Source organism: Pezoporus wallicus, unplaced genomic scaffold (assembly GCF_028554395.1).
Source record: "Pezoporus wallicus isolate ANWC-B61680 ecotype Strahan unplaced genomic scaffold, APGP_CSIRO_Pwel_v1 contig_7331, whole genome shotgun sequence".
NCBI classification, from domain to species: Eukaryota; Metazoa; Chordata; class Aves; order Psittaciformes; family Psittacidae; genus Pezoporus; species Pezoporus wallicus.
In genome coordinates this window covers 922486-994574 of record NW_026637727.1, presented here as the reverse complement: position 1 = coordinate 994574, position 72089 = coordinate 922486, and positions in this window count along the sequence as shown.

Genomic DNA, 72089 nt, shown 5'->3' with positions numbered 1-72089 from the left:
GTGAAGAATTGCAGCTAGAAGTGGAAAAGCACAAGAGCTAAGATGGCATTCCTTTTCCAGTGAGTAATTTAAAGGATCTGTCCATTTCCAAATATTTTTTTTTTTCTAAACCTTTTGGAAAGATTTTTATCAAGAGACTCTGCTTTTCGATACAGTAAATACAACAAACAGTCGCTACACAGACACCACAAGCAGACTTCTGTATGAATTACTAGCTAGGTAACCATGGCACTGTAAAAGACTGCAAGTATAAGGTTCAGTGGGGTATTTCAGAAACTTCTGGAATACGCATGGGATTTCTGTGACTACAACACAGCCTTTCAATCTTATTGAAAAAACAAGGACAACTCTTCCAACTTCCAAAGTCATCTGTCATTCAACATGAAAAAATGCATATTAGAAATCTTTTGATTATCATCATTGACTTAGAGAGTTTTAACTCATTATGAATCAGTAGGAATGAAAGATGATTATCAGTTGTCTGTATCCTCCAGTGCTAAGTAGTTTTAGACTGAACACCACTGAGCTGGCATAATGGGATTTGTATTTACAATGATGGTCTCATTTGTCTCTTCAAATAAATGAAGCCTAAACAGAAGATTATGGGAATACAGGAAAAATAATTGAAACAAGGCCTCAGGGAAAAAGGCCTTTAAACAGCAAGAGACTATTATAAAACATTTTTTTTTTTTAAAAAAAGAAAGCTTGGAAGCAAGTGATTTCCTTCTTACCCTTTTTTATACATAGAAAAGATATTCTGTATATTCCTGTCTAACCATTCTTTTTAGATCCATGGGCTATGCTTTAGTAATTCATTATTATATGAACACACTTAAAGTAGCTTAAAAGATGGGAAATATATTTCCATATAGATTCTTGACAGTAAAGCACTGCCAATATAAGTTATTTTCTACACAGTGCTCATTTCTGCAAAGCTGTCAGCTATTCTACAATGTATCTTCCAACTCTGCATCTTTCCTATACATACAAACAGCTAATCATCTACAAAAATTGGTACCCCTGTTCAACCTGCATTCTGCATTAAAATGACATGACCTGCATATACATTGAACTGAGCAAGTAAATCTCTAGCTTTCTCTAGCACAATTATTTATATGCCTCTCACATAAAATATCATGTCGGCCAGTCCTTAATTGCTCTAAAAATAGTATTATCTAATGTTTCATTCTCAATGGTTTAAGAATTGAGAAACACACACAAATAAAAATCAGCCTATCCATCCATGCATCAGCAAATATGCACTGGCCATCAGCAAATATACACTGGTCAGTCAGGCATATTAAACTGTAGATCTAAAGATAAAATTAGCAACAATGTTTTATAAAATCATAAAAATACTGAAAATCACAATTGAAGATATTATAATTGCTCTAATCAGGTTACTACTATTGTTAAAATATATTTACGTGAATTTTAGAAGAGATAGATTTTAAAACAAAGAAAGAAGTGCTCTCCTTTTCACTGCAAATCACGTACTACGACATCTGGCTGCTTTTAAATTTTTTTCTTTTTTTTTTTGTAGTAAGAAAGGAAATTATGCCCATCCATCTCCCTTTTTGGTAAAATACTGTTTAGGCTTGTGTCCTGGGTTCAGCAGTAGCAGTCATTTTCTCCTTCTTAGTAGCTGGTGCAGCACTGTGGTTTGGCTTTCAGTCTGGGAACAGCACTGATAACACTGATGTTTTTAGTTGCTGCTCAGTAATGTTTACTCTGACCAAGGACTTTCTGAGCCTCATGATCTGCCAGGAAGGAGGGGAAGCCAGGAGGGAGCAGAGACAGGACACATGACCCAAACTAGCCAGAGAGGTATTCCATACCACAGCACATCATGCCCACTATATAAACTGGGGGCAGTTACCCAAAAGGGCTAGATCGCAGCTCGGGTTGGGCTGGGTATCGGTCAGTGGGTGACGAGCGGTTGTATTTTCTTCCCTTGTTATTTCCCTTATCATTATTATTGTTGGTGGTAGCAGCAGTGATTTTGCATTATGCCTTAGTTACTGGACTGTTCTTATCTCAATCCGTGGGAGTTACATTCTTTTGATTCTCCTCCCCATCCCTCCGGGATGGAGCTGGCTGCATAGGTCTGAGTTACAGACTGCACTTAAACCAGGATAGTTCTTTTTGGCATGCTATGTAGGGCCCAAGGGTTGAGATAACAACAGATCTGGCCAGAGTGTGTCTAATCGTATTTGTGATAAGCATTCATTGTTTCAGATTACTAGTCACTCCTCACAATGCTGATTTATTGGTTCTCAAGGTTGTTGCTCTTGATCTCACTGTTTCAGCATGTTGTACCTTACTTACAGCAGGTATTTTCTGTGTTGGTGTTTATCAGGTGGGGGCCTTGGGCTAAGGTTCTTGTCTCATTGTACTTTATGGTAATGGCTTGTAAGACAATACAATCATTGATCATGAAACTGATCTGGCTTATGTTCCCAGTGTGGTCACCACTTTTATACTTTGGGAAGTATATAATAGAAGTGCTTAGCAATTACACATCTTTTTTCTCCTTCTCAGGTCAACCTGTGAAGGAGACATTCTCTTACCTGAACCCAGGACAGCTTGCCTCAATACTGTGTCCTATATCTTTGGAAATATACCTGTAAAAGCAATATTTTTAATGATTTGTTGATGTGGTACAAAAATGTTCAGCTTTCTAATTAGAGGTTGTCTAATTCTAGCATTTACACATTTGCATGCTCAAGGTAGGACATCTGAATATGCTAGTTAGCCATATAGAATGCATACTCCATGGGAAAACCTAGTGAAAGTTAAAAATATTTTGAAGCAGAACAATTCTTAGGAGCTGTCATGGTTTAAACCCAGCCACACAACTCCTTCACTCACTCCCCCCCCTTCTTGCCCTCCCCCTACACCCGGAGGGACAGAAAAGAGAATCAAAAAGAATGCAACTTGAGATAAGAACAGTTTAGTAACTAAGGTATAACACAAATCACTACTGCTACCACCAATAATAATAATGATAAAGGAAATAACAAGGGAAGAGAATACAACACCTCAGCATCAGCCAACCAAGAACTCGCCCCCCCAGCCCGACCAAGCACTGACAGATACCTCCTCCAACCCCCTAGTCTCCTAGCCCTTCCAGATAACTCCCAGTTACATCCTGGGCATGATGTGCTGTGGTATGGAATACTTTTTTGGTCAGTTTGGGTCAGGTGTCCTGTCTCTGCTTCTTTCCAGCTTCCCCTCCTCCCTGGCAGAGCATGAGCCTCACAAAGTCCTTGGCCAGACCAAAACATCATTGTTATCAGCTCTGTTCCCAGGCCGAAAGCCAAAACACAGCACTGCACCAGCTACCAAGAAGGAGAAAAATGACTGCGACTGCTGAACCCAGGACAGGAGCATTCTTAGCTTTATTTACATGTGTAGGAGTGTATACTAGTCTGTCATAACTAAACCATCATCTTAGGTTTTGGCAGGGGTTATGGAGAATAAATAATAACACTGAAAAAATTCTCAGAAATGTTTTAGGACTTGACAGTAAAAACACTACAAAAGAAAAATAATTCAGAACTTTGTTGATTAATCATAAAATACTTTGGAAATTGTTTCTGCAACACGATAAATCAGTGATATATTTAAGCTCTGACTGTCTTCAGACTGAGAAAGAGATGTTGAAAACTTCTAAGTACTTTTGTGAATACAGAAACAACAAAAATGGTCAGTAAACAAACTGCCTATAAGTCACTGGAAGCTACATTATAGAATCCACTGTGCAAAACACTACCACCATGACATGAACAGAGGATTGCAAAATTGCAGGAGCATTAGTCAAACATGAAATACTGCTTGAGTGAGCAGCTTCATGTAGTGGACACATTTTCAAGAGCACCTATAAACACTGGAATGAAAGGTATATAGACTTTGAAAAAAGCCTGTGTGTAAATATATATATATATATATATATATATATATATAAAATAATACACTCTTCAAACATGATTAGATGATATAGGGTCACAAATGTTTCAGAAGTGATCCAGAGTTGATCTACAAATTCAAGAAACACTCAAAAACCAAGAAGGTATAATATCACATGGAGAAGTACAGAGTATTGAATTTAGGTATAAATACCCTGTTACATAGAGCAGCAGACACAACCCGTTAGCAGCACTGAATAAAATCTGGGTTTACAGCAATCCACAAACTAAATAGGAATCAGCAATATCCCATTTATATATTTTTTTTTTAAATAGGGTAATATATTACTGGATCAGTAAGATTTTATGCAAGTCACTTGAAGCAATCCTTTTATTTATTCAGCACTCTTAAGATCCTGTGAAAAGACAATGTAGAAAGAATCTAGAGGAAACAATAAGAATGACTGGAGATCTAGAACATAATAATTTGTTAATCTCAAGGAAGTACTGAAATAGCGGCTCTGTTAATGCAGTGAAGCAAGTAATGAAAGATCAGACCTTAAGAAAATCTTTATATACATAGAAGGTAGTTCCAAAAAAAAAAACCCAAAGATAAACAGAGAAGTGCAAACATCAAGGATTGCTTTTTCTGTGCTCAAGATCGGAGCATCCCGACACGTAGGAAGTCAAGGAAGAGGGCCAAGAGACCTGCGTGGCTAAATAGGGAATTGCTGGGTATGCTCAAGTGGAAGAGGAGAGTTTACAGGTCATGGAAGGAGGGGCTGGCCACTTGGGAGGAATATAAGGCTGCTGCTAGAGGATGTAGGAAGACAGCTAGGAGGACTAAGGCATCCTTAGAATTAAACCTGGCGAGAAGGGTCAAGGACAGCAAAAAGAGCTTTTTCAAATACATGGCAGACAAAACTAACACCAGAGGCAATGTAGGCCCACTGATGAACGGGATGGGTGCCCTGGTGAAGGAGATACAGAGATGGCAGAGTTACTGAATGCCTTCTTTGTCTCTGTCTACTCTGCTGCAGGCAGTCCTGAAGAGCCCTGTACCCCTGAGACCTTAGATGAAGTCAGGTCGACGGAGCGGTTTGCCTTAGTCGATGAGGAATGGGTTAGAGATCAGTTGAGCAATCTGGACATCCATAAATCCATGGGTCCAGATGGGATACACCCGCAGGTGCTGAGGGAACTGGCGGAAGTCATTGCTAGACCACTCTCCATCATCTTTACCAAGTCTTGGGAAACAGGAGAGGTGCCTGAGGACTGGAGGAAAGCAAATGTCACTCCAGTCTTCAAAAAGGGCAAGAAGGAGGACCCGGGTAACTATAGACCGGTCAGCCTCACCTCCATCCCTGGGAAAGTGATGGAACGCCTTATCCTTGGTACCATCTTAAGGCATATCAAGGATAAGAGGGTTATGAGGTGCAGTCAACATGGCTTCACCAAGGGGAAATCATGTTTGACCAATCTCTTAGCCTTTTATGAGGAAATAACACGGTGGCTGGATGATGGCAGAGCGGTGGATGTGGTCTACCTTGACTTCAGCAAAGCGTTTGACACAGTCTCCCACAGCATCCTCACAGCTAAATTGAGGAAGTGTGGACTGGATGATCAGGTAGTGAGGTGGACTGCGAACTGGCTGAAGGAGAGAAGCCAGAGAGTTGTAGTCTATGGGGCGGAGTCTAGTTGGAGGCCTGTAACTAGTGGAGTGCCTCAAGGGTCAGTACTGGGACCGGTATTATTTAATATATTCATCAACGATTTAGATGAGGGAATTGAGTGTACTATCAGCAAGTTTGCTGATGACACTAAGCTGGGAGGAGTGGCTGACACGCCAGAAGGCTGTGCTGCCATCCAGCGAGACCTGGACAGGCTGGAGAGTTGGGCAGGGAATAACTTGATGAAATATAACAAGGGAAAGTGTAGAGTCCTGCATCTGAGCAGGAACAACCCCAGGTTCCAGTATAGGTTGGGAAACGACCTGTTAGATAGCAGTGTAGGGGAGAGGGACCTGGGGGTCCCAGTGGACGACAGGATGACCATGAGCCAACGCTGTGCCCTTGTGGCCAAGAAGGCCAATGGCATCCTGGCGTGTATTAGAAGGGGGGTGGTTAGTAGGTCGAGAGAGGTCCTCCTTCCCCTCTACTCTGCCCTGGTGAGACCGCATCTGGAATATTGTGTCCAGTTCTGGGCCCCTCAGTTCAAGAAGGACAGGAACCTGCTGGAGAGAGTCCAGCGCAGGGCAACGAAGATGATTAAGGGAGTGGAGCATCTCCCTTATGAGGAAAGACTGAGGGAGCTGGGTCTCTATAGAGAAGAGGAGACTGAGGGGTGACCTTATTAGTATATATAAATATATAAAGGGGGAGTGTCACGAGGATGGAGCCAGGCTCTACTCAATGGCAAACAATGATAGGACAAGGGGTAATGGGTACAAACTGGAACATAAAAGGTTCCACTTAAACTTGAGAAGAAACTTCTTCTCACTGAGGGTGACGGAACACTTGAACAGGCTGCCCAGGGAGGTTGCGGAGTCTCCTTCCCTGGAGACATACAAAACCCGCCTGGACACATTCCTGTGTAACATTATCTAGGTGTTCCTGCTCCGGCAGGGGGACTGGACTAGATGATCTTTTAAGGTCCCTTCCAATCTCTAGCATACTGTGATACTGTGATCTACTAGAGTCATAAACATTAGCTTTGTGCAAACAAATGGACCTAATCACTTTTCCACATACTGAAAATTTGTTTTTTTTTTAAACTGTTCTGTGGTTCAAAAAGAGAAAAAAAAAAAAACCTAAACAGTTGAAATCTAGAATTGTTTAGATGATGGTAAAGTGACCAATAGAGATTTCCTGGTGAGGATGACAGAGAAGCTGAAACATAGTATGTTTTATGATAACTCTACTTTGAAAATGCATTTAATACTAATTTAACTGGTAGACAACCTTTCTAAATGAGGCAAAAATAAGAACTGTCTTCCTCATGTTTATGAGGAAGCTTTTAATGCTACTGCCCCACAAAGGTTTCGTTATGTACTAAAGCTAATATACAATCACTTCTGTAAGTGATTGACTGACACAGGGGGGTTACATGGGCATTTTATGATTTATGATCACGGCATATAAACATGGTACAGTGGAGATTTTTCCCAAAATCTTAAAAATTAGCTGGAATGCTAGATCACAATAAAGAGAGATTAACGGTGCAGAGATTGACAAGAAAAACATCAGTATTTCCTGGGTATTTTGTAATACACAAAGATGCAGCAGTCGGTCAACAGTAACAGCCTGAAATATCTGTTAAAGAAAAATAATAGGTGAATGTTTCCTTGGTAAATATATGTAGAATAAAAGGAAGATTTTAATCTTTTTTAAATGTCTCTTTAAAACGTATGCAGGTCCCACTGTCTTATGCTCTTCATCCAAAATGCTGTTCATTTTCTAAATGTGTCTCTAAATGTTTTCAGAACTAAAAAGAAGGTAAATTTTTTTTTTGGTGTTAATTTCACCTCAAGAAAGACTATGTTGAAATTAAAGCATGAAATTTAATACTGGCTTATGTCAGTAGAGGCTGATAAAGGTATATTTAAGCTCTTTCAGTTCAGGAAACTGCAAACAATTTAACCAGATTCAAGTTTGGAAACTGCATTCTTTATGATGCTATGCACTCCATTTAGAAAATATGCAGAATACTTGCTTTCTGCTTGTAAATCCTGTATTAAATACATATTCCAGACAAATTGTGGCAATATAGGAATAACTAGGCATGCATGCACAAATAAGCAAAAGTGTGGTGAAGGCAAATTAGGCAAATAAATACTACCTAGAACTACACTGCTTTGTCATATTGATTATGGTGTCCTCTTCAAAGCAAAGCAAAGCAATCCAAATAAATCTTTTTGTTTGGCAAACCAAACCTGTGAACTGTAAGATGCAGATAACTTGCACAGTAACTTGTTTTATCTAAACTGAAGTACATTTCTTCAGCAATGTGAGAGATATTTTTCAAAATAATTTCAGCACTTTTCTTCTACCTAAATGAGATGAGTTACAAAATTTGCTATTTTATTCCAGTCTGATTTTATTCAGCTTCAGTACAATTGTCTCAAGATGTGAAATCGTAACTTTGTGATGTATTTCACTTAATGTCTTTAAGTCCTCCTTTCTGGCTAAAAACCTGTCTTTCAGGACTATAAAGAGCATCTGGGTGTTTGACAGAGAATGAAAAAAGGAATATCTGTACTTCTAGTGCTGTCCCAGAACGTACTGTTTTACTGCTGTCTGGTTTCTAATAGCTGACATAGCACATGTATTACCTATTCCAAAACAAACCTTAGGACACAAAAAGACAGTAGATGAATTTGACTGGTTTTAGCTGTCATCTCAAGTCGGTACACTCAGCCTTTTCCCTTTGATGACAGCAGACAGAGATTAACATACAATGTAAAAATAAGCTAGCCAACGTCAATGTCCCTGAAGCCAGATATAAGCAGGTGATCTGGCACAAGTCACCTGATTTCTGTGCTTTCTTGCTCATAAGGTGACCAAAGATATTAACCTTCAGAATTGTGCTGGAGCTTTGCAGCAAAAGCTATTTCAAGAGCTAAGCTATTTCATACTCTATGAGGCTGCTGAATGCCATTAACAAGCTTAATGTTTTAATAGTTAATAAATCTGATTGCTTACCTCTGTTGAACTTAAAAAGACTTGAAAGCGCAACAGTATATGAATCAAGTCAACAAATACACTCTCTGTGCTTTATAGATTTTTCCCTTTCTTTAGCAAGTCAAATTCATGATTAAATGGAGGTTTTAAGCTTTTTATATTACACTGTAAATGAGATTTGAAGAGCAGATTCTTGCTGGGGTTATTAAGTCAGCATAAATAGTTCATCTTGCCATACTGCTGGGTTTTTTTTTACTTTTCTATTACATCATATAACTGAAAAACTGTACCTCTAAAATTATTTCTTTATAATTGTACTAAAGTGGAAACAGAATATACACTTATTGGAAACCTTATTAGTTGTAAGGTAATTTCTCTTCATCTTATATAATAAAACAGGTACAAAAATAATGACGTTTTAAACCACCTGAGCATTTCCTCTCTAACACAGTCATGTGGGATTGGGTTTACTCTAATCTATTTCACTTTGATGTAACAAGAAAAGGGACATGTAAATTGTGTGAAGATGGAAACAAAGAGTTGTTGCAATTTAATTTCTTAAATTACTCCAGATCACCAAGGGTAAAGCTGTCTAAATGCAACATTTTCATATCCATGCACAAAAGGGAACAAATTTCATTTCCACAAGTAGCTAATTTGATGTCTCTACGCATTTCCTATAAACTGATCAAATTCCTCTTCTAAATCAAAAGAAACTTTTTATGTTGCTGGAAATATGTAATTAAGAAAATAGATTATCTGGGGAAAAAGATATTTGGATTGTGAATGTGACAAGCGTTATAGTCTAAATGTAGAAATCGTACAAATAAACAACTTTGGCTATTTGTTCAAATCATATTCAATAATCCAAACAGGGGCTTAAGACTACAATACTTTACACAAGTTATTCAAATTTCAAATGTGCTCAGTAAGAGCAAACAGAACAGTTCCAATCTTAAGTGAATGAACAATTAGTCTCGTGAAAGGTATTGCATTTGATAACCAGTGGGTTGAATTGCTGATGGAGTTACACTCTGAACAGGATATAAAATAAACAATGCTAAAATAAAATCAACTCAATTGAATAATTTTTCTTTTTTTTTTTAATAGATGTTAAATGCTGTTTTGTTTAACATGGATGGGAAAACTTGAAGAAATACAGGAAACTTCTGTATGAAAGATATTTGAGGCGGGAATTAGGAACTCAGGGACACATTTTGGTTATTAGTCTTTGCATAAAATCTGACATCAACAAAAAAATGGATGAGGGAGAGAGAGAAAGAGACTTATAAATATATACTCTTCTTGGAGCAATGTAGTGTTATAGGAGATTTAAAAGAACATAGGCAAATGCTTAGCTATATCATAAATAATCATTCTGCCCTGTCAAAGAACATAGGCAAATGCTTAGCTATATCATAAATAATCATTCTGCCCCTGCCCATATAGCCCTTAGCTGTCATAAATAATCATTCTACCCTACCTGAATGACGAGGTAACTTAAGGTGTCTTCTCCATTGCTGTTTTCTGTTTCGGTGCCGAAGCACAGGATGAAGTCCATCATGTCCTGTCCTCCCCTTCCTCACCTCTCTTCTCCCCAATTACCTGGACTAATTCCTAAGAAAATGGATTTTTCTTAAAGAAAATAAAGTATCAGTACTGCACTTTTCTTTAGGGTGATGGCATAGTAGCCCTGATAACTGGAGTACATGGGGACTTACATTTCATTATGTCTTTCTCCATGTCTATTCCCTTTGGCAGCTAAGGCTTCTGAATGTACTTTCAGCTGTATTATGAGTTTGTTAACCAAAAACTGCCAACTTCATGCTGTCAGCTGCTTTCCACAAGTCAGTTTATTCCATTAGCATTTTTCGCCCCCTTTAATTTTAGGAAAAAGATGCCAAGGATGACAACTTGCTTATACAGCTGATGTTCTTCACCTCCTTCCTGGACAAATTTTACTTCCTGCACTATTTAAAACTACAATCAGCAACACATGACAGTAACCTGTCTTAACCAAAATACCAGCACAGAATATTCTACAAGATATCATTGTTTTCTATGTCAATGTCTTCCATGCAGCACAGTACAAGCGTACAATAATGAATTGCCTCTCCACAGTTAGATCCATTTCATCTGGAATGATATCTAGTACCTTTTTTTATGGTATACACCTTGACAGATATCAACAGCAACTGCTGTTTAAGTGGTTATCTCAGGTGACTGAAGAAGGAAAGCAAAACAACCCCTCAGAGTGCAGGAGCTGTAAGTGAGCAGAAAAAACCCTCCAGCTTTTCTGTTTTGTTTTGGTTTTGGTTTTGTTGGTTTTTTTTATCCATCCAGGTTCTTGTTTGGAGCTCTTCTTGGTCTTAAGGTTTTAAAAATATGCAGGTAAACTAAACAGTGAAAATTAGAGCTTCATTGGCTATGCACATGCTTTCTCCTTGTTAGAGTTTTATATTCTGTAATCTCATTGACACAAACCTACATTCTCTGGTATTCCATCAATTATGTGTATGAATTTCTCCACTAAAGCTCTACCAGAGTGAATCAAAGGGAGGGCAGGGAAAATGTTAGAGAAATAAAGTGATTCTACCTTAAATTGAAATTCAAGGTGACATTCTGATCCTGTTACAGTTTTGTGAATATTACTTTGAAATAGGTTATTAGAAACTGCCAGCAACCTACCTGTAGAGATCATGGACCTTCCCATAGTCGATAAGCATGTGGTCTATTATGCACCATGACTCACTGGCTAACTCCCCTTCTACAGGGAGAAGAAAAGGTGAAACAATTGTCCTAATCCACAGAGTGCTTGTAATTTGAGCAAGAACTAACTCAACATGAACAAGACTGCTTTCCCTGGATACATGATCAATGGAGGCCTGAGGCACTGACTAGAGTGCAGTTTTATGTTTTTTTTCAGAAGGAAAAGAGAATGCAGCTGCCCAAACCCACAAAGACAGGCATAGCAAGACATTCCATTCTATTCTGCAGGAGGAACAAGGCACAGAAAGTGAGAAAATTAGGCCAAAATCAGTCTCCTGGGATCCATTCCAATAGTTACAGTAGCTTTTTTTCTTTTCAATAATTTTCCTAATAGCTTTGCTAACTGATTTATTAGTCCATCCTCATCTCTTAGTAACTACAAATAGACTTTCACTAAAGTTACTTGCTTTAGCAAGTTTTTTCACCTACCACAGATGTTTGAAAACCTTCATGCATATAACATGCGTTAATAGACTGCCACAAGGCAGAGCCATAAAACTGAAATTGTGAGCATACTCCACATAAGGAAAATACCTCTGTTTCTAAAACTTAGAGAAGGGAGCCCCAGCTATCCCTATGCTTACTGCCATTTTCCCCCAGTTTGAAAAACTGCAACAGCACTTCCAAGAACTTTAGGTCCACTATGTGTTTCATCTGCTTTTTCCCATGGGTAAAGTTTCTTATATGAAATACATCTCACTGTACTCATGAAAAAAAGGAAACTTCAATATCCCCTAGGACAACGGTCATCTGACACCTGTGCAGCAAATGAAGGGAAGGATGTAAGTCATTTTAATGGTAATTTTCTTGGCAGGTAAGTGCCTAAAAAGTAAGATGACCATCAAACTCCTTAACTTCTCTTTCAAAAATGTTTTCAGCCCTGAATGCATGTGTTTCAAAAAACCACACATACCTCTGCTACATCTGAAATGGCAAATGCTTTAATACTTAAAGAAAAAAAAGGAAAAATTAAAAAAATTTCAGTCTCTAAATATGTCTGATTGTAATATCAAAGAATTTTTACTTTGTTTTTTATTGTAGAAGAACTTTGGAGTGTTTATTTTTCTTTTGAAAAATATTTCAAACAAATGATAAGAATCACCTCCAAATTTATATAACTTTTAAATTACTGTCCTGGGTTCAGCAGTAGCAGTCATTTTTCTCCTTCTTAGTAGCCGGCGCAGTGCTGTGTTTTGACTTTCAGCCTGGGAACAGAGCTGATAACGATGTTTTGGCTTCACCAAGGACTTTCTGAGCCTCATGCTCTGCCAGGGAGGAGGGGAAGCCGGGAGGAAGCAGAGACAGGACACCTGACCCAAACTGACCAAAGAGGTATTCCATACCACAGCACGTCATGGCCGGGGAGGTACCTGGGAGTTACATTCTTTCGATTCTCCTCCCCATCCCTCCAGGAGTGAGGAGGTGGTGGGAGGGAAGAAAAGAAAGAGGGAGGAAGGCGGGGGGGGGGGGGGGAAGTGAGTGAACATGCTGCCGGATTGGTTTTAAACCATGACAGTTCTTTTTGGCACCCAGTGTGGGGCACAAAGGGTTGAGATAACGACAGATCTGACCAGATTAATAGTCACTCATCACAATGACGATTTATTTGCTCTCAAAGTTGTTTCTCTTGATCTCACAGTTTCATAATGTTGTAACTTACTTAGAGCCGGTATTTGCTGTGTTAGTGTTTATCGTGGGGCCTGGGCTAAGGTTCTTGTCTCACTGTGCTTTATGGCAATGACTTGTAATGCGGGTGGGCTCTAGCAGCAGGGTGGGACAGACGTGGCCGTGTACTTGTACCTGGCCGTCCGGCTGCTCTTCACCGTCCTGGCCCTCGTCCTCACCGACGTCTTCGTGAGGCTGCGGGGAGCCGAGGCGGGGCGGTCCCAAGAGCCGGCAGCGGCCAAGGCGGCCCGGGAGAGCGGCCCCGGGGACCAAACGGTGGCAGGAGCCGGAATGGAGACCGGCAGGGAGCGGCTGGCGGTGGAGAAGGTCGGGGCGGTCGAGGAGCGGAAGGAGGCGGCTGCTGAGTAGTGGGAGGAGGCAGCGGAGGAGCCGAGCCCCGAGGCCGAGCTCAGCCCCACGACGGCCGAGAGCATTCCCCGGAAGCCGCCCGCCGAGCCCCAGGAGGACGCAGGAGACCACGCAGCATTTCCCAGCAAGGCAGAGGAGGAAGAGCTGGACTCAGGAAAAGAGAAGCTGGCGGTGGGAGAGCCGGCAAGCACAGCAGCTACACCAGCCCCAGTGACAAGCACAGCAGCATCGTTTGAGAGTTCTGAAGGTTTTGAATGGCCTTTGGGTATCCTTGGGACCTGCCTGCTGATTGTGGTGGGGATCAGCGTGTTGGCACACACACAGACTGTGTTTTCCCCAAGACCATTTTGTCTCCAAAGTTAAGCAGAGCCGGGTTTGGGTCTTGTCTAGGGTTAGACGAGGATATAGGAGGACCAGGAGATTTTCCCCAAGGCTGGGCAGTCACGAGTGGCATGGTGTGTGGGACAGTATGGGCAAGTATCTAGTCCACTGGGCCCCTCCAGTGCTTTGGAAGCGTCGGAGATGGAAGGCAGCTGTATGGAGTCCCCAGCAACAAGCTGCAGAAACTGCTGAAGGGGACAGTGAATTATTTTGAGCCTGGTGAGCCCATGACACTTCAGGCCATCAGAGCAGAGATGCAATATACAGATGGACTCATGATAGAGGGGTGGACTTAGCAATGGACACTATTGCCCAAGTTATTCATGAGTGTGAAACATGTGCTGCAATTAAACAAGCCAAACGGTTAAAGCCTCTTTGGCATGGAGGACGACGGCTGAAGTATAAATATAGGGAGGCCTGGCAGATTGACTATATCACACTCCCACCAACCCGCCAAGACAAGCGCCATGTGCTTACCATGGTGGAACCACCGCGTGGCTGGAAACATACTCTGTGCCCCATGCCACTGCCCGGAGCACTATCCTGGGCCTTGAGAAACAAATCTTGTGGTGACGCAGCACCCCAGAGAGAACTGATTCAGACAATGGGACTCATTTCCTGAATAAACTTATAGACACTTGGACCAAAGAGCATGACATTGAGTGGTTATATCACATCCCCTACCATGCACCAGCCTCTGGGAAAATCGAACAGTACAATGGGCTGTTAAAAACTACACTGAGAGCAATGGGTGGGGGAACTTTCAAGCATTGGGATACACGCTTACCAAAGGCCACCTGGTTGGTCAACACCAGAGGATCTGCCAACAGGGCCGGCCCAGCCCAGTCAGAACTTTTACATATTGTAGAGGGGGACAAAGTTCCTGTGGTGCACATGAAGAATTTGCTGGGGAAGACAGTCTGGGTTATTCCTGCTTCAGGTAAAGGCAAACCCACTCGTGGGATTGCTTTTCTCAGGGACCCGGATATACTTGGTGGGTAATGCAGGAAGATGGGGAAGTCCGATGTATACCTCAAGGGGATTTGATTTTAGGGGAAAGCAGCCAATGAACTTAATTGTATGCTGTTGCCTGCTGTGTAATACTTTTATAGCCCATCAGCTAGATGTCTCCAGGTCACCAGCTACTGGCCCTGACTTCCCTCCAACCATCATCCCAACAGAGAATGAACTTTGATAGTACCAGACGAGTTCTGCAGTAAAGGAATGATCAGCATCAGCAGGCAACGATCCAACACTGCACCCAGCCTCTCCTGCTCTGAAAGACTGTTACAAGAGATGGAGCCCGACATCACGGACCAAATGGACTCGGCAGCATTATAGGGCTTGGTCCATGCACTAAGAAAATGATCTCTTTCTCTTGGTCTGTGTGTGTATATGGATGTATATACATGGGAGAGCGATGGTATATTGAAAATGTGGGATCTGAGCATGACGTGAATGGTATGGAATAAGGGGTGATACTGTCCTAGGTTCAGCAGTAGCAGTCATTTTTCTCTTTCTTAGTAGCTGGTGCAGCGCTGTGTTTTGACTTTCAGCCTGGGAACAGAGCTGATAACACTGATGTTTGTATGCTCCATCCATGGCAGTGTTCAAGACCAGGTTGGGCAAGGCCTTGGGTGATATGGTTTAGTGTGAGGTGTCCCTGCCCATGGCAGGGGGGTTGGAACTTGATTATCTTAAGGTCCTTTCCAACCCTAACTATTCTATGATTCTATGATTCTATTTTTTTAGTCTGACGAAGGACTTTCTGAGCCTCATGCTCTGCCAGGGAGGAGGGAGGCCGGGAAAAGGCAGAGACAGGACACCTGACCCAAGCTAGCCAAATAGGTATTACATACCACAGCACATCATGCCCAGGGAGGTAACTGGGAGTTACATTCTTTCAATTCTCCTCCCCATCCCTCCAGGAGCGGGGAAGTGAGGGACGGAAGGAAAGAAAGAGGGAGAAGGGGGAGAGTGAGTGTACGAGGTGCATGGCTGGGTTTAAACCACGACAATTACAAATGTTACCAGTTTTTAGTTAGGTGCAAAGAGTTTTCTTTCTATAAAAATTTCCTGGGTTTGCATGGTAGACAGCTTTTCTCACGCTGAGAATAAGAAAAATTATTCAGATGAGTTCTACTTGTTGATGAGACAGCTTCAGGCTGCGGGGGCTTTTTTAATCAGGCAATTACTATGTAGGACAAATACCTGCCATTAACTACAATATTATCTACATTGTGATTTTAGGTTTGAGAATTTGAAATTATATTGCAAATATATTTCAAGAACAGTATAACTTCACAATCACACAGTGAAAATATCCACTGTTTGACCTTGGCTATATATTTTATATTAATTTAAACCAACAATTTTAAAACACAAATTTCAAAACTGTTTTATTATATGCCTGCATTGATTTAAGCTCTGTATTTCTTTAAGACCAACTAAGCTTTATTTAATTCAAGTTAACAAGACATTTAAGAAATTTTACTGAAGTTGTAATTAAACATGCTAGAATATATTTTGGAGTGAGCTACTAATGTTCAGTTTTACAAGTTAATAATGACCTTAATTAGAATGAGGTTCTTATTTATTCCCTTTTTAGTTTAGGATTAAAAAGTACACTAATTTGCCTGAATTAATTGTTTGTACTGATTCAAGCCCTTGACAAGATTCTGTTTAATCCCAAATTAACCACTTTATATTATCATGATTTGTTTGTTCAATGCATTAAAAATATCAACTTCTGTAATGTTGTAATTAAGCTAACAGATCAATCTACATTCTGAGATTACTGTGGCCATTTCCTTTGAAACCTTATTTTGGCTATATGATTATTCAATTTTATTTTTTTTTTTTCAAAAAAAAAAAGAAGCAAAAGCCTATTAGGTAATGTTTAAGATGACTAAAAGCAAATAAAGCAGTAAAGATGAAAGAGACCATCTTTCTGTATTTAAAATCCATTAAAATGAAGTCAAACAACAACCATTTAACTTACATATCTAGTGTTACTACTGATTTATGATTTATGACTGATCACTGACCTTGCAATGTGCAAACATTTACCTTGAAGCCATATTAGCCAACCAAATGTCCTCAAAAGAGTCTTTTAATATGCCTTACGGAAAATAAGGGCAAGGGTTGTCTCATCAGTGTTTGAAACTTAAAAAAATTATTAATTATTTAAAACACTGAAAAAAACATCAATACCTGAGTAAAAAGTTGATTCAGCTTTATTACACTGCCTTGTTACTTTATCAGCATGCTTGAAATATAGGTATTTATATTTTACATTAAATTTATTATTAAATCAAAACAAACTGTTAATTTCCACTAAGATTGATAATTAATCCACTACAATGAAGAATCACACTCTTCACAGAAAGCTGGTTTATAGTCCTTATTTACTCAGATGTGTGCACTGATTATGCCATTTTGATGAAAGTAACCAGCATAACATTCCACTGCGATGATGAATTTAAAGAAGGTCTTCTCCATGCTCTCCATCATTCAGGTTCTCTTAGCTCTTAATATAGAATGCAGCTCTTTCTCAAGAAAGCTTCTTTTATTTGGACAAACTTCAGAAAGATGGGAATGAGAGTATGCCCCCTTTTTATTACAGATTACTAAATGGCCATTGAGTAAGGCACAGAACAAGATACAAGGTCAATTCTATCTGCCAGTTCCCTGCAGGACAAAACATTTAATGTAAGCAGAAAAAAGCCCAAGTCCATGTTAGTTGTAAGTCTGACTGAATTTTTGTCCCTCAGAAAGGTGCAAAACAAATACAGAACTGTTTAGTAATGACCTATTCTAATGCGGAAATATATCTTAGCAGAAATATATTTTAGGAGAGGCGGTTTGAGTGTGCAGAACTGGGATCTGTTTTAGGCAAGGATTCACCAAGGAAGCATTTATTCAATCCTTCCACTATGAGTAAAACTCACTTCTTTCTATACCAAAGCCCAAGAAAGTATGTACGACAGTGAGACCCTTCCACACTCCATAATCCACATGGTGTCTTAGTAACTGTTATCCGTCTACGGGCTGAAAGAGCAGCTACTATTCTTCTTAACTCCTGGATTTAACTGTATACATACAGTATGGTTTCACCAGATGCTGGGTTTAGATAGCAAAGGATCTTGCATGGAATTCGAAGCAGAGCAGATGGTTTAATTTCATAATATCCAGAAAGACTGAGTTTCTTAACTCTTTAGTAGACATCCGAAATGAATTGCCATCTTAAAACCGCTTATCACTGAGCTGTGTGTAAGGAAAGTTTATCTTTTTATTCTAATGTGCATTTCTAGTCTTAATTTTCAGAAGCAGTATTAATATCAATTCCAAGTACACTACTGTATTAGAGTGGGAAAAGTAAATTTCCAACACCAAAGCACAAAAGTACTGTGCCATCTACAGCTTACATAATGTTTATTTCAATTCTCATTATTGTCTTTTATGTACAACTAGCTCATTGCGATTTGCCTCTCGTACTCTTTTAAAGAACTGCAAATAAAAACACTAACCAGAAACTATGAAAAGATATCCCTAAGAGACAGAGTGCTTTGGTTTCATCCTGCAAGTAATATGGTTGTTATTTAAGAACAATCTATTTACACTTTGACCACTGCATACATCCATTAATATTATTTTATGAACAATTTTGTAAAATCAAGAGATGAAACAAAAATAGCTTACTTGCCAATAAAAGCTGAACACATCAAGAATTTGTTCTGCGGGGGGGGGGGGGGGGGAACCGGAGGCATCTTTACAGCAGCTGAGTAATACGATAAATTTCAGAAGTGCTGCTAGTGACATACTGTTGTCTGATTGCTCTGGCATCAGCATGCAGATTACGACAAGGTTTAATGGTTTCAGATAACAACTAAAGCTGTGTGTGACATTCACTCTGCAGTGAATTTTGCAACTCAAATCCATTACTATTGATATCTTCCAACTCTCACTTTATGAACTTTTTCTGATATGTGGGTGTATTTTATAGACAAGGGAAACTGATTAAGCAGGAACACATCTGTTGCAGTCCAGAGATTTCCTTATTTGGTTTAATGCTTGTTTTCAGTAAGGCAAAGTTGCTATTCATGTTGAACAACCTGCTATTTATCACCATGTGGACACAAGATTTCCTACTAAAATATTACTTTAGGCAGAAAGTTAACTGCAAGGAAGGAAAAAGAACATAATTAGCTTTTCTAAAATTGCTATATCCCTCCACACATGCACACACACACACCAGCACTTGAGGACAGTCTCACACCTCCATTTTTTTTAGCTTCTCTTTTTATGCACTATCAAAATCTTTTCTTTGAAGAAAAATTTCAACACATCTAATGCTATCTGAAATAGAATTAGATTTCAAATAAAATCTGATTTAATTTCATGATCCAATACTACTTCCACTATGCTTCTATCCAAGAATCACTTGGATTAGATACACATACACTATTGCTCAATAAACAAACCATGGCTGTATGACTGTAGGGTGGGTTATGTTGTATAATAATCCATTACAGTGAAGTACAGTGACATGATTCTGAGGATGCTGCTGCCAGAATTGAAAAGTTACACCCTCCTTGGGTGTTAGCAAAATAGACATCCAGATAATAAGTAACCAACAGCAGAAGAGGATGTGGTCCAAAACATCCTGACTTCACTACTTCCACATGCAATTTGAGGAAACTAAAACCAAATACAATTATAATATTCAGTATTTCAGGCAAGTAAACTTGGGATTTAGAAAATCATTCTCAACCTTTATATGTTAAGAAATCTCTAAGTCACAAAAAAAAAAAGTTAAAATGGCTTATACAAAGAAACCTAATCAGTAAGCACAGAGAATAAATATGCATTATTACATGGAAAGTCTGTCTAAGTTTCTGTAGTGGTAAATTAGAATAACTTTGACATATACTACAAGCTTAGAGCATTGTTTTCTGACTTTACTCACAATGACTTACACTGTAGGTAGTACCATTTCCCCTGTACAGAAGAATATTAAATAAACAGCAACTTTAATATAATTTAATATGATTGGAAGTTGCTGGTTTAAGTTTCAGTTCTAACTGAAGTAAACTATACTTGGATACATTATGTTTTTAATTTTCAACAAATACAATTTAAGTAATGATCGATGAGAAAAGACCACATTTTGTACACTGGAAGTCCCAGATACGATTTAGTTAAGTTTTCTAACTAGAAGTGGTCTTAGGAATGTACAGTAGGGATTGTAAAAGAGGACTACAGAAGTCAGAGCAGAGGCCTGCCAGGAAAAGTAATTTCTTTCTCCAATACCTGTCTGCCAATTGAATCAAGTATCCACAATTTCTCTCCCTTGCCCACTTCTTTAAGAATACTAAGATGAAGAAGTTTATGTGACTAAAAGGACTTTGAAGACTTTCACTTTAAATTGAGAGGATTATGTCATTAACTACAGAATTATCTATGTACCATCCTTGGAAACACAGCATCTGTTGCAGTCACTTCCCATAAACTGCATTTACTGACCCAGTTAGTCAGCTTTGTATCTCTGGTCCCCAAGCATCAAAGATGTGAATCTGTCTCAGCTTAGTGGTATCTCTAGAGAACTACATCATATATATTTAACCAGAATCAAAGTAATTTTAGAACACTTGCTATTACTGATTGTTCTCTTTTCTATTTCATGAAATATATAATCCTAGTTTAACGTTAGAGATTATCATTTTTCATTCTTTGGGAGCATATTTTTTCTTTGCATGTCTTTAGGTTTTAAGGCTTCAATATGTATTCTGTTAATTGAAAGCATCTTAGATCTTCATGAGTCATCAGTCTAAAGGAAGCATACAAGTACAGCTACAGGTAGAATTTAGCTCAGTTCAGAAAAGTGTTCTCATAAAAAGCAAGACTAAAAATCATCACATGTACTGAAAAAAAGTATCAATCTGATTCTTAAAATCCTAGTGGATCCTAAATTCACTGAAGAGGAAGATCTCCTCTGATTTGAGAAGGCTTAGAATCAGAATAAATTTTCTATGACTCTCACCATTTTCTCCATGCACCATGAATTGCCTTAGCAACAAGGTCATTCCTTTGACTACAAAACACAGATATATGGAAACTGGGGCATCTGAAGAAAGTTGCAACATATTTTGTTATGTCGAGGTTATTCAAGTCCCCAGATTAGTGGTTTATTAGATGCTGAAATAACTGCACTCTGATTAAAACAGAAATATCTTTTCATTTAACAATGTTTACCACATAATATATATTTTTAGAGTAAGAAGTTGATTTAGCAAATTTGTATTTGCTTGATTAATTTAATGGCTTTTCTCTCTCTTTTATGTCATTAAACATCTACCAAAAAGTATTAAAAGTAGAAGCTAAATAAAATCTGTCTTTTCCCTGTAGTTTATTCTGGTTATCATTTTACTTTCAAGTTAGTCTATCAGTTACCAGGACATACGCATGTCAATTTTTTCATCATTTTAAGTAGGAAAAATATACTGCATGTATTGTCCTGCCAAAGCTCCTCTCCCTTTTAAGTTAAGCAGATTCCAAAGCTCTGTGTGTATATATATATATACACACAGACACACACATATATATACATATAGCATTCATAAGATGATACACTTAAATCAATAAAGCTTTAACAAGTATTTGACATTGGGCAATTTCAAGGCAGATAAACAAACTGGTGCCTCACATTCTGCCTGACACTTTAAATCCTAAATAATCCTACCCTTTCCCATGGACATCAAGAAACCATTAACTACAATTTTTCTCAAGATGGACTTTTAAGTCCTAGATAAAAAAAATATTGTAATAGCTGTCAAGTTTCCCAAAGGCTTCAATTCTGTAGGTACTATCAACTTAAGCTTTGTTTAAGACTCTGCAGAACCTGGGCAAAGTGCAAATCAGTTGTTGCCTCAATTGGGTCATTTGTTCTTGCTCTCCCTGTAATACTTTCAGCCATGTGTAAATTTGGAAGTACTCTACACTATAGCATGAACTGGTTTTAGACTCCATGCTGCAATGTAGATTACAAGCATTTCGTTCCTTCTGCTGCTTCCCACTCTCAGCATGAGTGAGAAATTAATTCAACACACTGGGATTTTCTTTCTTTGAAAACAGACATCCTTCACATCATGTGAAAAGCTCATGCCTTGTAAAAATATTTTTAATTGCTGCCTTAATGAATGCAGTGTCCTTGGTAAAGTTGCTGATATACTTTGCTTGCCACCTATCGTACAAAATGTCTAATCCTCCTTTCAGTCTTTGGGTTTAAATTTTCATTTTGTACTGTATTTATAGAGTAAGGAACACAGCATGGTTCACAGTCCATATCTAGGATACTTCAAATATGATCAAACTGATGGTTTAATGACCTCAGCAGTGCTTGAACACCAGCTGGTAACTGAGGTGCAATTCAGGTGAAAGCAAGAAAAGGAGCTAAGGAGAATTCACAGCAAACTCGATTCTTTAGGCTGGGATATGTCAAGGAATTGCAGGTCAGTTTTTGAGATATAATGCATTAATTTAGTGGTAAAGGAGAAGCAGATTCAATATGCTGTGCCTTCCAGGAAGTAGGCTGTTTTATCTAAACTGGAAGTGATCAGCTAATTCCATTGATGCCAAATTCCCTTTGAGCTCTTTGGAACTATGCCCTTTGCTGGGTCCTTTCTCCTCATGTTGCATTAAGGAAGGCGGAATGTTTAACAGGGATGCCTGATTTTTTGTAGAAATGGGTGTAGTCGCAAGAATGCCTTGTGCACCAGATTAAACTGGATAAAGTTCTTACAAATAAAGTCTCCAATAATTTCAAACTAGGTGAACATAAATATTATGTGAGGAAGAAACAAAGCTACCTGACTTCTAAAATTAGATTTACATAGAAAACCCCTACCTGACAGAAGTTCTAAAACTACTCAAAACAATCTAGTGTATAGTCTTTTTAATCTTATTTTAAGCCAAGAGAAGAAGTAGCAGCAGAAAGATCCCATCAAGTAAAAGAAGCAGAGGTTTACAAGAGAAGAAAAGAACAATCAAGTAGTAAAACTAAAAAAGTGTATGGGAAGAAAATAAGTAATGTCCAAAAAAAAAATATTTGGTGCTGCATCAATGAGGCTCTCAGTTCATGTCTGATTTTATTCCAAGTACACAAAAAAAAAAAAGAAAAAAAAAAATCACCCAGCTATAAATGTATCTATTCCTCATCTCTAGCCTTTTAAGAATGATGAATTATTTAATATTATTTATACCAATAATTCCTGCTTCATGTCTTGAGAAAGTAGAATACCATCAGTATCAAGAAAATACATTTCTAGATATTTGTGTCTATATTAGTTTATTCTAAGGAACAAATCATTAGATGGTCCTACCTCAGAACACTTTAGAACACCTTTTAGAACTAAACTGCAGTCATTCAAGTGACTTCACCTTTTTCAGGTAGATTAGACACATCATGTCAGCTTTACATTTTAGTTATACTGTCTTTTTCTGTTATCAAAACTTATTTTCTGTTTTAACCAATTCAATTTTGGATGGGTAAGCTGTTAATAATATTGTGCCTCATCAAGTGAATATTTAAAGTGTTCATTCTAAGGTATCTGCAAAGAATTCAGTGAACCATGTCACTAGACTCAGGACGAAATTAACTGTTTTATTTGCACATTTAGATTACAAAACAATTCAGTGTTCATTCTTAAGAAAATAATTCCTGAAAATAACATGCAGAAAATAAATAAAAAAAAAAAATCCAGAGATAGATAAGGTTTCAATTAGTCATTCTCTCCATGTGAGGCAGAACTGAAGAGGATCAAAATTACTGTAAGTTAACTATATGTATTCATATTCAGAGATAGACTATGTTACTTTATTCATTTATCCAAACCAACTCTTAATTTATTCCTGAATTTCCTATCTTTTATTTCGTATATTTTTTTTTCCAAATGCTTAGGTTCAGGAAGCATATTGGATATAGACCATAGGTAATTTGCTGTGAAGAAAAATAAATCATTTATTTAATTGTATTGTCAACATGTGTTTGCAGCAGAACACTAGAATGTTTATAAACCACAAACAAGATTAGAAAAAGCCCTATTTATGGACAAATTCTAACCTGCAAGATGCTTTGATTTTCACAAGATAAACTCACAGCAATAGTTCCGTTACTTGGAAAGAAGGCAAGCATTATATTTTTTTCCTCTACACTTAAGACTGTGCCCAGAGTCACTCAGTTTCTGGGTACCATATTTCACATTCCTGTGAAATTCCTACGGAGTGACTTTTCACACCAGTTATTACATTTAGTCATTTGTGCATATATTACAAATAGTACTCCATAGAAGGCAAAAGCACAGGCCTTTAGATTTCAGACTTTAAGGGAATGCAAAATGAGTTAATGAAACTTGGCTACAAGCCGATAATGCAGGGGAAACTGACAGAATGCAGAAGAATGCTAAAGATTCAGTCATGAATACTGCATCATAGACAAAAAAAAACCAAAACAACCCATAATAAAATGTTGAATGCCAATTTATGAAAACCATACTAGCAAACTACACATATATAGATTCTCAAAGACACATGCATTCTTGAAGTGATTTTCTAAACCGAAACAGGATTGCCAACATCTTGTATGTTGAATTAAAGATTCCTGTAGGGAACTTGCACATTAGTTAAAACTAATATTGCTTCTAATCTATTTGTTTGTCTAGGTTTCAAATAGGTACTCCAGGGAAATTTTTAGAGACTCTATAATAAAATAAGTCACTTTAAAAAGAAATTTCATCATTACTCTGCTTAATGTGTTGATGCTTTATGTTTGAAGCACTGAAATGTCTACAAATCTTTGACTCTACCTATTGCAAAACCCAGCATTATATAGTACATCCAAGACAGAAACCATCCAATATCCTACAGCTTGTGGCAGTGAGTGTCCCAGGCTATATTTGTGTTTTGATGAAAAAATACATATACAGTTATAAAAGGAATAGATGTTAATTATTAGGGTTTTTTTTATAGCTGGTATTTTCATGTTTATGTCCCATTTCACTCCACTCTGTTCCACAAACAGGGTTCTAAATGTTCTATATCTATCCTTTTACAAAACCTTCCCAGGTCTCCTATTATATTGTCATCTTTCTCTGGACCTCTCCTATTTCTGCTAAATATTTTTCAAGTACCTCCTCTGACATTTTAATTTATGCTTTTTGAAAAGAGTTACAAATCACTTAGCTTTTCAACATAAACCTTATTCACCTTAAGTGCTCCCTTCGCTCTTTTGGTAGGCTCAGTGATGCAGCAGCAGCTCTTTCACAGACTTCCTATGTTTGAAATACTTAATTTCTTATTAGCTGCTTCTCTGAAATAATTCCATCAGAACCCTCCTAATTCACAGCTTTTAAAGTACAGTGGGCAAAACTTACATCTCCCTAACGTGCTCAATTAGATCTTCATTTCCATTTGTAGCATTTTTTCCATTTGTAGCATTTTTCTTAAACCCTCCTATCAGTTACTTAGTTGCAACATCAAAGTTTCTGCACATTCCCTCTTCATTTTAGGTCCCTTCTGCTGGGTTTTTGTTTGTTTTGTAGGTTTGGTTTTGTTTGTTTTTTAGCTTTTTCTTTTTTGTGTGTGTTTGATTTTGTTCCTGTTGTGGTGTTTTTTTTTAGTTTGGTTTTGTTTTGGAGGGTTTTCTTGCTTGCTTGTTGTTTTGGTTTTGTTTTGTGTTTGTTTGTTTTTCCTTTTAATGAATTCTTAATGAAATAATCACAAAATGTAATTTATTTAGACATCTCTTTGAGGCACAAATCCTCTGTTGCCAGATACTGATTTTTCTTCAGGATCATGTATGTTTAACTTCATGCTTCCAGCTAAGCATACTTGACTTTTGCTTTGAAAAGACACTAACTTGTCATATGAAATGCCCTCCTAAATAAGGACTCTGTCTGAATTCTCTGGAATCCTTGAAATGAGCTCCCAGTCCCTCCTGCCTTATTTTCATAGAAGTGTCTTCTGTTGGACAGCTTGGAGTTTTTCAAATAAAAAAGAGACAGATTAGAAGAAGCACTAAAATTTCAAGGGAAGAAAAACTATTCCTGGGGGGTGGGGGTGGTGGTCTGTTTCAAAAAGTGTCCAGAAACAGATAGCTTATATAACACTTACTTAGTCTTTCTGTCCTTGGAAATCTTCACATTGACCTATAACTCAGCATTTTTAAGCAGAATAGTATGAAAGTAAATATATGCTCTCTTTCAAATATTTAAAAAAGGAAAATATGCACTGCATTTTATGTCAACAGGAGGTCAATATTTTGATTTATCTATAAAATCAGAACTACTGATTTTATAAATATATTTTCTTCTCATATAGCATAACTATTCTATGATTCTATGATTCTATATACTAAGATAAGGTTTACTTTCAGATACTACTCATATTACCAATAAACTCTTTTTTCCTGAATTGTGTACACTGCATATAGTCTAAATTCCAGTGGACCATTTTGAGCACCAGAGGCATAGAAAAGGAGGTATTTTATAATTCTTCAATGTACCTCACACAGGGTGGAAATATAACAATAATAGGAAACCATAAATTGATACAGCATTATCTTTGCTTACTTACTTACAACTCCAGGGACAACCAAGCATCTTGATAATGCCACTGCCAAAACTACAGGCTGAATAAAAACATTTTAGTTAAATAGCACTGAAACAGTCAAGAGCATTTGTTGAATGCCGTTGGTACTAAAGAAAAGTTGGGAAGACACAAACGTTCAAAAAAGACTCCCAAAGATAAGGATAAATGAAGAGCAGGACCCAAAAAAGGGCCCAAAAACCACTGCATGGAACCGCCTGGTTTTCTCTACTGACACCAATTAACAAAATAACATGACATTACTTTATACATAAACATCTGTTGAACAGGAGGCTAAGATTAACACATTCTCAGAGGCTTTTATTCCATGCAAATTCTTTACTGGGTTTGCATTGGAAGGTTTTGGTAGTGTGAGGGGGGTGTGGGAGGATGGGGGGGGGTGCTACAGAGGTGGATCCTTTGAGGAGCTGGCAGAAACTTCCCCATGTCTGATAGAGCCCATGTCAACTGGCTCTGAGACAGACCCACTGCTGAGCCCATCAGTGATGGCAGCAGTACCTCTGGAATAATGTTTAAGAAGCAGAACAAACAAACTTTGCTATTGCAGCCAGAAGTAGGAGTGTCTGAGATAGGAGAATATGCAAGAGGAACAGCTCTGCAGACACCAGGGCTGGTGCAGAAGGAAGGGAGGAGCTGCTTCAGGTACTGGAGCCTAGATTCTCCTGTAACCCATGGTGAAGGCCATGGTGAGGCAGGCTGTGCCCCAGCAATCCATGGAGGTCCACCATGAAGCAACTATCCACTTGCAGCCCTGAGTTGATCCCACACCAAGTAGGAGGATGTCCAAAGGAAGCTGTGACCCTATGGGAAGCTTGTGCTGGAGCAGGCTGCTGTCAGGACCTGTGGCCCCATGGAGAGAGGAGTATGCACCATAGCTGGACTTGTAGGACTTGTGACCCTGTGGGGGAAGCATGCTGGAGCAGTCTGTTCCTGAAGGGCTGCACCCCACGGAGGGACCCAAGGTAGTGCACGGGAAGAGCCTGAGAAGTCCTCTGCCTGAGGATGAAGGAGCTGAGAGCCAACATCTGAACTGACCATGACCCTCATTCCCCATCCCCCTGTGCCACCACAGGAGTCAAGTAAAGAAAAAACGGAGCAAAGTGAATCCCAGGAAGAAGGGTGGTGAGGTAAAAGTGTTCTCAGGATTTTATTTCTCATTATCCTACTCTGATTTGATCTGTAACAAATTAATTTATTTCCTTTCCTCAAATCAAGTCTGTTTTGCCCATGACAATAACTGGTGAGTATCTCCCTCTCTTGATCCTCCCCTGTCCAGCTGAGGAAGGCAGCCCAAGTGGCTTTGGTGGGCCCCTTGCATTCAGCCAAGGTCAGCCCACCACACAGACCTAAGACCAGCCTGTTTTTTCCCTTCCAAATGTCTTCTGACTTTCAGGTCAGGCAGAGCTCAAAACACTTTAGTACCATTAATATCTCCCTTGGGTAATGCCTATTGTTCAGCTTACAATGTCTCAACAAATGTGTGAAAATGACAGGGTTTTGATGCTCAGTAGCTCAGCAGCTTCCCACAATAACTGTAGTATGATGTAGGCTCAGTGATAAAATATCCTACATAATTGAACAACTGAAGATGTCAAAATTAGTAAGTGTTCTGCTGCTAAAGAAACAAAAGCATAAGTTTTGTGAAAGAGAACAGCCGAGGGGCATCAGCTACTATAGATGTACCTCCTACTGTTCTGCCTGCATTTAGAGGAAAAAAAAATTAATTTGTAACTGGAATATGAAAGGCCTTTGGAAAAGGTTTTACTGCAGTGCAATTGAGTACAGCACTGTACATAGGAAAATTACTGTTTTGTATACACGTTAGTAACCTCCGTATAATTTGGTTGTAAGAATTTATATTCTTACCAGCGATAATCTGCATTTAAAACAAATATAAACTTAGATGTAGGATAGTTGCCAATGTTTAATTGTGTTCCCTGATCTGCTTTTGGAACACAGCTTTGCAAATTTATCATTCAGTGCTTTTGTTTACTCTTTCACATTTATTGCTTGCTGGCAGTGCTTACCTATTAAGAGCTGTTTCAAAGTACGGAATTACAAAGTTAGGAGAACCATAGATAACCACCTTAAGGTACATTTGTAAATAGCTGGATTGCAATAGTCTCTTGAAAATGACATACCAGCACAAACACATAATTATACCAGAAGCTTTTGAAATTCAGTAGCCTCATTCAGTTCTCAGGCAAGGTGTTACAGAACCTGTTAATACACTGTTAGCTCTTCCAGTTCTTCCTGTGTAGTTTCATATCCCTTTCTTCCAAGTGACATACCTCAGCAGCCAACCTACAAGGCTGAAAGGCTCATTTGGAGACTGGACTGAAGGAAACTAATTAGCTTTCCATGTTAACCTTCTCTACGTTGTTTTAGCATTTACTCCTGAACAATCTTCCTTTAATATTGCATCTGAGTGCATTTCAGGGATAGCCTGAAATGTCAGTTTGCTTTATTCTAAGTCTAAATTTAAATTATACCTCTAACACAAGGCATTTAAGCTTATTTTTTTCTGTAGTTGGAGTTATATTCCTCAGCCTTGACAATATGAATTTTAAGATATTGCAATTGCAAATTCAAAAAACAAAAGTTATTTACATATTCTGCAGACAAATATCATATCAGAAAAATTTTAGCATAGGTCCTTTGTTCACATTGTCATGATACCGTGGTGCTTTCTGTCAGTCTTATTAAACATAAGTAATTTTCTACGTTATAGTTTTTATATTCCGTTCTAACTCAATACAATTTTTAGTACAATTTTTTAGCTCTTTTTTATATCACCACCTGAAAAAATAGAAACATGTTCAGAAACAGACACAGCTACAATATCTCAGAAGTATTTCATGCCTTTTTTTTTGTAGACTAGATGAAGCTTTCTATCATTTTATTATCTAGAAAACTGCAAATGAAAGTGATATATGCATAGAGGTCAGATAAATTATTTTAACCTGTCTAAAAATCAGCTGTTCAACAAAAAACAGCATATTTTTACCTCCTTTGATCTGACACTGTTTCATAAACCTATCTTGGATTGGCCAACAGCCTGCCTTATATTATGATCCAGAAAGCAGAGCATATGGTTCATATAGGTCTTAGGTTTTTCTCTCTTAACTCTCAAAACCCCGAAACCCCTAATTAAAAATAACTTGGACAAAATTTTCACTTTTTCTCACAACTTCTATTACACTTTCATTTTGTAGAGAATTAGTCTATTAAATTATTAGACACTTCTGATGTCTTACTATGTGGTGACAACATCTCTTGACAGAAATTATGTGGGTGGGGCCATTTCTATAAAGAAGTCAACTGGTTTCTGTATTCTGGGGATTTTTTTGCATCCCAATTTGACTGGATATGCACAACAGAAGTAATGTGTCAGTTCTTCAGGTAGCCTAAAGTAATATGTGCTGCTTCATTTCAAAGGCCACAAGATGGTTCATATGAGCTGTTATTTTTATTCCTTAGTACTCCTCAAAAACTGTGATACAAATCTTACAAAAGAAGAACTTACATAAAAATACAGAATTTTGAGTTTGTTGTAGTAGCCGTCATAATGATGTTGTACATGCATAAACTAGGACCAGAATACTAAGCAAGAGCATGTAATAGAAGCAGCTTCCCTGTTCCTAAATGTGTGCATATACACACAAAGCACATTTACATATATGTATGTCATATGTATAATAGCTTTTTTATAACTAACAAAATGCCACATTACTATTGCTAGTGTAGGTGTGTGTAAGCCACATAATTTATGAAGGTCTTTGCTGAGAAATTTTTTGGACGTGCTGTAAGAAATGCTTTATTGTGATACTAGAATATTTTCCCAAAAATTTCTGCAGAGGAAAGCAGTACTATAGTAACACAGTAAAATATTAAATTCATATGAAGGCAATGTCTTGGTTATAATTTATTTGAAGGATACAAGTGATATTTTCAAGGCAATTTTTTAAGATAATATGAAAATTTTTGACTTTGTTTTTGTGTATAAATTATATACCATCCCTTCAAACAGTCATGAACATTTCATGATATTCACTCTTATAGAAAGAAAGTCTCTAGTACAATATAATAAAATATGGCATATTTATTTTGGTCCACTGTTTCCATCTCGCCACATTCCTTTTCTTAAGGATTTATGTCAAGTCTACTCTGGCAACATTTATAAAACTCACTACTGAAATAAGGCTGAGGAAAGAATCAGGTATAAGCCTGTTCCTGGTTACAGGAGATGAAGGATTTGAAAAGACAGCTGGACAGCAGCAGCAGCCAGCTACTTATCTGCTGTTGGTTTTGGGGGTAGTCTTAAAAATTTCCCATCTGATGTAGATTGAAACTGAAGCAGAACACTGAAGTGTTTGTGGGTTGGTTGGTTTTAAATCTCAGTACTCTCCACTTAGTAATGTCCTCTTTTGACTTATTTACTTACCTAGAATTTGTGAAAGGAAAAGAAAACCTCTGCATCAAAGCACACTTGCCACCACTTTAAATAATATGAAATATAATTTAAAAATCTTTTCTTATATACACATTTCCCCATTCTGTACCAGGTACACATCAACCATTATTCAATAAAACATAAAAGAAATCAAATAAATATGTTCCTATCCCTTGTATAACCCACTAGGCACAGTCCATCAGGCCTAATCACTCACGCTACACGAATACACACACACCCCTCTGAAATTTTGGCTCAGATGAGGAGTGAACTGCAATGGCAAAGGTTCCTTACAAAGCGTTTTCAAAACACAGTCGGAAGCAGTTTTACATCTGAAACCATCATAAAGTTGAAGGAAGACTAGTGAACCAAAACCAGCTAATGCACTTCATAGTGCCAAGAACCCCATCAAAAATTAATTACTGGCCAACATGAGAAATGAAGGAACTATAACACCATTTAAATGAGACTGCACTAAATAACATCTCTTGCTTCAGTGATTGTATGCCACCCATATTCCACAAGAATCTGTGAGAACTGTGTAAGTGGAGAAATACCTCTGTCTCTCTCAATGGCAAATAACAAAAAACGGAGCTAATGGTGGGACAATCTGCTGAGACTGTAACAGCTTTTAAGAGCAGATGATGAAAATAGGCCCTTTCTCTAAACAGAAGCAGTTTGTGCACATACAGAAGCAACATGATGGCAGTATTTAAAAAAGGGAAGGCAAGGATACACATAAAGCTCAAAGCAAGTGTTGCAAAGATAACATCAATCAACACAAGATACCAGATTGAAACTAAACACCTTCCATATAATATATTTCTCTCCTATTTTTCTTCCGCCATAGATAGTACTTGCAGCAAGTTTCACTACTTCAGAATGTGACAGAGCTATCTTGGCTTCCATTACTTCCACTTAAAATTCTCAACAACTCACTATCTTCCAATTTGTCAAGAAGATATTTTAGATTAAATATCACCAAAAGTGAGGTACAAGAGCTGGCCAATCTTTCATCTGAAGGTTCTGATTGATGTACTATGTCATACTGTCTGTGTGCCCTAACAGTGTGAAAGTCAGCACAAATAGCTATTTGTTCCTTCAACATAACCAATTATCCTGCCAGTGTCCTGGATTATAAACTCCTAAATCACCCAGATGTTTATAGTGATTAGAAGTGATCATGCACATTCTCATTTAACATCACTGGACAAATACAGGATTATGCATTGAAAAACACTTAGACTATATCTTTTATTTATCCCAACTTTATTACTAATGAATTCTAGTGAAGGTCTTAAACTGGAATCTCTTAAACAATAATAAGCCACCAGACAAAGCTTTTAAATCTGTTACTGAAAAAGAGTTAAATTCCAGAGTTGGCCCCTAAAATTATTAGTAGCATACTTCCTCATTCCAAATCTAAGAGAAAAGCAGCTCATTACTACACCACCATGTGTCTAGTTAAAGACATCTACACATTCTCATTTAAGTGCTAGAAAACTGTAGTACTGTTAGGGTTGTGCTACTTTGGCTGGACCAAATCCTAGCATCCCATCTGTGGTGACAAAACAACCCCAGAGGTAGCCTTATTTTTTATTGCATAGAAAAAAAGCATATGAAAATATTGATAAGAAATAGTTTCAGGGACAAGTTAACTGCTGTTAGTTTTAGAGACTTGTGTAAAGCATCAACACAGAAGCAGCCATTTGCAAAAGTGTAAGCATATGGATAATTTTCTTAAAGAGTACTAATGCTCTTCCAAATATTCTTTTGCTCTAAAATCACATATTGATGAAACACTTACAGTAAAAATAATAGGAAAGCAAACTGATTTGCAAAGGAAAAAACATGCCAAAAAACACCCTTGAAAAACAGATTTATTATTAATTTTAGCAGATCATGAAAAATTGTTTCTGTTTTTCATCAGTCATGCAAAGCCACCAGGAGGTCTGCACAGGTGAACAAGGAAGCTCCTGGACAAGCCGACACCAAAACGAAGTCTACAGAGGGTGAAAGCAAGGAGAAGTAGCCTCAAGGAGAAGAATAGAGAGCAATTGTCCAAGCAGAGAGAGATCATCTTAGGAAAGCTAAAGCCCTGATACAATTGAATCTCCCCAGGGATGTCAAGGGCAAAAAGAAAAGCTTCTATAAGTACATTAGTGGTAGAAAATTTTATAAGATAATTATATAATAAAATAATTGGGAAATATGGGGAGATATATATATATAATTTGTATTCTGAATCCGTTTGTTTTATTTTTAGTAAGTAATTTAGAAAAGGACAATGAGCATCTAAGTTTAACTTCCTAGAATATTACCAAGGATTTTAGCATGTTTTTAAGGCAATTTTACACTGTGTGATAAATCAATCAAATTAAATGTCATAGCAGATGTCTAACGTATTCTTTTCACATAAGCCAAATAGAAGTGTGTAGCATCTGTGCAAGCACAACTGCTTGCCAGCTAGGTTGGCCACAAAATGATGTTGATTGACAGTAGCTATCAAAGTTTGAACCAAAGGCTCAAGAGAAATTCAAAGAGTTATTTTAGGGATAGGATATACATTCCTCTGAAGAATGAATTCATTTTTCTTCTAATTACTATAAAAGCTACTGGATAACTGTTTCAACTTTGTAACATAAAAAGATTTATAGATGTGGCTATTCCAGCTTATAAAACATCAAATGATAACCCTATTGATTTTTAACAAAACCTGCTAGATTAGACCTATACTATTGATTTATAATATTTGTATTTTTCTAGTCAGAGATCAATCTTCCTAAAGTTTATAGTGGTTTCATGGGAAAAAATATCCATATTTCTTTGATAAGGAAAATAATATATTAACAGAAGAAACATGTAAATTCAGTTATATTGTACAGGTACACGGTATACTGCTTTTGCATATCTTTCCATCAACTTAAAATATGAGCAGAAGTGAATATCAGAACAAACCAAGGCTTCTATTCCCCTCCCATAATTACCACTTGCGTAGATTTTCATTGTCTGAGCCATGCCTGACTTCCCTCATACAGCTTGGCTTTGTCTCAGATTTGATGCTTTCTCCTCACAATATGTCCTGGGTAAAATTCTCAGAAATAATCTTGTCTTGCTACTTTGATTTAAATTTCCTTCTCTGTAGTATTCATTAAGAGCAATGTGCAAATGTGAAAGAATATGACCTCCAGAATCATGCTCAATTCCTGCTTTCGTGGCTTTCATCCACCTTTCTCTTTCAGTAACTCTCTTGACCTCCCCTTCTCCACTTCATCAGAAGGAATCAGCTTCCAAGGCAAATACAGTAGTTTGCCTGCACACTAATCTACCATCTCTTTCACATCGCTGCTGCATAGACTTTGCCCTACTGTAAGCCTGGCAGGGACAAAGCATTTATAAGCTTTTTCAAATCACTCTTTCTGACCTGGGACTTCCTCCAGCTATCACGAAATGCAACAGGAAGATTCTGCAAAGCACTGCATCTCTGATTGATACACAAAGTATTTTCTTAACAGTGACCTGTCTTATGATGCTTAAGATAGTGAACTTGTGCCGAGAAGAATGAAATTGCAAGTGGAAGTGTGAGAATTGGTAGCAGCTCAAAGCCACCTAATGCTTCACATTAGAGAAAACTTTTTAATTCAATTTTTACATTGGGATTTTTAAAACTGAGTGGTTCCAACAAAGATTTGGAGTTTGTTTTAAAGATTATTTTGGGCTCACTAGACAAATGTATCTTGCTGGTCTGATGAAATGCCTTTTAGGTTGGGCAGTCAAAAACTGAAGGGAGTCACAGTTTCCCATCTGTGATTTTAATTATAAAACTTGATTTGGGCAACACATCAAAACCCCAGAGCTTTCCAAAGCCCTGCTCACATACCACACACATGCCACTTCAGTATTATGCACAGAGCTCATTCCCAAAGAGGCCACTGTGAGTGAGGAGCTTCAGGGAGCAGAGCCTTGGGCTAAAACCAGGCCACAGGAAATGGAAGATCATGAATTAGAAAGTTTGACCATCAATCCTTTGTTTATTCATTTTTCTGATTGTCCAACTGCTACCAACTAGTGCCTTCCTCCCAGATTCTTCTTAGAATCTACTTCTATGGAAATTACAATTGCATTTCCATTTTACAAGCCCATATCTTTTTTTACTTTTTCTTTCCAGCATTCTGACTTGGAAGTATCCATTAGTTTCACAACACATTTTATAGCGTAACATTTCTTTGTCATTTGATAGTAATTTATCAATCACTTAACTGCATTCTCCTTTCTGTAATATGATTTGGTTTGGTACGGTACACAGAAAATGTCTCCGTTTCATAGAATCCAATTGCAATGAAAAAAAAAACAAATACAGAAGACAGGCTATAGGAAATAATTTAAGACTATTCTAGCCAACATTATAATACCCCATGTCTTTTAAGAAACTAAACTTGCACTATTAAATGGTGTTAGCTATGTTAATGCTCAACAACCAGTAACATACTCGTATACAATTCTTGTTGCCCAGTTGGTTGGCTGTAATCCAGGTCACTACAGAGCAATATATTAATCATGGAAAAATATTTCAAAAGATATCATCAGAATATTCAGTTCGCCATACACTGATTTCCTTTTCCACCCATGCAAAGTTACTAGCTAAATGTACCACAGTTTGAGCAGGTGACTAGCAAGGATCAGTTCTCAGCTTTCTATACTCTAACTGAACGTGTTTTGAAAGGTCTTGATTTCGGAAAGTAAGGTAAAAATTTCTTAAAATTAACCCTCTTCAAGAAATCTCAGTCAGGAATATCATTTAGTCATCAATGGCATCTGAAACAGGCTACACTTTAAGGTGGATCCAAAAGCAAATTTTCCCTTGCAACATTATCCAGAACTATGCATGTATTGATGTGATCCTAGCTGAAGACCATTTTGTTTAATCTGTTTATTTTAGTATTTACTTGCTTTCATTTTGGAAACATCAGACTTAATTATGCTCTTGGACTGAATAAGGAATTGATTAAGTAGAGTGGGCAGTTTATCAGATATTAAGCTACAGTGTTTTCACCTAAATGCATTGCCTACAGCTGTAGCTTTGTGGTTATACATCTGTTACACATACATAAATATAACACTGCTATTGCCAAGGCCAAACTTAAGTCTACTACAGTCATAAATGAGAATTTCTGCAAGTTTTTTATTCTTTTTCCCACTGGCAGAAGAATTACATCCCAAAAAGGTGTGCGTTTAGCTCTGTAGCATAATTCTGAATTCCATATTAATAGTTTTTCTTTCCTACCTACTGCCTCTAAGCCATTATACTAAGAAAAGAGATTTGTGGTGAAACTCCTGCTCCTTCTTTGGTATTTTGAGTCTTTCAAAGAATCAGTAAACAAATCCTTTTATTTTTCTTTCCCTGCATTAAGCAAAAAATCTCTTGCAAGAAATAGAAGAAAAAACTGTAACCAAGGCAAAGTAAAAGAAACAAATGTTTATTTATCTTTTCCTGAATTTAAAAACAAAACCACGAAGAAAGCAGAGAGGATCCATTTGAGAAGGGACTTTTTTGACTTTTCTCTGGGTCATACAACAAGGACAAAAGCACTAAGGAAGAGAAAGTCACAAACATGTTTCACTTGATGTTTGAGTAATCTGATACAGTGTTGTGATTATAATATTGGCACTGCTGAGCTGCTTGAGTAGATAATGGACTTGCTCAGTTATTAAAGACAAGTGCTTATAAAATAATTCACTTTAGAGCGGAGGGAAAATACTAACAGCATACTATAAAGATCAATACCAGACCACTTTTCTTTGATTTATTTAATCAGTGACCCCAGAGAAACAACATGTGAGGAGAAAGAAAATCTGCTGACTGTAGAAAAGAGTTCAGGCATGGGGAGGGTGGGTGCTGCCTCTGCAGCCGGTGAACACAGCATTTGACTCAGAGAAGCAGAGAAAGCTCAGCACAAATTGCTGAGAGAAAACTGTTAAAGGAATAAAATATAAGACCAGGAGATCCAAAACAAGAAATAGGCTATTTATAAAACACTGATTTCAATCATATGATAGAGAGATTAAAGTAATCCTTCCATTTTGCAGTTTTGTGACTATTGTGGCTTCTTAGAGTAGTTTTTCCTGCTTTAGACAAAGGCTGACCAAAGACATGGAGGAGACTGAAAACAGTGTTCGCAAACAGAAAACATTTCTGCAGACAGGAAAAGGGTACATGCTCATGCAACTTTCTTGCAACAACAGCAATAACATTTAGAACAATAAAGCGTAGACAACATTTCTAATATGCTAACATTTAATGCAGTACTAGACCAGACAGCCTAAGAAGATTATACACATCTTTCAGTATAGATTACGTACAAATCCCTGCCAGGAACAGTATAACTGATCCTGCACTAAGGAATCTGCTAAATCAGGTAATGAAGTTCCTTTGAGTCCTGCTTCTTATGACTGTATTACGCTGTCATGTCAACCAACCAAAGACATAGAGCTTAACTACAGTAAAATCATTATATGGTACAAAAGCACGACTCTCTCAAATATTTAAAGTAAATAATAAGAGCAAACATAAATCAAAGGAAATTATATTACTACTCAGATTGTGGTGTTCTATTAAGAACATTTTGAAGATTATTATGAACAGTACATCAAATATTTAGAAAGAGTAAAGCAAGGTCATGCAGAATTCAAAAGCGCTAATTAAATGATGCTTCTGTTTACAAAACAGTAGATTAAAAGCATATGAAATTCTTCAATTTGATGTCAAAGCATGTCATGTTAATATCTTAACATGGAAAAACAGACATTAGGTTTCAGTAAACTAACTCAAAAAAAGCTGGACAACACAAGAACCTGAGCAGAATTTATTTTATTACAGAAAGGACATTCAGGGCACCCTTTAATTGATGAGGGAAAAAAGAAAAACAGCCCCATAGAATTAGCCAGTGTATGTATTTTCCCCTTAAAAGATTAAGGAGGTGAAATTGTCAAATAACTGTATCTTAAAGATGACATAATTTTATGCACTTTTTTCTACCCAGGTACGTTTAATATTTATTTAGGTAAGTAAATACAGTATTTAAGATTAGCCTTTGCTTCTGTAGCAGAGTCTTTTCCCAGTTATGCCTACAGTGTTTTTTTTGTGTTTTGTATATATGTTTGGGTTTGGTTGTTTTGGTTTGGTTTGGGTTTCATTTTGGGGGGTTTTGGGGGTTGGATTTTATTATTTTTTATATCCTAAGAAGAATTAATTTCCCTGAAAACTCAAAGAATTTTGAAAAGAACACATATAAAGTCATAGGTACATACATACGTATATCCAGGTACACAATTCTATCAGCTGCTTATAATATATTCATGCTTACAATTGCATTCCCTTTTGTAGAGTTCCTGCGTTTGAAACAGGCCTAAAAAAGAATTTATGCCTCAACTGTCAATGCGAAATGAGATCTTGGTGGCTATGTACGCTAGTAGTTCCTATAATCCATTATATTCTACTAGAGCATTATATTTGTCACTGTTTTCAGTAGAAGAAACAGAAATAGTTTTTTAGGCTATGCCACAGAAATCCTCTGTGTCAAGATAGGTGCTGAAATTCCAACTCTTGATATAACACAGCTAGTTGTATACAGTCTTTTATATATCCAAAATGAGAGCTGGCAAATAATTTTTCTGATGAAAAATCACCAAGACTTTTGTTCCTAGTACATCAAGATAAATGTTTTAGAAATCTCTTATTTTTTATTGGGCATTATAATGACAAATAAGCTGAAGAAACACCTCAGTGTAACTGCAGAAGTGTTCCAGCTGTATTCTTGATTTTATTTTTTTCTGGTGTATTGACAATTCAAGTGTCCTTAGTTTTTCATGTAAAACTAACACATCACTTGTTTCTTTACTTCCTCTGTAAGATCTACATATTATAAAACAAGGTAGACTTGGGAAAGAATGCAACATAGGCAATAGCCTCAACCAAGCTTAATCATATAAAGCCTACTGCAAAATATTCTTCATATATTCTGTATTGTATATACTGTGTATGAATAGCATGAGATCCACAAAAATCCCTTTGAGTATGACAGTTCCAGGATTCAGCATTAGATTCCAATATTCTATTTTCTGACTATTGGCTTTCTCACTACCTTTGAACCCTAAATATGTTTCCTAGTCAGATGTAGGAATTAGTGCATTTCTCAAGGATGTTACTGAAGCTAATAGAGCTGCTGTAGATACCATTAAAGATACATGTTTATTCAGTTGGTGCACTAGAAAAGAGAAATGTTGGGGTAAGAGGAAATTTTGGATCATACTAAATTCACTGTGCTCTTTTTCCCTTCTACAAAATAAACAAAGAAAACTGAAAAATTTATTTTGATGACATGCAACTTGATATAAAGACTTACTTTTCAACCAGAAATCCGTAATTCATAAAAGCTGCTCTTTACAGAAGTTATATATTATTTTGCCCTTTGTTATCAATTGCATTCACCAGAAATGCAGCTTCAGAACAAAATATTGAAGGATTTGCTCCTTCCCACAGAATTAACCAGGTGAACACTTTTTTTCAAAGCTCAACATATATGTTTAGTAACCATTAAACCCTTTTTCTTCCCTTCAGCAGAATTTTAGCTCATCAACTCACTGTGCTCCACTGAGTAGCTATAAACAAAAATACCATCTCTTTTCCTGTAGAAATGTCTCAAAGTAAAGTCATGAGCCCAATTCATTGCAAATGTTTTGCCAAGGTCTGAAGACAGTTTACACTTTTAAATTTGCAGAGCTACCAAAGTGTTGATTGTATTCTTAATTCATACTGGATAGTTTATATGCACTTTGTTTTATGTATGTGCTGGCTTTAAGGCCATTATGGAAGTTTCTTCCAAGAAAGACAGGAGTTGAGAAAATATTCAATTTTGGTAGGTATAAACAAAGTCAGATATGCCCAGTAATCATGTTTTTATCTTTAGCTTGAAAGAACACATTAGAAACAAACAGGAAGCTACTGGGAAATGAGGAAAATGTAATTTTGACACTGATGAATGCACAAAAGGGCAAGGCCAGTATGTGTGCCTTTAACACTGTATAATTAATATCATATCACAAAAAGTATTATAAAAGCACAACTACTGTGGGTTTTACTGTTACCTGAAGCATATAGTACAGGCTAGATTGTGAAAGAAAAGATACCAGAATTTCACAATGACAGAGCCTGGCATCAAAGTACATTGCTCAGTTAAACTGAAACCATGTGTTACATCTCAATGCAAGAAGAAAAGGACAAAGAATATGTGGCAGGCTTGAAATCTGAAAGTTTACAGTTTTGCTGATTTCATGTAAAATGCAGTGTAATATGAAAACTAATGCCTAGAGAAATAGCAAGAAAAGGAGGTGCTAAACAAATAGTTCTCAAGAGAATCCTGTTATCGGTGGTAATAGAAGTATCTAATCTGATAACATTTTCTTGAACATAGCCACTCAGAAGATATATAGCAAAACTTTCAATAGACTATAGCAAATATATTATACTGTCAATTATAGTTACACTGAATAGCACTTTTATGAAAATATGGATAAGTTTTATAATGCATTCTATTCTTATTATAATTTCTGTAAAAAAATTATTTGCATTGTGTCCTGTGGTAAAATTCATAGCTAGTGCAGAGCACAAGAAATCAGATAAGTCAATATACGCTTCATATATTCTGAGAAAGTTAACAGCAAACTGTCCTATACTGACATTTTTAGTGTTCTGTAATTTCATTTGTCATTTCCATTTGCTTTGTTTATATGCTCGGTATCTTCTTACAGTATAGAGTCATTAAAAACAAGGAATATTTGAATGAAAAACAGTGCAAGGATCTTATTTTATGCACTATAGTGAAAGCATAAATTCAGTGTCCTTTTCGTACAAGAAAAGGATAAGGAAAAAAAATACGTATTATTACAAATCCTGCATATTGCTAGCATCCTGCCTCAAAATTACCTCTACTTAAAGAGAGCAACGTATTTGTTGTATTTTCAAATCATAAAATGTTTCCATCTCTCTGCTGAAAACCAAATACAGTTAACTGTTTGCCACTGCAATTTTGAAAAGTCTAAGTTATCATTTTTGAAGTTAACAATAATCTGCTTTACTGAGGGCAAAAGTTTAATGAAAACTTTTGTATTGAGCTTCATAAAGCAGAATTTCTCTGTATTATATTGTCAGTTTGCAGGGAGCTCCTGAATGCTTCTCAAAATAAAGTAAAATAAATTTGAAAGTCTACTAAGTATTAAAAGTACCATTCATTTAAAACCAGTTTTTCAACACAGAATCCTAAATTTAAATATTGTCAAGGTTCAATATCCCAAGAGGAAGAAAATGACAAAAAGAAGTTAAAACTTTTGTTATACAGTGATTCCACTTGAAAATGGCAGTAAACTTTTACATCCTTTTGAAACAGAAATTATTGTTCTATCTAACACTACGTTCCTCAACAAGGCAGATTTTAGGTTCACAGACTATTTAGGTCCATAATTCTGAAGCAAAATGCACAATGTGAGCAATAACCTCACTGCTCCAATGAATGACAGATGTACAGTCTTCCCATTTACTAAAGTCAAGCTATGCCAACTCAAGTCTAGTCAGAACACTGTATTATTACAAATGTGGGGGGAAAGAAGGGAGTGCACCATGTGGGAGGGATCCTGCTCCTGTAAGAAGTGTCAGACGAAAGAATGTTTTGCAGCCACTATCACCCTGCTCCTCTCATATGTTGGTAGTAAGTTTCGTTAGCGTGGAAGGGCATTTGCACAGACCATGAGGACTCTTCCAAAGAGAAAAGTCAGCAGCCCAGCTCTAGGTCTCCAGCCATACCTACCCAGGACACAGGAGACTGGAGGTACAGTGAATGTGCCTTATTTCAGGGCCCCAGGGAGTGCCTCCTCACTCAAATCTCATAAAGTGTTGAGAGTCAAGGTGTACAGTGTACTATGTGTTATCTGGGAAACCTGCAAAGCAAAGGGGTAATCTATTCTTTCATCTTCATTAGCCTTCAAATTCATTAAAGTTTTCACAGATTTGAAGACAAACCATTTTAATGTAGGTTGATTACTGCTGTTTGCTCTGCGGTACCTTTTATTGACTGAACTATAGCACATGCTCAGATATCCATCTAGTCTTAAAGCTTGAGAAAACTTCCTATAGGTAATGAATCCTTAAAAAAACTTATATGATAAAAAAATGAAAAAAAAAGGAGTGTAGCCACCTTAATCACAATCTAAGTGATTCATGGAAAATTTACTCAGAACCAGCATTTCAAACGAAAATACAGAATAACTTTGTATTACAAAGTATGTGCTTCTGCTTCATTGAAAAAGCTAGAACCTTTAGGCCATGCAATCTATGTGGTGCTAGAAACAGGCATGAACTGAAGATTTCCCAATTTGTTAAATCTATACTTATGCAAAAATATTCAACCCATAAGATCAATGTTTTAAAAATTCCATTCTAAAACCTCCTAAATTGTGTTCTAAACTACCCCCTGACAAAGTATTGACAAAGTGTCTGTAGGCCACTTCTTCTCCAAGATTTTTTGCTGCCTTTCAAAGGCAGGATTGCATTCTGTGGGAGTCCTTTTTCAGCAGAACCTGGCCACTTGCACTCTGCTCCCAGGATCACTCCTATGATCAAGCTTGTTGGCACTTGCCAACTCATTCATGTCTTGTCATGGATCTGGATGAGATATTATGTAATTATACTTCCTATTACATTAGTCCAAGTGCATAATAAAAGGAAGTCTGGTTAATTTTTGTTTCCAGATTTGCTTTATATCCAGCTCAGGGAAGATATTATGTGTGATTCATAAACAAAATTGCAATTTAGGCATGAGCTAGCATATTTATAGAATTATTCTGCATACTAAATTAGGTACTAAATTCAAGTTTGGACATGGCAATTTCCCTTGAGATGACATTATGTGGTGGTGAATATTAATCCTTAATCAGGCTACACAAATATACTGTGATCATTAGAAATATTTGATACTTTTTTGTCATAGAAAGAAACTTAGAGCATGGTGGAGTATCAGAAGAGGGACCATCTGAGAAACATTTCCACTGGAAAAAATGTGGTTTTTTTTAAATTCAGAAGGTGAGATTATTTTTAAATCATTTTTTTATCTTAAAATAAACCAAAAACAAACAACAAAATCACACAAAAAAAATCACAAACAAGAAAAAATCCACAAAAAAGAAGCCAAAAAAAACCACCAACACCTCCCCCCCCCCCAAACCCCACCAAAATCAACATTTCTAAAGCTTCTGCTAATTGCCTGCCAAAATATTCCATTTTCTTTCTTGTTTATCTGGCCATGAAAAACCAACTTCTTTTCATCTCTTTGTCCAGGTAAGAAGTCCTTTTTTCTACCATTTTTAGGAACCCAGTCTTGAATTCTAAATATAAATAGTAGTTTACATTAAATTTTATTGTAAATATATTTTAATGGATTAATTTTAAATTAAATTAATGGATATAATTCCATTTATTATATGAATAGAAATAAGTATTCTAAAATTGGAAGTTGAATAATATAAGATATAGATTGCAAACACAATTGGTATTGAAGATCCACCTAGATTCATAAGAATAATTCTTATTTTTTAATCAATTTTGGAGAATAAATTTCTTCATAAAAATACATGTGTTTTCTTTACAGGAAAAATATTTCTACAAGGATAAGGATATCAATTATCTGCTTACAGGTTGCTGTGACTGATTTCTTGTTTCTCATCTATTAAAAGCAAAAATCATTATCAAGTAGAAACTGAAAATAATATTCTTTGTTACAAAACAAGCAACAGCAATGCTGAACAAAAAACAATTCAGAAAATTATTCATGGTGAGTATATTTGCTGAAAAACATAAACTACTTGGCAAATAGTTCATAAAACTGTATGCAGCTGGGGTCAGTCTGGGAGCAATACATATAAAAGACCAGGAACATCATGCAAAGCTGACTTGTCAAATATAGGCTTTTATTTTTTTATGTCAACCTCAGTGGGCTTTCGATTAAGCCCTAAAAACTGTATGATAAACTTAGCACGTTGTGAACAAAAGTGAACCTTAAAATGAAATGTATGCTATGCCTAGAAAAACCCAGGAGCTTCAATTGGAAGTTTAATATGTTAAAGATGAAAGAAATGTAGATTTAAAAGGCTTCTCTGCAGAAGTAATTACTGAAATACAATAAATATTTTCAAATGCAAGCACATTCTGATGATCAACAATAACTACAATGAAGACAATATATACAACTCCAAATGTCTAATTAATGTCTATGTAATACTAGGCATTGTCAATAAAAGCACCAACTGTAGTCACTCAAATTCTATGATAATCTCTAAAGACTTTCTGAAGTCGTGGGGATAGAGTATAGACAAACCCAAGTGATCTGAATGGAAAACAGCTCAGAAGTTACACATTTGATGTGATGGTACATGAAGCATCTACTCATGCTGTCCTCATTTGTTCTGTTCAATGAATATGGATAATATGGATTTGCAATTAACCACTGCTACACTTGAAGTTAAGATGTATTACAGGAATAAATTCAATGTAGATTATATGACATGAACTTCTTATTGATCAACCTGCAGAAAATGACCTCAAAATTTGCTGCCAGACTTATATGATTGGAATTACTTGTTTTATTGTTGTTGTATCCAGTTGTGTTAGATCTATCATTATAGAAGTGCTAGTGCTGCTAGGAAGCAATTAGGATTAAAATAGTTCCAGTAATTCCACACTCTGCCTCCCCAGTAGGCAGTTTTCTTCTATTCTTCTGCATGGAGTACCTGATAAAGGAAAATGTCTGCACCTTATACAAATCACTTCTTTAGGCACAAAACTCATGCAATTACAAATAAAATAAAACACAGGTACAGGTGCATATATTGCACTTTACATAGCTTTGAAATGAGAAACCCATATTTCAGACAGATGTGAATATTCTATAGAAAAATAACAAAATCAAACCTTTGCTTCGTTGTGGAAAATGTAACATAATCATGTTAGGAAACATGCAGATCTTTGAGTCCATAGCTCTGAATGGTGCTGAGCCTTGATGTACCGTAGCATATAGTCAAATAAATTAAAATCCAAGCAACACAAGAAAGGAATTAAAAAAAAAAATTATACTTGACTTTAAACTCCAGCACACTGAACAACTGAAAGAAATTTAAATAGCACACTACACTGTATCTGTCATGAGTGAATACCAGAGAAAGAAAATTGCCAAAATATTTCCTTATCATTGTCAAAGTAGATAATAAGGCCCTTACCTCAAGGTAAACTTGAGCAAAGTAGGATAATTACAAAGCCATAATATAAACATCCACTTGGCATAAACACAAAAAAGTAAGTCGCAGTCACAGACACATTCTAAAAAAGGTAGGGAATTATTTACAACAAAAAATAATCAGTTCATCTTTTGGACCCTGGGCACTCTTAAAGGGGCTAGCTCATAAGTAAGATCTGTGACTAAACACAAGATGACTACAAACATCAGAACAAATCCTTAACAAAGCAATCAGAAATTTATAAATAAATGAAGTTACCCATTTCTGAATGAAGCTTAATTTTTAACAATCCTTTGATCCTATAAAGCTATATCACAGCAAATGTTACCAGTCTGACATTTAGGAAAAGCTGTTGCAGTTTTAACCTCATTTTCAAGAGCACCAGTAGAGCAAGTACCAAAGATGGCTACAGTAATAGCACTGATTCAAAAGTAATACGGTAGTAGCACTGATTCAAAAGAAATAGTCATATGGACAACAAAGAACTCTATAAGAAAATAACATGCAATGGAAAAAAAGTGAAGTCTGTGTACAGACAATTCACATGACTCTTTGTTAACAAAGAAACGTCATGAAGAATTCTAGCTTCAGCTATGGGTGTGAAAAGTGGCCTAACTTCACATAAGAGAAAAAAATGCTATCTGAAAGTGAACATATGGTACTCGCTAGAGTAAGCCTAGCAACACCCAGCCAAAGCAAAGACCTGGTAGTCCATAAATAGCTAAAGGCATAATTAAATTATACTAAACTACAAATGAGTTGCTACCTTCTGACACTGTTCATGGCAATTTTGTGAAAACAAACCCACCATGATATTATAAACTTTTGTCAAAGTCTCTACAGCATCACAAATATACTGGGAGAAGATCAAAGGACAAGATAATTTAGACTCCAGAAACTGTCGTCAATTCATGTATGTGCAAACAAGAGATAAAAGAAGACTCTAAACAAAAAGCCCTGCCCTGCCTGATCAAGAGATGAGTCCAAAAGACAAATTTTGGTCTGTATTTTTTGCTATTGCTCCTAATCTCAGCAGGTCTAGGACATGTCATACCCCATTTAAGAACACAGTGCAATAAAATGCGGCTGTGCTTTGTAGAATTTTAACAGCAGGATCTATTTCAACAAGTTCCTGCTTTTATTTGAATTGCAGCGTTTTGGAATACCTTCTCAGCAACATTTCAGTTTATCTACTAATCAATTAGCATCCTTTTAGGGTGATCCCTGAAGTAGGTTTTTTATCAGGTCACTATACTGTATATTAAATACTTGGCTGTACAAACAAAAACACTGTTATTTATGTTTATAGAGAAGTATTGAATCTGTGAATATATGTCTCTAAGTAAATGTCAGCCACTGATCAATACCAGTTCATTCTATTAGTACCTTGAAGAAATACTGTTTAAAAATGCCATTATAGATAAGACAGGAACTATTACAATGATGAACCAGTCAGCCAAGAAACTCATGACCACCACTGTCTGCAGTAGAAGAATTGAATTCAGAAAATTTTCCACCAAAAAGTCTCAAATTCTAAGGTATTGTTGATTAAAAAACACCTAGGACTCTAGAACTGACTGAAGTTTCTTCTAAATTATTCAAGTATTGTAAATTAAACAGCTGGACACCTTCAATCTGCTCTGTGCTGATTATACAAAATGGCACCATATGGCTACCTTTTTATTCCCAGGCATCTCACAAAGGTTAGGTGTTCAAAGAGGCAGGTAACGCTGATTTCAAATAATGAAATAATCTTGACTGCTTATAGGTCTGCCTTTTTATTTTTCATTAAATGTGTTTATCAGTTCAACAAATCTATGATCTTCTAAATAACATTTAACTCTTTCCATTCATAAAAATTAATGTTGAATTACTATAATATTTGTGGAGACAGAATATGATTTTTTCACTTTAATAACAGGCTTCATACAAAGCAAGCAAATACTTTGGAGGGCAAAGTCATCCCAATTTAGGAAAATGAAGAGAAATGAAGGATTTGTTTAAAATTAGGCACCAAAGCTCTTATTTCCAACCAAAGTCACTCTCCCTCAAATTCTTCTGAGAATTTTCCTATATCTGAGCATTATTCAACCATCAGCTGTTTTTTTTAGAACAAAAGTAATCCATAGGATATAATCTCTGATGTAAATAATTCTTACCAAAAAAAAAAAAAAAAAGGGAGAGGAAGTATCCCAATTATTTCTAGTAATCAGTTTCTTCTCAGATGGAGTTGTTTCTAAAGGATCAATAAGAATATTTACTAAAATGTAATTTCTGTATGTGCAGGAGTTTACTTAGTTTGTTTTGTTTAAGTTATTAGGTGTTCCTTTGCTCCACCTCCTTTGTTTCCTTCTGTTTTTTTTTTTACACTATTTCACGGAAAATAGCGAGGGTGGAAAATCATGTTGATTTTTGTCATTGTAATGAACAGTAGTACATAAGTAGTCACATGCTGTCACATCCGCATGCAGGATATTAGGTAGAATTTGAATATTATCGCCCTTCTGTGCCCTCATGAAAATGTAATTCAGATAATGACATCATTACTATTCTTTTTTAGTTGCACTGAACAATACCTTTTAATTTGAAGAAGCAGCAGACTAAAGCACAGAATAAACAACTCTTAAGTTGAATTCAGGGGTGAAACCGAAGAACCATAACACCACCACCCCCACCCCCCCCCCCCCCCCCACTGATACATGGAAAACCAAATGGTCAAGTTAACCACTTATCCATAAGCAAACAAAATAAGAGCTGGTCTCACTACCACTAAAATGGAAAAATCTCTGCAATGTAATCTTCTCAATGCACTAACAGTCTGAGAAAGAATGAAAATAAAAAATTCTAAAAGCCAAGCTCCTGTACTTCTAAGCTTCAGAAATACGCTGTAGATCTTTCCTTCCTGCAAGCTAACCACTATTTGTCTCATACTGTCTAAACACACTTATCATTCCCCACTTCACAACTTAAAAATTGTTCTGTGCTATTTTTTTTACCAAAAAAAATTAGTCCCTATATTGCTCTTAACTATGCTAATGTAGCCACTGCAGAAAAAACTTAAAATATATGTCTTTAAGAAAAGCTATTTGTTATCCTACCAGAGGAAAATGTTCCAATAAATGTAAGTCATATGACTTTAAGAGTATTTTGAGAATTTTTATTTTTAAAAGGGAAGTGATTCTGCAAGTATTAACTATAGTAGTCTTTAAAGTAAACTGCCATACATAAGTGTCACAAATTAGTAACTTCCTGGTCGTCTTATAAGTGTTATGAAATGTTAAATTATTTTAATAATTTGTAATTGCTGTATTTTCAAACATGATAATATGAATGACTAATTGACATTCTTACAACTATATCTAATAATCTCTGAAATATCAACATGCAAGTCAAAAAAGCAGATGTAACCATGGCATCAAAGGTCTAAACACAGCAATATCTGGATTTAACCTAAAACAAAATTAAAAAAAAAGTAAATGTGTCAGTTTTCACAAAGCACAGGAACAGGCTGGCCAGAGAAGCTGTGGAATCTCCATCCTTGGAGCTATTCAAAAGTTATCTAGACATGGTCCTGAACAGCCTGGCCTAAGCAGCCTGCTTATGTAGTAGAAGTAGGACAAGGTGATCTCCAGAAGCCTTTTCCAACCTCAACTGTTCAGTGATTCTGCAGATGTTAGACTTTTCCCTTAAGCGGAAGTTCTTGTTTGTGGGGAAGGGACAACAGTGATAATTTCATGTAGTTTATGGGTTTTGAGATTACTCATATTTCAGTTACAGTCCACCAGGGACAGCAATGGTCAGGAGCTACCTTTGGGACTTGGAGTGATAACCCACCTAGCAGGGCAGGGAGCTTCACCATCCAGGATTCATCCCATCACAAGCAGACTGGCCAGCAAAAGGACAGACAAGGTCTGCCCAGAGCCCAGGTCATCAGGCACCTTCAGGATGACAAGGCAGACCTGAGGCCAGAAAATGTCAAATGATAAGTCATGAAAAACAAGGTTCTGGACTGAGCTGGAGACTACTTCTTCTCCCTCAGAGCTCAGGCCTGTGCTAAAGGGGGTGGGTCCTCAGGTGAGGTTGGGGCCTCAGGTGAGGCTGGACAGAATGGTTAGGGACTCCTGGTGCAGTCCAGGCTCTACTCTGGTCATTTTGTGGCTAGGAACACCAAGTACCTTGATCCTTTCTACAATATTACTCATGTGCAGCACAAATAAATGTAATTTGTTCTTGCCTATTTCAAGTACTGGTAATGAGGGTTATCTAAGATCAATATATAATTAAATTATAAATAAAGTTAGTTTTAACACCCATATAAATTTATATTTTCTCTGAATTTGGTTTTCATACAAGTAGTCTGTAAACTCTTAAACTCTACATTAAAGTACTATACTGTAGCATTAAAGTACAACTGCACTGCGGTAAATCTATCTTTTACACTATCTATTATCAAGATTTTGAACTTTTCTTACTTTTTGTGTAGTATAAATAGATTTTTAAATTTTACAATGCATTTCATTTTTTTTTTTTTTTTGGTCCTTTGGTTCATGAACAAAGAACACACAATATTGGGGTTCTGTACCAGAAGTGAGAATATGATTATTGATAATGTAGATAAAAATTTGAAGAAAAAGGTAGATGTTTTTACTATTTTTGATTTCTTGATACTAAGGATGAGTCCAGTGAGACATAGATATTTTATATCAGGAAAAGCTAGCAAAGTTCCTATTTTTCCTTCTCACAAGTGGAATATCATCATGATTCTCATCTCTTGCAGGCCACACCATCTTTTGGTAAGGATGGATTTGTTAAGAAATAAGAGACTCAGGTACTGCGATTCAGGTTTATGTTTATTTTTTTAGCATTTCATGATTTTAAAAGTGGATCAATATTTTTCAAGGCAACTGTCCTGGACCAGAAATAATGCAGTTGAGAGCAGTAGAACTCTTGACCCTTGCTTCTATAAAAAAGACTGGGTTTGAAACATTTTGTGTAGTCAGATCAACATCCACCATTCTTGTTCCTCCCCAGTAATATTTCATGTTCAATGAATGTTGTATTTCTGTAGTGCTCCTTTGGTAAGTCGATTAGAGTTATTACTGTAAGACTACACTAATATTTGATATTTCATATTCTAAACTATAATACATTAAAGAGCTTGCATTTTCAAGCAAACAGCCATGCCACTTAACTAGTATAAATAACAGGCCCTGCTGTGATCTGAACAGTGTGTATTCAGCAAAGGTCCCCCTTTTGGCAGACTTTCCCTAGCATTTCCACTAATGCTGGGGGATTTGGGTTTGGTATTTTCAGCTGCATGCTTTTAAAGAGGAAGTTCCCAGTTAATTTGTATTGTAAGGCTGTTACATTAAATGTTTAAATATAATGCTTTATGATATACTGTATTTATTCATATTTAATCCTTAGTAATATAATTTCTTTGTCCCAAAAGTCCTGAAAGGATTACTCAGCTGTGTCATTTGTGTCTTTATATTATGTTTTATTCAAAACTTTAGCAATTAAAAAACCTCAGCAATACAATTAGGTGCTTGTTCCCATTTTGCATTAATCGTCAACCTTAGGAAACCTCCAAGAAACATCAGGATCATATCTTTATTCTTATATTATACATTGAGGAATTTACCAAATATTATCAACTTAAGAACTCAAGAGAAATTCTGCATTCTGCAAAATTTTTCAGTTGAACAGATGTCTCCCAGATGGAAATGTATTATTTTTAAGATTAAAATACAAGCCCTTGTAAAAATTTGAATTTAATTCTAAAAGTTTCCAAAACCTGATGAAAACACGCATGATTGATCACCCCAATCAAAGAGGATTTTATTCCTTGTAGGTCAAGAAATAGGAAGTTAAGCAAAAATTTTATGAGTTTTGCAACCAAGCTATTACAATTTTAGACCAAATGCTTCCATTTTCAGTGGAGTTGAAGCTAACCTAGATGACAAAAGCCAAAGGTGCCAGAGAAAATTCTAGATTTCCAGGCCCATGACTTGGTCTTTATTTAACTTGAAGAAATAAATACAGAATGCTACTCTGCATCTACATCTGCTGTCTGGAAAAGGACCTCAGCTGGCAAGTTGTACACAGAACAGAAACCTCAAAATTGCAATTAGGTAGTCAGATCTCTCTGTTTTCACTAATGTCGTAAGGCAATAAATATCAATGTGGCTGTGATGTATAAGGGGTCTGGAATAACAGACTCTATAAAATCATCATTCTTTTAGAGTGTGATTAGGCCTAACTACAATAACTTTTATTGGCCATTTTTGCAAAATGGTGGCACAATTTGCTGTGTATTTATCAATGGAAAGTAAAGCCCTTGAAGGGAAACGGTATGTGCTAAAAGGAAGCACGGGAGCCTATTTCTTCTCTGCTCTTATTTTTTGAGAAATATATCTTATTATGCATCAAGAGTGATCCTTGAAAGAAACATTTGAGTCCTATTCCAGTAAAAATAGCAGTTAAAAATAGCATTTCTGTAAGACATTTGGATTGTTCCCTCTGTTATTCCTCAGAATTTGTAGCAGTAAAATATAAAGGGTGTCCAAATGCTTGATCTGGAGTCCATGAAAACAAGCAAACAAACAAACAAGCCACAGCTGTTCCCTTTTTGGAGCCATAACTCAAGCTGTACTTACTCTCCAGGGAGTACCAAATATTTTAATCACAATAATAAAAAATTCTTCAAACATTATAATTCAGGTTAATTTCTGAGATATCTCAAATTCCAGCAGGCTGATTTTATCTCTTCTTTTTCCTGACTATTTGAAATCAACTTTTTTTTTTTTTTCCCAAGAGTTAGTCCTTGTTTAAACAAAATCCAGGAAGACAATCCCACTGATTTCTGTAAATGTGATAAGATGGAAGCAGACTGTGGCTTAAAACCAAGGTCAAAATGATGAAGAAAAATTCAGATTTTCACATCCCACTCATCTATTGTGCCACTCGTAGGACATTTTGCCATGACACTTATTCTCTTCTGGTCACAGAAAGACTGCAAAATGACTGAATTTTGTGTGGCATGTGAACCAGGGAATATATGGTAAGCAGTTTTGAAAATAGGGGAGAGAGTGGAATGACTTGTGATTTTCCTGCAGCAAAGCCACAAACCACAAATTTATTCTATCACTCAGAACAGATAACTAAAATTCTAATTTAAAACAAAACTTGAAATTGAAAAATTAATTTAGGAAAAGAAATATTTTCATTTTAGAACCTGTTCAACATCCAGTAATGTATACATGGAATACAGTTAAAGAAAATTACAATTAGAATGAGAGACATTGTACTTTTACAAAACATATTCAAGCTGTTCCTAAAGCCTTAAAACTAGCCCAACCTAAGAAGAGAAAATGATATTTTACTCAAGGATATTTTGTAACATCTGGACAAAAATTCCTCTGGTTATCAGCAAGTACTTATGCTGCAGCAAGGGGATTAACAAAAAAGGCTCTTCACTTTTGCTCAGGAGTTGAAATGAATTTAGAAATTAACCTTTTATTGAATTCTCTTTAATGAGATTTCTGCTAAATGTGGCAGATTGCAGTTCCTTTACCCAGGCTATAGAAAGTTTGCACTCCTTCCATGCTCATTTAAATGTTTTCAGAAAAGATGAGTTGCACTCCCATCAAACCAAAGGAAAAAACCTGTATCTAATTAAAATCTGTCCATGGTGTACACAGGTGCATTTCCCTTCACACCAGTGCTCTCTTCTGAGGCAGGCATTGGAATGGTTACCAGATGCCTGCAAACAGCTGCACTGGTGCACTTGCTTTGAAACAGAGCTATGAAAGACAGGAAAAGAGGATCTAAGGGAAAGGCAGATCACCCAGAGATTCCAACACCTAACTTTCCCACATTGGTTTGTTTTTGTTTTTTTTTTCCTTTGTTTTTAAATATATTTAAGTGATACCAACATTCACAAACTTGAATTATTTCAGTGTAAGTAAAAGCAGAAAAATTAGCAAGAGAATCAGCTAATGGAGATAAGTCCACATCTGCTGTGTGGAAAAGGACTTCAACTGGCAACTACCATCTATACAGCTGCAGAACAGAACAGGAAGAAAGGAATTAATCTGTGCTGAGTGCTGAGTGCTAGTGTAGATGACATACTTGTAGTTGGACTTATATCTTACAACTATTTCAAGCTTAAGCATGCTGAACAGATTGTAACTATTCTGATTGTAGCAAGAGTTCCTTATGAGGAATATTTGTATGCATAAGGATACAAGAAGCTTACATTAATAGTTACTGGAGTAGCTATATTACTAGAATTTTAATATATTAATAGTAAACATTATTTTGCTAGTAGTAAGAATTCCTTATGAGGAATACTTGTATGCATAAGGATATAAGAAAGTTAACACAGGAAGAAGTTAAAGTAATGGCTCTAAAATATGAATAGTTGATAGAATTGAGTAAAAGTGAGATGGAAAATATAGTATCCCCAGTGGCTGAAGTAAAACAAAGGCTGCTACCTAAGGAGGCATACTGATAACATCTGGTTACATATTTAATTGAACACATACTCTTTAAAAAAAATTTATCACTAAAACCTGTTTTCAAATTGCCAGAGTGGGGATTCTATAAATAAGATCATTAAACAGAAACGTTAAGAACTCAAGGCAGGAGGGCACTAAAAGAACAAATGCCAACAAAATAGAGGAAACATGAGGTGTCAGGAATTACATTTTTGTTTTGTTTGTTTCTTTTTTCTTGTTAGGAAATATTTTAACATTATATAGTGCAGCTATAATTGTACTTTCTATTTAAGAATATAGATGCTTCTTATATTTCAGTGAAAGTCATAAGTTTGTTTTAAAGTTGGCATTTTCATCTAGAAATCTCAAAGAACTAAAGTCTATGCAATTCAGTGGAAGCTTCACACTTAGAGAAAAGCAAGTAAAATACAGGATAACTCTTGACAATAAACTCTCTGTCTCTCCCAGAAGATACCAGCACAGTCCCCACTCCACACAATATAATCTATACTGTTCAGGGTTACTTTAGCAAATTATAATTACACAAAATCTATTCAGAGCAAACATAACTTGAGTCTCTGAATATGTTTCCTACATGTAAAGATTCTCTTTAGAGAAAAGCTAAGTAAAGCTTAATCTGCTCTCTAATAACTTTGACTAATCTGACATATTCTATCATTTGATATTTGTAATTCACATTTGAAAATTACTCAGTAATATGAAGCTTTTCCTTCCTACCCTTAAAGATCTGAGGCATAAGTATAATTAACATTAAAATGTTTTCAGCCCTCTTATTTCCTAGGTTTAGTTGAAAGAGAACAAAATGTCTCAGTCTTTCTTCAGTTTCTACACAACCTATATTAAAATTTCCATCTCACATAAAATAATATCACTATAGCCAGAAAAAGAAAAACAAAAAAGAAATCAGCATTCTTTCACCAACTTTGGAGATCCTTACTAGAGAAAAATTTGTTCCCTTCCAATATATGACACTAAATAAATTAGAAAGAAAAATATTTTAGTGGTGTTATTACTCATAAATAATATCCATACAAAATTCATGTCAGAAATTTACTAAATGACTCAACTAATTATCTGGGAGCCCATGCCCTGGGATCAATTATGCTTTTTTCAAATCTCAATTAAAGGAAAAGTAAACCAAATCTGTAAAATACAGACAAGTTATTTTAAAAGATGCATACAGTGAGGAAGATCAACTGGGTGAATAAACTTGCCATAAAATTTTGTAAAAAAAATGCACATCTTATAAAAAATAATACTGGAAAAAATACATTAAAGTACACTGGAAAATATGTCCACCAAAATGCTGAACTGCTACAGAACTTCTACAGCTTCCTACCCAATTTGTTCTTTGTTATTTGAATGGCAGTAGAAAAGCAGCAGAGTGAAATGACTATTTATCATACAGCTCACCATTGTTGCCATGAGGTTAACATAAGGGTTCACATATGTCTCACTGTGAAAGTTATTTCAAAATACAGTCATACTGGCACAATGTTTTAGCCCACAGGGGTGCAAAAACACATTTCAGCTCTTGCATTCTCTGAAAAATTTTCTTGTGTACCACTTTTTGAGTGACCAAAAACATGCGGTTTCCTTCGGTTTCAGAGACTAAATTGTAATGAAAGCAACAACCACAAACAATCTGCATTTTCATGAACCTGAAGCACTTAAAATTTTTAGTAATGTAAAATGGATAGATAAGACGGTTTGTGAAGTGGCTGATCATGATTATTTTCCCTTAATGCACTGCAGAGCTTTCTCTGTTGAAATTTTAAGACCATTTTAAAAGTTCTCTCTTTGCAACTGCTTCCTTGGGTGAGTTAAAACATATTCCAGTATACAGTCCTTCTTTACCTATATTAAAGGCTGCAATTGTAATGTTCAGTTAGTTCAAAATGCATTTTAAATTCAGAAAGTAAAGGGCTATAGAAGAACACAGTATTACTGTTTTCAGACATCAATTTTGATACAGGAGTATTAATATTTGTAAAATAGTAAAAAGCAAGAGAAGAATCTGAAAAGAGAAATGAAAGTGTATTAAAACAGAAGGATAGATGGTAACTAACAGTGTTTAAAAGTTTGTCAGCATGTAGATTAAAGGAAAACAAAATAATCCAAAACCTGAAGTACTGTAATTCACAAAGCCATGAATGAATTATTATAAGCTAATTTTATGCATCTCTTATTTGTTTTGTATCACAAAGGCTTGTAAAAAGTTCATGTATTTGAACAGCCAATATAGATAATATGTTTGTTAAAATGTGAAATCCCTAGCTGTTCATTTTCTAGGGATTGACTACACATATTATCAGGACATATATTGTAAAACAATGTCAGAATGTAAAAAAAAAAAGAAATCACATAAACATCACAAATATCTTTCTAATCAATAAGTCAGCTGACCTGCTAACCGTCTGATAATTCTGTGCTAAAAATAACCAAGTAGGAATAATTTTTTAGTGAATAAGTTCCTAGACAGACTTAATAACTGTTTTTTTACACCACTTTGAAAAACACCACTCAGGGATAAAAACCATGTTTTGTATGCTGAAGCCCAGTACTCATTGTTTTCTCCAGAGATATTGTAATAACAAGTAAAGGTAAAAGCATGCTTTCTAGGAATATCTTCCACATCCACGCAGATTCACAAGTCTGAAGGCTGCAAGAAACTATAGCATAAATTCCCCCAAAGCCATCATTACGTCCTCCTGATATCAAAGCAGAGTAAAAGTATTTAATTTGGCTTCTGTCTTCTCTCAAGTTAGAACAGAAAACAGAACATGACTAAAAATGTCAAGCTGACTTGATCAATGAGATCTATTGTCTGGTATCTCCAAGTAGCTCAGTTGTATAGTGCACTGAGCTTTCCATCAGGCAGTTGCCTCTGTTTCTAAAATTTCTTTCACTGTCAAGTGAAATGAACTTTCTCCCTTATTGCATTCTCCCTTGTTACCTCTGCATTACATTTATTTATTTCATTCTGAATTTATTAGTTCTCCTGAATTTATTGTTAGAATAGAATAAACAGAAAGCATGCTCATTTTTTTCCTGTCAACTTGTACACTCTAAACTTGAATCCAAATGCTTTAAACAGTGGAGGTCATTGTTACTAAATGCCAATAAAAAGGGATCAGTTTCTGTTCCTGTTCCTCACCACCAGAACTGCTACAAGTAATCAACCAAAAGTGACCTAGAGTATATTCTGTTGCCACTGCTGAGGGCTACATTTAAAATTCAATCTGAGCTAATTAGCACAAGCAAGCAAATGCCTTAGATCACTGGCTCCTGTAAATCACATTCTTGATAGGATCTACGTACTATATAATGTGCTACAGATAGAAGTGCTCTTTCATTTAAATTGCTAGGGAATGCTTTATTATGCATTATAAATCACAGCTAGAATTCTATCCTTGCATAGCTTTTGGCACTCATAAAGTAATCCTAAAAAATTATCAGTAAATTTTCAGTGAATGCTAATAGTACAATAGTCCTAAATTTATAGAATCTTTGGCTTAGATGAGTATTGCTTGGAGCAACAATTAGCTGGGAATAAAAGTTTGGTAATCATCACATATAATATGTGGTGCTGACACTGAGTTACAGAAAAATTAGAAAATAAATCCACTCAATCCATGTAATGTGATTTACAAACTGACAAAAGGATATACAAACCTAAGATTCCAAGGCCAGAAAGGAAGAAAAACCTACTTGGCAGTCTGCTTTCTCTTGAGGCAGCAATTCAACATCCTCTTATGCCAAAGAAGAGATTCCAAGTATCAAACCTATGCCATCCTTCCAGGCAAAGTGCTGGCTGCTTGGCTGTCATTTCAGTACAAATGAGATGCAGTCCCCTCCATAAAGAAGCAAACTTCTCATAGTTTTTATGTTACCCTTTTATTAATGCTGGAGAAGGGATGGAAACCACAGTTCTCACTGAAAGTGTTCCTCTTAGAGTAGCAAGAACAAATTTATTTTTTGCCTACAGCAGGTGTCATTCAGAAATCTCAAACAAAAGTGTTCAAAATGCTATGAAAGTAGTGATTTGGAAGTTTCATATAGTTTTACACATAAATGATATTAAAATATTTTGCTCCTGGACCTCCCTACTGTTTACATTAGCTTAATTATTCATATCTGAAGAATAAATTAGTGGCATTTGGCTATATGAAAAGAAAAATAGAAGCTTTGTCCATCTGTAAAGCATTTGCTGTGACAGGAAAACTCCCGTCTTTTAATTAAGTGGAAAAAAAAAGAAGAAAAAGTGAAGGTTGATTTTTTTTTTTCTTTTTAAATCAGAAATTTCAAGGAACTGGAGCTCTTCTTTCTTATTTTCTGAAACTTCATTTAGGAACCACATGGTCTTAGTAAGCCAAGATGTCTGTTCTGGTGATTATTTGTCTAAACAATGAGGTTACAACTATACCTGTGGTAATCACCATAGCCAACCATAGTGGCTGATGGCTAGCATCATTAGGACCATTTTATGACTTTCACTCAGAAAAGAGTTCCCTGGTGAAAGTATATTAGTCTCAGACATTAATACAATGGGAAGTTGTATGTTGGAACATGATTTCTAGAGAACTTTGGACATGTGTAGCCTCTGCACAAAGGTGACACAATATCTGCTGGATACAGAAATAAATCAGATGGTTGTACAGGAATTCTAAAGTAGATTATTAAAAGATTTCCATACAGATATAAATTCAAATGTATGTTAAAATGCCCTTCATATTGGCTAGAATTGGCTTCAGGATATCGTGAACATGGTATCTTTTATAAAAACATTTTACTACTATGTAGAAAACTCTTACAGAAGACTTAGCTGCAGCAATGCAGAAAAACTTGCTTCTTCTGCCATGACCCCAGTGCTGGATCATTATGAATATTTCTGTTTGAATGGTATTTAAACTTCTTAATTTCACAGGACATTTTTTCAAAATCCATCTGAAAGTTTAACCTAGAAGGGGAAACAAATGCTTGAAGTCATCTTACATAAAGAACAATGCTTCTGATGCTGTGTCATGATGATATTAATTGACTTGAATGATGGCTTTGTAATACTTTGACATATTTTTAGATGGTAAAAGAGGTTTACAATATGAGGCAAGAAATAACAAGCTATTTTGTGACAAGAATATTTGTGTGTTTATATAATTTCAAGAGCATGTTAAAGGAAAAATTAAGGACAGGGGACATTTCAATCCCACTGTATTCAAGAATAAAATTCAGAATTTATCAAAAACATACTCCTCTATTTCCCCCCCCCATTTTTTTTCTCTTAGTATTACAGCCTACTGTTTGTACTGTCAAAGATGTGCAAGTAGTTTTAAGAAATGTGTCAAACTGACACAAACTGACTTTTTCTAGCTGCTGTGTACCTTATTTAGCAAGTTTTCTTGTGTCCCAAGATGAATTTTTACTTACTAACTTTTTCATCATTCAGTCTTGTCATATAAAAATATGCCAAGAACAGAACCTACATAACAGTTGAGCAACAAATCCTATGATCATTTCAGCTCTCAGGGTGGATCAAACACCTCTGTAATCAGTAGTTCCAGCCAATAATAATGCAGAGACTGTTCTTTCAGTTAGTTTACCAAACACTTCATCTTGATTTACCTCATGTAAGTATAACATAAAATATTAGACAAACAGAATAATAAAAACCTGACCCAGCAAAGTGTTTTGTTCTGCCAATTTGCACTAGTTTGTATCTGAAAAGGAGGGTATTCGGTATCTCTCAGAACTGACTTCTAAATTTCAGAGGCACTTAAAGTGGAAAAATAATTTAAGATTTAATACTTGCTTTTAATAACTTTGTATACAAGAGCAGGGAGGTCTGTAATGAGAAAAAACTACTATAAGTAAGAATAGCTACATTTCTGGATGGCCTGTACAGATTATCATCTCATGCCTCAGACACCGAACTCAAAGTTCAATGTCACCAAAACCAAACACTTTGTCCGTTTCTTTTACTGCTAATTAAAAATGGCTTTTTAGCCCAGAAGGAGGCATTATTTTCTACTTTTTAGTTAACTAGAAGCATCCATTTCTGCTTACCTGTGTAAGTCTGTGGACAAAAGGACTAATATCCTGAAGATAATATATTTGTTATTTGGGAAGCTTTTATTGGGAAATTGAAATTTGAATCACTAAAACTCCATTAAACTCCACATAAAAGAAATGTTCATTATGCATCAAAGTAATTTAACTAAAATAATTAAACAGTTAGTAATTTTCCTTGTATTCTGCTGTCTTGTGAAATATTGAGAAAATGGTATAACAACTTATCATTTGTGCTGGTCATTTCGGTATTACAGTTTCATTTGTTCTTGTGGATTTCTTCTTCCCTGAAAGCTACTGGACTAAGTACTTATCTCCAAGGAGTTTTTTTAATCATATGATGTCCTGTTAAATTTTATCATAAGATCTGAGATGGCAGCCAACACATTTTGCTCGCAATTTTTATTCTGATCAGCTTCAGATCAAGATTTTCTGCAAAAAAAAGAGACTGCTTCAGAGTACACAGAGAAGGATAGGACTCAATACTCCATACTACTAAGACAACACCTTAGCTACAAAATGCTCAATTAGTTCTCCTCTAAAAACCCTGAAAGTCAGCAAGTGTTGGTTTGAAAGAAATTAGTAACTCAAAGAAGTGTTCACAGTAAATCAACACTCCTGAATTTAATAAGGCTTTTATTGGGACAATCTTAAAATTTTAAACTTTTCCTCTTTCCCAGTTTTCCAGTACAGCTTCTATCCTTGAGCATCTCTCGTCCCACTCCAAGGTTCATCCAACCCTCTCAGAAGGCTTCCTTTAGGATGCTGAAAGCAGTTATCTTTCTTCTATCTCATCGTGCTGTAGCCTCTTAGTGGTGGGGGAAGTGGCTGCAGAGGACACCAGAGGATGATTTAGGGGAGGTTTTGTTTGTTGTTGTTTTTTTTCTCAGGAGTAGATGATGATTGCTCTTCCCACTCCCCAGCCACAGGCAAAGAGTTAATTTGCTACCTCCTGCATTCTGCTATTCTCAGCAGCAGCTACTCTCATTACCATTAAATAGGCTGTACTGTAGAGGTGGCAACACTGGACCAATCCAGCTCTCCTTGTCTGAGGAATGATGCAGGGAATCACTAAAGAAAAATTATTCTTGTTATGTGAAAGATATAACAATAAGGGTAAATTTCAGCTGTAAAATGCACACAGTCACTTAAGATTACTCTAAAGAGGCACCCATCTTTAAATAAAAGTGAAGAACTGTAAAATTATTTTAATTATCCAATCACATTTACTTAGTATAATACTACATATAATACATTGATTTTAAATAGGAAAAAAAAAAGAAAGAAAAATTACTTAAGGAACTGCTCTTATCAGGTCCTAACCTTCCTGTGGTAGATTTGAGGTTTTTTTTTAAATATAATTTCATGTTTCTTTTGAACACTATTCTTTTGAATATCATTCCAAAGGTACCAATGTTATAAACATCAATATAATTGTTATGCTTCAAGTAATCTATATACAATTACCTATATGAATCAGTTTTAATGACTAAAAACTTTTTTTAATCTCCTTGGCTGCCTATATAAAGTAGAATGAGAATCCTAAATGGTTTAATAAGAGTCAAGAAAACTAAGAAACAAAACTTTAAAAGCTTAGATGCTTCAAACAGATTTGTTTCTTTTTCTTTAATGATTTTGCATACTTTTGATATCGTTGTATAACTACTAAACCAAAGAAAAGAGACAAAAAATATATGCCTTCAAACAAAAACAAGGCCTTTTAAACACATATTTGATGGGTGGTTAGATTTACTCTTAAAACCTGTATTTTCAAAAGCCACTCATTAATAGAAATTTTGAAGGTCTGTCTGCTCACACAGGGAAATGTTTTTTGTTTAGAAGTCAACACATCAGAGGAAAATTGGAGAACAATAGCATCATGATGGAGGTTCGTAAGGAAAAATTCCGACAACGCAGTCCTGTTTTCAATCGCAGGTACCTAAAATTGTAGTCTTAAGCAAAAGTGGTCTTATTACTCACTCCTGATATTCATCCCACACCTGACAGAAGAAATTTGCTACAAAAGAAATCTCCAGTATCACCAGAATTTTTCCTTTGTTATGCTATTCAACATCAAAGTCTAGGTTACTTCTAATCTCTTGCTAACTGAAAATCAACCTGTCCATTTACTTTTTTTACCTGGACAAATACAAGAAGACTGCCATTATTTATTAACAGAAAGAGACCTATCTTGTGCTGAGATAAAAGACAAATCCTTCCCTTGTTCACATTATAAAATTTCCATTTCTGAAATACATAACATGAATTATAGTTCAGAAATAGCATAAAATTTATGGTTTAGGATTCCAGCTTCCTAAACTTTGCTTGAGTTTATAAAGCTCTTTAAATTACATTTTGTGTGTGTATGTGTGTAATTCTTAAATAAAAGCTAAACTCTCAGTTATGATAGGTTTTCCTCAGAATTCTTTGAACATCTATTTCATTAATAATATGATAGCATGAAAGTGATACACTTGGTACATAACAGGATTAAATTCAAACTTATTTCTTTAAGAGCTACTTGGTTTTGTGAAAACCAATATATTTTAAGAGAGTGGGTTCGGGACTTTTGACTCAATCATTGGTTAAATTAAACAGCTTAAAAGTAACACACTGCAACATATTTTTTTTCTGGTTTAAATGCAAAAGCAAATCCAGAAAAAGGATGAATGATTTCATAATGAGATGTTATTGTTCATAGCCATAAGCATATAATCATATAGAGCTAATTGCCTTGGACTGACTTCAGTGGATGCTTGTATAAGGAAAACAGGAAGCATTTTACACCCAACATTCTTACGAACATTTTGGGTTGTTTATAGCACTAATCAATTTGGGCTGAAATATTCCATTTTCCTCTATGAAAAAAGTCTATGAAAATTAGTTCATGTCTTTCTGAAAATAAGAGCAAGGAAAATAACTTTTCCCTGTTAAAAAACTTATGATGACCTTTTCTTCCATCATTTGTGTCATGCGTAATTTTGAAATTTGCCAGAGGTTACTGAGTATGTCAAGGGGGGACCTTTTGCCATCGACAGGACAGTCACTTGCAGTTACAGCCTTCAAAAATCACAGCTTGCCTATACTCAACAGGTAATTACTAGTTCTCAAAACCTAAATTCCTTTAAGAATTCAAACCTTACAACTCTGAACAACTGTAGGTCAATCTGGGTGTTTTAATTAAGGAGAGGCAGTGTGCTTTCCAACAGAAAACAAAATACGGAGGGGTTAAGGTCAAAGTATCATAAGTATCAAAGGTATGCAGCCAAGTAGGATAGATATGGAACAGTAAAAAATGGCACAAAGTTCTTTGAAATGGGCAGCCTCAAGGTGCTGGAGAAAGGCAAGAACTTGGAACAGAGATTAATGGAGTCTGGAATATTTTCAGAAGGAGATCTGTACATCATACTAGGGCTAATTGGTGAGGTGAGCAGCTCGAGAGAGGACACCTTCAACCGGAGCGGGGGGAAGCTCAGCGTCCAGGAGCCTCAGCTCAGAGCGGCGACAGCCACCGAGGGAGCCTCAACTCCTCCACAGAACCTGCCCAGAGCCGGCAGCTCCGCTGAAGCGAGCAGTGGCGAGCAGGGGGCGGAGCCAGCAGGGGCGGCACCAGCCCTGAGTGGGTAAAAACCTGCCCCAGGGAGCGGGTCGAGGCAGTTTGCGCGGGCAGGCGAGCGGGGTGGTGAGCGGTCGTCAACTGACCAGGGCCCGGTCCGGGAGCTCTGCTCTGGCTGCCCCGGCGGTGGCAGCGTAGGCACCCAGACAGAGCCGATGAGAGGGGAGGCTGCAGTGCAGAGCTCGGGGTGTAGAGAGTGCCTGCACTGGTCTGGTGAGGGGAGGGTGCACAATGGGCAGGGCTGCACTCGGTGCTCCCTGGTGGAGATCCTCCTGCAGCAGGGGCTGAGCTGCGGGACGCTGTCAATAGGCTGCGAGATGTCAGGGAAGCTGAGAGGAAGCAGGAATGCTTGCTCCTGGCCCAAACTCTGCAGGGGCCCCAAGCGTCCTTTGCAGCTCATGGAGGAAAGAAGGAGGCCGTTAACTCAGGGAGCTGGGAAATGCAACAACAACAACAACAACAAAATCATAAAAAGGAGGAAGAGGACAATTAAAAGCAAGTGGTTTCCTCTTAAATCTGCTGTCCCCACCCAGAACCGCTTTGCAGTTCTGGAGGGGGCTGATGAGGAAACACATTCCCACCATGAACAGCCAGCTGGTGCACTGGTTAAGAAGATCACTAATGGTGCTGCCAGGAAAAAGCGGCGGGTCGTAGTAGGAGGGGACTCTGGAAAGAACAGAGGCACCCATCTGTTGGCCTGACCCAGTCTCAACGGAGGTGTGCTGCCTACCAGGGGCACAGATCAGGGATGTTGCAGAGAGGCTGCCTGCTCTACTAAGTCCCACTATTACCCACTTCTAGTGATCAATGTGGGTGCTAGTGATACAGACAGCAGTAGCCTGGAGAACATAAAAGGACTACAGAGGCTTGGGAGAGGTGGTTAGGGGCTCTGGAGCTCAGATAGTCTTTTCATCAGTTCTTCAGGGTAAAGGGGAGGACCCTAAAAAAGGCTAGGAGGATTGGCCAGGTTAATAAATGGTTAGAATGGTGGTGCCATAGGCAGGGGTTTGGGTATCTTGAACACGGGACCCAAGTTAGTAGGCCAGGTCTACTGAGGGCTCATGGAGCTGGTCTTTGGTAGGAGGGTTGCCAGACCGGTCAAGGATGCTTTAAACTAGATGTGTTGGGGGAGAGGGGCATCATTCAATCCCAACACTCCCAGTCAGTTGCCAGCACCTATAATAAATGCTCGGAGCAATGTAGAGATATCCTAGCCGCTCCAGCCAATGAGCCGGCTTCTGCTGGAGTTCGGCTCAGATGCCTCTATACAAACACCCGCAGCATGGGGAACAAATAAGAGGAATTAGAGATGTGTGCATGTTTACAGGGGTATGATATAATAGGCATCACAGAAACATGGTGGGATGGCTCCTATGACTGGAGTGTTGGAATGGAAGGTTACAGGCTCTTTAGAAAAGACAGGCCAGGCAGGCAGGGAGGGGGAGTTGCTATTTATGTTAGGGATAGGCTGCAGAGTACAGAACTCTGTCTGGGGACAGGAGATCAGTCCAGAGAGAGTTTGTGGGTCAGGATTGTGCGGAAGACAACTTCCTTCTGCAAGTAATAGAGGAGCCGTCAAGGAGAGGTGCCATGCTTGACCTCGTGCTCACCAACAGGGAAGGTCTGTTTGGAAATGTGACTCTCCAGGGCAGCCTTGGATGCAAGGATCATGAGATGGTCGAAATCAAGATCCTCAGGACAGTGAGAAGAACATGCAGCAAGCTCACTTCTCTGGACTTCAAGGGAGCCAACTTTAGCCTCTTCAGGAACCTGCTTCGGAAGGTTCCATGGGATATAGCCCTAGAGGGCAAGGGGGGCCCAAGACTGTTGGTTGGTATTCAAGGATCACATGCTACAAGCTCAGGAGTGTTGCATCCCAACTAGAAGGACATGCAGCAGGAGGGCCAGGAGACCTCCTTGGATAATAAGGAGGTGATGAGGGTGATGAGGAAAATTCAAATAAAAAAAGAGGCTTATACAAGGTGGAAGCAAGGACAGGCCGCCTGGGAAGAGTACAGGGATGTTGTCGCGGAAGCTAAGGACCAGGTTAGGAAAGATAAGGCCCAGTTAGAATTAAACTTAGCTAAAGGCATTAAAGATAACAGGAAGGGATTCCACAAGTACATAGCAAATAAAAAACAGATTAGGGAAACATAGGCCCCCTCGGGAAGCTCTCAGGAGAACTGGCTACATGGGATTTGGAGAAGGCTGAGGTTCTTAATGACTTCTTTGCCTCGGTCTTCACTGGCAAAGGCTCTGACCAAACCACCCAAGTCTTGGAAGGCAGATGCAGGGACTGTGAGAATGAAGACCTTGCACCCACTGTAGGAGAGGATCTGGTTTGAGACCATCTTAAAAATCTGAACGTGCACAAGTCCATGGGTCCTGATGAGATCTATCCGCGGGTCCTGAAGGAGCTGACGAATGAAGTTGCTAAGCGGCTGGCCATATTTGAGAAATCATGGCAGTCAGGTGAAGTTCCCGGTGACTGGAAAAAAGGAAATATAACCCCCATTTTCAAGAAGGGGAAAATGGATGACCCAGGCAATTACAGACCAGAAAGTCTCACCTCTGTGCCTGGCAAAATCTTGGAGCAGATTCTCCTGAATGTCATGCTAAGGCACACGAAATACAAAAGGTGGTTGGTGACAGCCAGCATGGTTTCACTAAGGGGAAATCCTGCCTGACCAATTTGGTGGCCTTGTATGATGGGGCTACAGAACTGATGGACATGGGTAGAGCAGTTGACATCATCTACCTGGACTTCTGCAAAGCATTCAACATTGTTCCACACAACATCCTTGTCTCTAAATTGGAGGGACATCAATTTGATGGATGGACCACTCGGTGGATAAAGAACTGGCTGGATGGCTGCACACAAAAGTTGTGGTCAATGGCTCAATGTCTGGCTGGAGACCAGTAACAAGCGGCGTCCCTCAGGGATCGGTGTTTGGATCGGTCTTGTTCAACATCTGCGTCGGTGACATGGACAGTGGGATTGAGTGCGCCCTCAGCAAGTTTGCCGATGACACCAAGCTGTGTGGTTCGGTTGATCTGCTGGAGGGAAGGAATGCCATCCAGAGGGACCTTGACATGCTTGTGAGGTGGGCTGATGCCAACCTCATGAAGTTTAACCATGGCAAGTTCAAGGTCTTACACCTGGATCGAAGCAATCCCAGGCACAGCTACAGGTTGGGCAGAGAAGAGATTCAGAGCAACCCTGTGGAGAAAGACTTGGGGGTGCTGGTTGATGAGAAAATGAACATGAGCTGGCTGCAGTGTGCACTAGCAGCCCAGAAAGCGAACCGTGTCCTGGGCTGCATCAAAAGGACCGTGACCAGCAGGTTGAAGGAGGGGATCCTGCACCTCTACTCTGCTCTCGTCGTGAGAACTCACCTGGCGTATTGTGTGCAGTTCTGGTGTCCTCAACATAAAAAGGACATGGAACTGATGGAACAAGTCCAGAGGAGGGCCATGAGGATGATCAGGGGACTGGAGCACCTCCTGTATGAAGACAGGCTGAGGAAGTTGGGGCTGTTTAGCCTGGAGAAGAGAAGGCTGTGTGGAGACCTCATAGCAGCCTTCCAGTATCTGAAGGGGGCCTATAGGGATGCTGGGGATGGACTCTTCATTAGGGCCTGTAGCGATAGGACAAGGGGTAATGGGTTAAAACTTAAACAGGGGAAGTCTAGATTGGATACAAGGAGGATGTGTCTTTCCTGTTAGTGTGGTGAGGCACTGGAATGGGTTGCTCAGGGAAGTTGTGAATACTCCATCCCTGGCGGTGTTCAAGGCCAGTTTGGACAAAGCCTTGGGTGACATGGTTTAGTGTGAGGTATCCCTGCCCATGCAGGAGGTTGGGACTAGATGATCTTAAGGTCCTTTCCAACCCTAACTATTCTATGATTCTATAATCATGGAGTATTTATTGGAAGGGACAATAGGAGGCCACCTAGACCATTCCTCCAGCCTAAAATTCACTGAAAGGTAGTTATATCATGAGGGATGGTTTCCCCCAGTTTGGTATCATTGCAAACTTTATTATCAGCAAATATTGACAGCAGACCCATATTGTCTAGGTGATACACATATGACCCAAAAAAAACGCTTGTATTAATACATATGGAATTGAGTAGTATTGTCAGTTGATAATACCAATTTTATCTAAGTAATGTTTGGAAAATGATCCTTTCCCACTTTTCTCATCCTCCAGAGCATACTGCCTGTTGTGGTTTAAGCCCAGCCGGTTAACTCAGAACCGCACAGCCACTTGCTCACTTCCCTTCTTTCACCCCCTGCATCCGCGTGGGATGGGGAGGAGAATCGAAAGAATGTAAATCTCATGGGTTGATGCAAGAACACCCCAGTAACTAAAATACAATATAAAACTACCATTAATAATGATAAGGGAAATAACAGGGGAGAGAATACAAAACTAAAAAAAAGAAGGAACAAAACCGCTGCTAAACACAAGTGATGCCCAGTACAATTGCTTACCACATCCTGACTGATATCCAGCCCAATCTGAGCAGCAACCTGGGCCTGCCAGGTGGCTCCCCGCAGTTTATATACTGGGCATGACATGCTAGGGTCTGAATGGAAGTGTTCTTGTTTCAGATGCATAAGTTCTTGACCCTCAGAATATGTATTTACATAGAGCAAATGCAACTGTTACACAAAATAAAAATATTATTTGCAGTATTACTTTAAAAGTACCTGAAGAGTGAATATTTTATCAAAAATATTGGGCTATCTAAATTTAAACAAAATTATTATTGGTTTTCATGAGTGCAGATGAGACTCACTTCCAATAAACTCTAAACACTAAGTAAGGAACATAATCTAACAGCATAATACTGAAGCTAAATAACACTTTCAGAACCATTGAAACTTATAGTCCAATTAAGAATTGAAAAGTAAAGTATCTGATTTGATCTTACATCAAGTGTTTGAAAAACATTTTCTGTCACCATTAATCCAGTCAGCTAATTACCCAGTCAGGCTTTTATTTATTAGATGTGACAGCAGAAAGGGGTGGAAGGAAGTTGGGAATCCCAAAAGAAGTAATAAAATAGCATCCCTAGCATTTGAACATACCAATGAGCTCTGACAGGGATGACTGAACTGGACTGCATACCCACAGAAAGTGCTCAGACCGCATGTTCTTGAAATGCACGCGCATGAACTTTTTTTCGGGTACTTGCTGTACCCAAGAATGTACTAATTCGTACTAATTTGAAATGCTGTCTTAGATACATGGTTTCAAGTAAAAAAACTTCATAGTGAGCCCTCAGAATAACAGTTGTGATAGGACTGATAATAAGCCCACAAATAAACATCAGCCATAGGTAACATACAAAGAGAAGAACAGAAGGAAAAGAGGAGCATCTAAAAAGAATAAGCCTAACTGGGGAAGAAAAAGAAAGGGGGTCTTAGTGAAACTATTTAAATAATTGGGTAAGTTTTTAACCTAAAAGGAATCCTGGAGATGCAGGCCTAACCAAGTAGAAAAGGCAACATAATGATTTATGAGTAAAGCTCTGTGCAGGCAAGAGGATTTAACAGAATACGTGGAAGTGGTAAATGCCATTAAAAATATTTTATGCTAAATTTTGAAAATATTTTTTACCAGCTCTATTAGACTATAATATAAGGCTCTTCCAGTATCCTGCTCAGAAACCAGCCTTTTTCAGGTGTGGTATTAGCAACACTATTTCTACCTTAGTGATTTGTGCGTTGAATTGGTATTATTTTCTCATTATGCATCCAGGTAGCTACTGATTCTAACTGCTGAATTTAAAGTTTGTCTTGCAACTAAACTTGCAGTCTCCTAGTATTACTTCTTCATTTTGATGAGAGTTCCTGGTCTGTATCAAAGAACATGTTCTTTTCATTCTGTACACCGATTAAACATTTGTTCATTTTTGAATTATTAAATCACTGATGAAATAATGTCTATATTGCCTATTAGACATATAGGATTTACTGAATTAATTTCTTTTGACCCTTTGAAGCACTGCATAAGCACTCTTAATGTAACTTTCTCTCTAGCTCTCTGTTACTCCTTTGTCTTGTTTGGTCAAATTCATCACCTTTTAAGCAATTCTACCATGCATGTTATCTCAGCTCCTTAGGGGAAGCTTTTATGGTAGCAAATACCTTGCCAGTTAATTACATTCTAGTAAATTATTGGATTGTACCCTCCAGTTTATCTTGTAAGGGAAAAAGAGAACTGTGTATATTTTGGTTATGAATTTCATATGCACAGCAGTTGACCTATTTGATACTGGTTTACTTTACAGTAAGCAGTTAAATTAAAAGTGATCAGGGAGTGATAAAGCAGTCTGAAGAACCCAAAGAGCTCTCAAAGCTTACATGCTCTCAAAACACACGAAAGACACATTTATTCTCCCCTTCAAGAGACCATGATAAAGAGAACACAAAATTTCAAAGGGGGTAGTCTAGGGAAGAAGGCAAGTTGAATGGGTTCCCAGAAGCTCCTCAGAGTGAGGATGCCAGTAAAAACAAAATAATAAAAATACACTGACACTTCAGTGAACAGACTTTTGGTAAAAGATACACATATTACCTTTATCAGGCATATTAGTAAGCATGTATATTACCTCATTGTACCTCTTTATCTTGCATTACGTATTTATAGGTGTACAGGTAAACAGTCCTTTTTATTTTTCCTGAGGAACCCAAGTATTTATCAGTCTGAGCCATTGTCAGTGTCCCAGAGGAAAAGCAGAAGTCACTAGCCAAAGTCATTGAGGCCTGTCAGATTAACTTTGTACAATCTGAGGTTATAACGTAAGAAAAAGGTTTATGTAATCTCTTATAAAGAGAGATGACAGCAGCAAAATCAGTTCCTCAAGGTGTACATTAAAGAATACCTAACATATGACTTGCCATTTGCACATAATAAACGATTAAGATTGTATAGATGCAGTTCAGAGTTGTCTAGCTGGGTCCAAAATGTAGCTGTCTTAAATCTTAAAATGTAGTCTCAAAATGCATTACAAATTTGTTCTGCACCTACCTTTCCCTATAAATTATTTTAAAGTATACTTTAAAAATGAAGCATCTTATTATGGCCCCCTTCCCTCCCTTTCCCCCTCTCTAATGTCTAATATTCATATTAATATAAAACAGCCTCTTTATCTAAGAAAAATATCCAATTCCTTCTTTGTTATAGATGAGGGAGGGAAAAGCACACAGCCATTTTTGTATTGGTTGCAAGAGTTTGCTGAATAGGGAATTCAAAGTTATGAGCCACTGCTTAATCTACAGTATTTGTGATGTTCACAGAAATAAAACAAAAGCTTCCAACTTTTTATTTGGATAAATACTCTTTATTCAAAAGAATAGATTAACTATCTATAGCCTATAAATCAGACTTATTCTTCTTTAATTTTCATAAGGATAGTCAGCTGGATTTCAAAAACACTGCTCTGGTTTCTGTTGATGAATGTATGGTTACACGTTCCACTACATTGTGCTGCTGAATATATCCAACATATGTTTTTTCTCAAACTATGGTTCCCATTGGTGCAGCAGGAACTCTAATTTTTGCTTGTTTGCTATTTTTGTATGATTGCTCCTGTGGCATGTGGGCTCGCTACATAGACTGGATATAATGATCTATTAGTTTAAGATGCTTATATCAGGAAGTCATAAGCACCAGTTATGATCACCTGCTACTTCTCTGACACACTGATTAACCATTGCAGCTACCCAGAAATAGTCCACACTCCTGCAAATACCCTGAATATAAAAAGTAAGCAAAGCAAAACAAAACCTTGGCCTGCGGCAAATTCCCAAGAAGAGACACTGAAATGGGGCAATTTACGCCATCACAGAAGAAGGCCGTAAGAGACATATAAGCAGATAGTTGTACTAAATAGACAACTCTTCCCTCACTGCCATTTCCAGAATATTTGCACATTTAAATGCTGAGCACTAAGTAACTCAGTATTGGTATCAACAAGACAGAACAAGCTACAAGCTGAATAGGAAAAATATTGAAAAATAACACAGTTATTACTAGTCCCCTCAATAGGCGGGATTTATTAGATTTTTAGTAAAAGAAGGCATAAGTGAGAGGTTCTTATGTTTCCTGAGTAACCAAAGTTGCTTTTTTCCAGGAAGGTTAAAGCAAGGTAGGACACGAAACTCATCTCAGCCATTTCTGCTTTTGCACTTCCAAATTTTGTATTTACAAGGCACTCTAATAGGGGCTATATGCATTTTTAAATGACTGTACATTATAAGTTGTAGGTGCTAACAATCACAGAAAGACTTTAGCAAATTTCATCCTACACATGAGCCATAGATGTTTCAGTGTGGGGACCCTTTTTCCCATAATTCATGCTGTGTCCTGCTTTGGTCTTTTTTTATTCAGAGTGCCAGTATTAACTTTCCAATGTTTACTATTGCTTTATACAGGTAGATGAGCTGTTGAAACCGCAAATAATGCTGTGTCATGGAAACATTATGGGCATCCTGAATCTCTTACCACACCCTTATACACAGCTTCAAATATACCTGTATTCTCAAACTTCTGTGTAGCATACATATAACCAATATTTCCATAGGGATCAATTATAAATAATAACATAAGATGGATGCTACATGTCATTGTAGTGCTGGTGGATTTGG